Source organism: Botryllus schlosseri, chromosome 7, assembly GCF_051294905.1.
Source record: "Botryllus schlosseri isolate E-star chromosome 7, Bs_hap1, whole genome shotgun sequence".
Lineage (NCBI taxonomy): Eukaryota > Metazoa > Chordata > Ascidiacea > Stolidobranchia > Styelidae > Botryllus > Botryllus schlosseri.
Window position 1 is genome coordinate 21,012,997 of NC_137242.1, and position 60,948 is coordinate 21,073,944.

The 60,948-nt window shown below is 39.9% G+C and overlaps 2 protein-coding genes and 1 long non-coding RNA gene across 5 annotated transcripts; 1 reads left to right on the forward strand and 2 right to left on the reverse strand.

The window, feature by feature from the left end:
• Positions 1–4,458: 4,458 nt before the first annotated feature.
• Positions 4,459–25,107, forward strand: LOC145442790 (uncharacterized). 3 transcript variants are annotated; one of them, XM_080320785.1, is made up of 4 exons: positions 4,459–8,638; positions 13,447–13,506; positions 16,688–16,788; positions 20,199–25,107. In XM_080320785.1, the coding sequence occupies exon 4, from the start codon at positions 20,287–20,289 to the stop codon at positions 23,548–23,550; it is 3,264 nt and encodes a 1,087-aa protein (XP_080176911.1). In that variant the 5' UTR covers positions 4,459–8,638; positions 13,447–13,506; positions 16,688–16,788; positions 20,199–20,286; the 3' UTR covers positions 23,551–25,107. The 3 variants fall into 3 exon arrangements, with proteins under 3 accessions (XP_080176911.1, XP_080176913.1, XP_080176910.1); XM_080320787.1 differs by having other exon boundaries at positions 16,721–16,788; XM_080320784.1 differs by having other exon boundaries at positions 13,447–16,788.
• Positions 25,108–31,382: 6,275 nt separating this feature from the next.
• On the reverse strand, positions 31,383–57,393 carry LOC145442898 (perlucin-like). Its single transcript, XM_080320937.1, has 5 exons — positions 56,651–57,393; positions 56,424–56,477; positions 55,001–55,101; positions 35,625–35,806; positions 31,383–32,267 (listed from the first exon to the last, which is right to left on the reverse strand). The coding sequence occupies exons 1-5, from the start codon at positions 56,736–56,738 to the stop codon at positions 31,997–31,999; spliced, it is 696 nt and encodes a 231-aa protein (XP_080177063.1). The 5' UTR covers positions 56,739–57,393; the 3' UTR covers positions 31,383–31,996.
• Positions 40,107–40,928, reverse strand: LOC145442301 (uncharacterized). Its single transcript, XR_013916018.1, has 2 exons — positions 40,304–40,928; positions 40,107–40,217 (listed from the first exon to the last, which is right to left on the reverse strand). It is a non-coding gene; the product is annotated as an uncharacterized LOC145442301 (long non-coding RNA).
• Positions 57,394–60,948: the final 3,555 nt, after the last annotated feature.

Genomic DNA, 60,948 nt, shown 5'->3' on the forward strand with positions numbered 1-60,948 from the left:
AGCGCAAGGGCCGTGCATTTTAACGCGTGCATGGTTAACCCTACATGCAGCTTGTCAAACGTTGATTCCCGGTATCACATTTACCACAGGTATTTATCGGTCTCGGCAGGATGTCAGAGTCATTTGTTGCACATAATATGTAGGTCACTACGCATTAAAAACACCTGTTTTACGCTCACGGATTGCTTCTAGACCAACCTGTTCCACGGGAAGCAATTGGCGATATAACCACTATAGTGATTCAGTGGACAGGATACCATAGTCATTTGTCTCCGCAGAATATGTAGGTTACTTCGCATTAAAACACCTGTTTTCAAAATCGATCGCGGGAAGCGCACAATGACGCTTTTTCGAAGCTCCGTAGGCCGATTTTCGACTGCTAGCTAGCTCAAAATGCACCGTTTGTGGCTTCGAAATACAACATTCTTGACTTCCGGTATTTTACCTCTCACCAGCGACTAATTACACTACTTGCGCCCAATGATATATACCTAGTTTCTTTATATCATTTGTCGTCAGCAATGTATGAGCATATATCATTGAAGCCCCAACGTATAAAATATATTATACACATGGGATTATTTGGAAATCACAGCATAATCTCATGACATGTAAATCTAGATTGGTAGGGCACTGCTTGCAGTATCATCATCTACAAAATTACATAAACCAAAGGCACCGTGAAATCAGAAGATTGGTTCCCAGCCTTTTTTCTGTATTCCCCACAACTTCTAATCTATATTTCCACCCTTTAAATTGCTCCCTTCAATAAAATTTGGTAGGACTTTGTTTTGTAAAGACTTTAATTGCTATTGGTGAAAGTTAAGACCCCCAGAATTGAACAGCTCGCAATAAAATTAATGAGCAGTAAACTGGTAACCGTAAACGCAATGTTGTGCCTCCGTAAAATGTGTATGTGAGCCGACAGAAAAATAGGAAAGGTTTGAAATATTTTCAAATGCAGCGAGGTAGCATCAATTTACATGTGTAAATGCTAAATAGGCCTAATGCATGGGTCGGATAAACGTCTTGCTGTCGACGAACTTTTGCGTATGGTAGATATAAGCCGCCATAAGCTACACTTTCACATAAACTCGAAAATAAATATGTCATTTCGTCTGTAACGAGTCCGGCTATGCTATCAATTTTAGCGAGTCCCCGACTCCCGAGAATACATATTCATATTCTTATGAACTCTTGTTATAACGAATCAGGTGATTTCAATCACGCGATTTCGGATACGAATGAATAACGACCTATATATATATGCGGGAGATCGCGTGTCGCTGTCCAGTCGATTCTCACTAATTGCTAATGAGCTAATAGGCCTAAATATTGAACATACGATCGGCAATTCATACAGACGTTTATTAAACGAGTCTATTCCCAACCAGAAACCCCGAAATACCCCACCCGTTATAAACCACTGCATTAGAATATATCTTAGAATATAAATTTACACCACTACAATCCTTTTGGTACAGCGGATCAAATGTTCATTTTCCCCGCCAATATGTGGGTCACACATTGGATTCATTAGCTAACATCAGGGTATCCATTCTTTTATCTGAGATAACCCGATTTCATGAATTTTAATGCGTGTTGGACGCCGGCATATCGTAACGTCGCTGCAAGACCAGCTACATATTTTTTGAATTCAAATGAGGGTTAAGTCAAATAGATACTGCATGATGATCAACCTACGAAGGCACAGAAAATTATTTCCAAGTTCAACAAATTGATACAAATATTCATATAACTTCTACATTCTAGAAGTCTACGATTTTAAAACTCTCTTGGTAGCTTACGGAGTGGAAGTTACGATAAGCGAAATGCAAGATGTAACGCTACAGCGGTCGAATAGCATTCGTTTTTATAATATTCACTATTTAGATTGGAATAATCATTATTATTTTCTTTCATGTGGGCGTTGCGCAACGTTTTTTGTATTTAAATAGATGTCGGCCGGGCTGGGTGAGTCAAGAATAACAATTGAGATATGAACAAAGACAGTGAACGATTTTCTGTGGTATGCAATCAATTTGACAATTTAAAAGTAGGATCATTGTCATGATTCTGGCGAAAAACTCAAAGTATGGAAAAAGTATGGAAGTGTGGAAAGAACATCCCATACCATACTGGGGAAATTTCCATACCATAGCATACTTGCACTCTTCCATATTCCATACGGGAATTCCGTTCCATACTATTCCATACGTCCATACCATGCCCTGCGGCTACGATCGGACACAGAACAAACAAGGAGTTTTGGAGCACGTTTATTCTCGTTTGTTTATGGCATAATCTTTACGTCGGACTTGGCGCCTTCTCGTTCGGAGAGAACTGCGAGGTCGTATTACTGACTTTCCCCAAGGGTAGCCGTAAGGTTTTGTTGTTAGGGATTCCAAAACCGAGCCGTGCCGTTTGTCAGCATTTGGTAGTTTAAAACCGCCTTAGTCAGGGACTGTGGCCTTGTCGAGTACTTTCTAGCAAACGGCTTGTTCTTCATTAATTCAGTAAAATTCTGATTCGTTCGATCTATTACCAATTGCATTTGTTGCACGTAAAGAGAGGTTGCAAAGAAAACCAATCGGGCATGGTATGGCGAGATAGTGAAATTTTCAACAGAACGCGCAGCAAGACGAAAGCAGTTTTACCCGTAACTATGTGGTAGCCAATATACTGCACGTGAAAACGTTCTACAGATACATAACAGCAGGCCTAGGCCTATATACAAAATATTATAACGTTTTATAGGTATAGAGATACATATATCAAACATGATTCTGTGTTTGTGTGCGTATTACTTTCTTAGCGCCGAGGGGTATGATCATAGGCAGGGCCGTAACAGCACTTCGTCAGACCCCCAAATAACTTTGGTCTTGGGCCCCCATAGGGCAATAGACCGAACTTCTGGGGGCTTCGCCCCCCAGACCCTGTTTACCGCTATTTATCATATTCGTTGGGAGTTTATTTAGCGAATCAGCTTTTGTCGCCTAACCGCACGAAGCGCGGGAAATTTCAAGAATTCATGACTGAATCGGTCAGTATGATGGGGAATTGCATATATATTGTTATCAATTTTTGTCTTCTCTCTGCTCACGTAATCAGATTTGCCGGTAGAGCTGAGTGAGGTGTGTTTAAAAAGGTAGGACCACTCAATAATAATTAAACATCATCGGGCGTATACCTGTTGGCAGGAACGAAACAGCACCTCGTCAGGTCCCAAAAAACTTGGGTCTTAGGCTCCCATAGGGTGATAAAACGACCCCTCCATCACGTTCTTCGCGTTTGTCAAATACAGTCCATCCTCAAGATTACCGGATCACGACTGACCTATCGATCTCGCTTCCCATGACATGCCGCCCTATTTCTTGTCGCTTCCTTTTTCTATACTATCTTCTTACTTTCATTCAGTGTGCATGCCTCCTCTATACATCGCCTAGGCCAAGGTGGGTGTCCGATTCCATAGACAACTCCTAGTCGCTTCGACATCTTCCTTTCTTTTGATTGTATCGCATTTTTTGTGTTGCATTGAACTGATAAAATTGCTAATAAACCAATGATGATGATTGTCACGAAATCATTTGTACTGTATTGTGAGCTAGCGCGAAGCGCGAATATTTTCGATAATTTATGATAAAATCGGTCATTCAGATCGGTGATTGCATATATATCATGTTATCGATTTATTGTCCTCTCTACTCACGTAATTAGATTTACTGGTAGAGCTGAGTGAAGTGTCTTGAAAACGCGAGGGCCCGTAAATAATAATTAAATATATTCGGGCTGGCGAACCCGTTGATATGACTTCGTTACATGATGTTATTTCGTGACTTCCAGTCTGCTATATCAAAAAATATAGAATCGCCCAAACGTAGGCTTCTAAACTAAGAGACGCACAGGATTTCAAATCGGTATTTCTTCACTGGCATAAAATTTTTCCAGGGGGGGTGGTATTTGTCCTGTAAGGTGCAGATTGCAAAGACAGGACCATTCGGCGCCAGTCATTTAGGCGCCTATGGACAATTAAACCTATATGTATTCTGTATATTTAACGAAGTCTTCGGTCAGCATAAGGGCATAGACCTTTTCGGCCAAGGTTTTCTCGCTGCCGATCGTTCTGGCACACTTCTTGCAGTCGCATGTTATATGGCCTAAAACTTGATCGTATGTCTTGGTGGGTCGTGGCGCGGTAAGGGCCCAATACCCAATAATAAAGATAAATGGCAACTTGAATTCGCGCTCTGCGCGAAAGAATCTTGAAAAATTGCATAAATTTTCAAAAAATACTCTTATGATTTATGCTAATTCACGAAATAATTTTGGGCTCCCTTCGAGCTCGTTCCCCCCCCCCCAATTGGGGGGTTTGGGGTGCGGCAGTTACGGTGCTTATCATAAGGGTGGACAAAAAGTTCATCCATTCACTTGTTAAATCGTCAGGTTGCCTAAAATACGTTGCACATCATTTTTGACTAGATTCCAACCACTAGAAGCTGCCGCAGATCAATTTAAAATTTCGGCCATTTTTGGAAATAATAGTGTTTACGGTGGCAAATTTCGTCACTATGACAGGACAAAAAAATCGTGTTCCATGTATTACTATTGGATAGTGATGCTTTTCCATGTGTTTCTATCTTGACAAGGGATTGTAATAGTTTGGCTAACGACATCGCCATTCAATGAAAAATAAATATCACACTGATTAGCTGAAAATTAGTCAACTTGATCGAACTATCCACATTAAAAAGATGATGCTATAATTCAAAAATACAATGCTTTCCTCATTGAAATTATCGACCAAGAAAATTAAATGAATTGACAAGCTGGTAAAATACAGGATAATTAATTTCTCAAGTGATAATCAATGTATGGAATCATCTTTTGCTGCATCAATGGAGATTTCACAAAATCTAAAGGAATCCTCCGGCTGTATTCTTGACAATGCGTTTTAATAATATGATACCATATTAATCGGTTTTCAGAACTTCTACATCCCTCTCACAAGCGAATTAGGAGTGACGAACATTGCTTTAAAATTGAGGCAAATTATCCACCAGTCATTGTTATTCAGTGAATCTGGGTCACGTAACAATAGGGCGCTGTACGGAGATTACATTTGCCTCTTTTCAGTTTCCTCTACAAGTTTATTATGCATTCAATGTTCCACAGCAATCCCTAAAGCGACGAGCTAACGCCATGCACAAAGGTCGGCGATTTCCTGGATTAATATCAGATTACAACCGACGACAAATTACAACAAGACTAACAGTATCCCGCCCAGATAATTTCCTCTGCTTCCACTACAAAAGTGTGAAGGCTCCGGTTGAGTATGATGACGAGAAAAAATAAACAACGCAATTACTAGGCCATAGTACTAATCCTATTATAGAGCGTGGCGAAATATATCACGAGTAAGAGTGGCTGAATATGGCCTTCTTGTGTCATAATTGGTCAACAACCAATCAATCCTGTAAATGAAAAGTCACTCGAAATTCCGATTACAGAAAGGATTTGGCTTCACAAAAATCGCAAATTCAATTCTACAATTCGACTCAGTATTCACAAATCCCATCAGCGATGTGACACTGTTGGTTAAAGTCTGACACTGAGATTCGAGGTAGCGCGTCTCGAAGTGTCAGATCTTCATTTGTTATATTCTCACACGTGTCGTTGTTCTTACGGCGCCATTTCAAAAAGAGCACAGGGAAAGACGCAATGACATATGATTACAAATAAGAGAACGGAAAGGAGGTAGGAACAGTCGCAACATCAGGTTCGAACTCTGTTACAGTATACCGGTCATTAATTCTTGTAATAGCAGTACACCGAGGTGGTTCCTAATTTGATAGACCGTTTCGGGTCGTCTCGGCATCCTTCTATCTGCTGGTCACATCATTGTATCTGGTGTTTGGAAATATTCATCGATTGTGCTGATCGCATGAAAAAGATAACAGATTAATATGATGGGTAAATGAGGAACGGAAAGGACGTTTGTTGATTTCTGTCCTTGATCTTTTTTTGTGGCATACACCGACTCATGATAGACATGCACACGATATGTGCGTAAATAATTCATCGCATTTTGTCACTCTCTACCTTATGGATAGTAACAGCGCGATAGCTCTCTAATTCGTGACCGGACATTGGATAAGCTGTCTGGCCTACAGCGCCCCGATATATTGATTCCGGAGGCATTCTTAGTCAGTTTTAAAGGACATATCAGTGTTGTTGTATCAGGCTTAACCTTTATAGCTGAATTAAACATAGTAAAACAGCACTTGCTGATGGTTAGTTTCGCCCACGCTTCGCTTCTATAAATTTGCGATTTCGTTGAAACACAGTATTAGATAAATTGGAGCAGCCGTTTATTTGTTATTTTACAGGTGTGGTAGTGCTGACTATTATTGGTTTTATATTTGCAGGTCGTTTTATGCGCAAGCTTGGGGTCGATGGTTTTGTTCAAAATGAAGCCAATGTGCTTAGGTATAGCGTAGTTAGTGGCGGACTGTACTTCATTGATATCTAAATAGACAGGCTCAGCCGTGCATTAGTTTACTGCATCAGTCAGTATCGTATATATGACAACGGTCGTCGGGTTACATTTCGCGCGCATCGCTTTGCTTTATGCGCGTGTGTGCCTCATGTGCTGATTAATTTGACTCTGCGATAAATGCCGCCAGCGATAAATAGCAACAGTGCTGTGGTTCATGCATGGGTAATCATGATTTTAATCGTTGTTCCTCTTGACGATTACAGTATTTACAAGCAATCTGAGCGAGGAACAGTGTGTTGTGTTTAATGTGTTGTGTTTTCGTTTTGCGTGTAATTTTATTTTAATGGTTTTGTTCTTCTATTTATCATTCTGCTGATGAACAGTTCATTTTGTGCAACAGTAAACTATAGTAATGTACGGTAATGTATGTGTAGTAACGAGTTAGATGTTTATCCTGGTAGATTATTGTTTTAAGACTCAGTGAATATTTGGGTTCCATGACGGCTAGCAGATTAGAGTAAGTGTTACCCAGGTTAATAAGGTTACGAACTACCAGTATACACGAGTATGCGGAAGGACGTTTACTTAGCCGGCCAACTGATTGATAATTTTGAACTTTTCAGACTACAAGACGGCGGTAGATGATATAAATTGCAAAAACAACATTTGCGTTGTTTGTAATGATGGCGAAAAATAAAGTTGGGCTATAGATATTTTTAGCGTAACATGCAAATGGGCCTCAATTAAAAATAATTTGCAGTCTGAACCCAATCGTCCATGATCTTTCAATGTGTTAGTTACAAATTGGAGGAAGAAAAAATCTGTCATCGTGAATAAACGTCATTACTTTTGCCATGTGATTTGATATGTAATTTCCTATTTATCGAGATTTTGCTGCTGTACTACTTTCGCGTTTTACAAGTAGTCGTAATCGTAGTCGGTTGAATTGCTGCAGTGCATGTCTCATGTTTGCTATGCGGGCGGTGCATATCTCAATATTTATTATCAATGATGTGTGCAATCCTAAAACATTTGCTAATGTTCGTGTGTAACTGCGAATACGTGTGCGTTTACACCAGGGTTCGCCTACTCAAAACGGGTCGCGGGATACTTAACCAATTTCGCAGAGGCCTCGGGCCGCATGAATTCAATATGGAGATAATAAATGGCACACAGTTTTTAGGAATTTACGTCAGTACAATGCTGTGCTCTCTGGCGTGTGTGAAAGCCATACCACAAAAGAAATAATGTTTAAGCATGCACCGCAACCCACCTGTATATTTGGTTAGCTGATTCTTCGAAAGATCAGCACCTTTGCACAGACATATTCCCGGCCAATTTTGGAAGCATATTACTAATTAGAACAATAATAATCCCCTTCGGCACGCCTAGAAAAAAGTCAAAACTACTCCCGCGGGTTGTGACTCCCATATGGAAGCTACTGTTCTAAAAGCTATCACTTTTAAGTCATCCTGACTAAAGATTAGAGTTATATGGGTCCTAATATACCTATCAGGGCGTTAATAAACCAATTACCGAGTAGTTTCAAACTATATTCAAGCATTCCGTTTCTAAGTAGGGTGTTCCAGCATTGGAATTGAATCAGCAACTAGCAGAGTCTGAAAATTGAAAATCATCCGGTTTCACCGAAACTACTATTTTCAAACCCCCTGTCAGAAAGGTATCAGGGTCTTTGATCTTATATGTTATACATTGTGCAAACAGTATTAGATTGAGATGGTGGCTATTCAATTTATCGCGGGGCATAAACTGAAATCGGTCTCTGAAATATTTCACCTGTTGTCGCAATCATACGTTCATGCATGAGCCACAGTGCACAGTTGATTGGAACCCATTCGTGATGACTTCGATCATTCAAATTCGCAGTATAGGAAACGTCGTTGTCCGTAGGGCTTTGAGCCAACCTCTCTGTGCATTACCATCATTTGTTTGACAGCAAAACATTTCAGTCACAACACTTAAAAGACTGCAGATAGGTTGAATAAATATATCACACAATTATATCTGTCTTGTGGAAGATACACTACGGCCGCGCAACCAGTCCAAAGACGACAGTTTGACGATTCTTCGCAGAAGTGGTGGCCGATTCTTTGACATCTTGGAATATACCAGTATGCCCAGGTTTGAACGTTTGCTATATATATACCTATTTGCGACTTCAAGATTTGGGGAAATTCGATTGCGGCAGAGTCACATAAACACAACAACATGTTGACATAGGTATTGTATAATTCTCAATCAATACTACAGAATTCAACCTGACGAACTCGGCACTCTCCCTTCAGAGTATTCAACCTCTCGGGAGGATTCACTCCATATCAATCGTTATTCACTAATGCATAAATATTCCAGAGGTGAAATCATAACGTGTGCATTTGGCCCGAATCTGTCTTCAACCATATGGTGGATTTTTGATCGATAGCCTAATTTAATCCCGATTTACGATCGCAAACTAATTAATTTATATCGAATATTAGTCGAGAGATCATGTCAAGCCCAACATTGGAAGTGCTTCGGGTCCGGTTACCGGTCCTGAACTGCCAATATAAGGGGTCTGGCACACTCGGCCGACATTTTGTATTTTGAAGTATTCGACCAATTAAGTGCGACATATCTACTTTTGGATTTGAAAACATAAAATTCACTCTAGAATTACTCCAAAAACGTGAAACTACGCATCAAACTTCACTATCACATCACTTTCAAAAGTTACCATGCGGTGGAAGATAAGAAATAACGTCACATTACCTATTTATGATGGTGAAATATGACCAGTCAATGACTTCTGATCGAAACTTGTGATGTGAACTAGGGCGCAAACTTTTGTTGAAATACTCAAGCTCTGACTGAATGGGTGGTGAAATGATAATTACTCGAATGGAGTAGGGTCACACGATACTAACAGAGAAGCAATTGTGACTCGGAACGCCGTGCATGATCAATAGTCTAGTTATGACAGGGGCGGGCAACATACGGCCCGCGGGCCGGATCCGGCCCGCGGACAGCTTCCCGTCTTACATGATAATGTGGCCTGCGGCCCCAGTCCGCCGAGATCCCCACTACTTGCGGAAACATTAAAATTTACTGACTGTACGTTATTTTATCCATGTGTGCGCACTGCGCAGCGTGCAAGAGTGGAGCTTACAGGAAAGTTCGTCAAAGCGAGAAGACTTGCATTGTCAGCATTTACTATGTGCTCATCCCTAATGCTGTTCGTGGTAATCATGGTGTTTGTTGACTACAATGTTCATTTACACCAGGCCGATATTTTTCATTTCTGATTCCGTAAACGCCATCTGCTGGTAGCACGGCACACGTCCAGGCTTTTGTGAGACACCGCTTAATAATTATGCCGATGAGATGGCGGGAAGGAGCCTAGATAAAGCTCCGACACTAAAAAAAATTCGCGCCTCCAGCTCATGGTGATTACTCTGTCTATTGTCCATGTTTCATATTTGAGAATTCTTTCATCAATAACCATAACCTCAAATGCCATCAAACTATCCGGTAGGGTAACTAGCATTCTGATTTATCTCTTCAATATTTTGTGACATAACGATAAGGGGGCGCGGAATTTTTCACTATCAAAAAGGGAGGAGCGCTTAAAAAAGTTTGAGAACCACTGCTGTCTGACAATCAGACATGGGGTAATTGCGATTAGTAATCGTGATCGATTACGACGATTACAGCATTTTCAAGTAATCGTAATCGCAATCGATTACATTCGAAAAAATTCCGAAGTAATCGTAATCGTAATCGACTACTTCCCATATCTAATCGATTTCTCTGTGAAAGAACGATTACTTTTTATTTCTGCAAGGACTATGACATAAACTGAACATTCGTGAACAAGGAAGAGTTATTATACCAGGCTCGTGACAGCACAAACGTCTGATTTTCAAACGCCAGAGCTCATTATTAGGTCGGAAACAGCCTATTAGCCTTGTGCGTCATTACGTAAGAAGTATCCACACTAAATGGATATTCGATATACGTAGGCCTACGTCGTACATTAGTGTCATTGTAAGAACACCCGCCGTGCTGTATATCAGGTTATCAACACGTTCCACACGCCACTACCTCGCAGCAGTATAATTTATCTCCGCTCTGCCTAGTTTCAAATAATAACTAATGGTTGATGTTTGGTTATGCTTATGCTTAGTTAAACGCAATTTGACCGTAGCTGCTTGGCGAGCAGTAGGCCTATCTAGTAGGCTACGTACGTACACCGGACAAAGATTTGAAATTTTGTACTTGTCAAATAAATCATTGCGATTTCCACAACGAAGCAGTACAAATCAACAGCTGGTGATATACATATATGAAAACCGAGCCGTTTTGGCTGTTTCTCGTAACGGTGGCTTGCAGTACAATATCTGTATTAAGTTGAAGGCAGTATTTTATGTTCGCTTCGTCTAATTCTCATATGACTTTACTTGAAAGGGCGCCAATCGTTATTTCACAATTCTTTACTCAACATTGGGACCTGCCGCCATCGCCACGGGCTTAAATGTTAGCATTGGTTGTAGCTGGAATCAGGACCAAAACAGCAAGTCGTCACCTATAGGGTGGTAATCGCAAGTTGAAGACTGAATTTCGTCGCAAATTGCATTATATTACTATTGATTTTTAATCCTCTCTCAGCCCCCGATGGTCAGATTACCCTGCAGAGTTTGTTCGTTTGTTTGAGGTAATCTTGGTGTTTGCCGACTACAACGGTCAGTTACACCAGGCCGATTTTCTGCATGATTGATTCCGAATCTGCCGACTTGTAGCACGGCCCATTTCTAGGCTTATTGTAAGACACCGCTTACGCGGATGAGGCGGCGAGGAGGAGCCTAGATAAACCCCCATCACTTAGAAAGGAATTCTGTAATTGACCTCGGTCGGACTCGAACCCGCAACCCAATGGCGTTGCAGCCGTGGATTATACCACTGCGCTATCTCGCCACACAATCACCTACATGTAGAGCTGGGGCCACGTAATTCATAATAACCTCTGGTATCTTGTTATAATTACTTTAGTGTATGTTGTTAATTCGTGACCTCCGGTTTGTTATATAATCAAACGATATTGTAGTGGCTCAAGCGTAGCAGACTAGAAGAAAAATTTTCGTGAGACGCACAAACAAATCGTCATGTCTTTATATCTGACTGCATGTCTAGCAACTCAAGTTGTAAATTACCATGGTCAGTGGCCACATTAACTACAATAGGACAGGAAAATATTTTCATCATGGGGAAAAAGCATTCAGTCCGTCAATGCGGCCGTTGAACTTAACAATCAATTCAAATGATTCATTGGTTTGATAGTCAGATAGCGTTGTAAAACGTTTTGCAACACCACCTGCACTTAATTTAGTCTGATGATGAGCGGACTAAAATTTGAGTGACGATCCAAACGCATTTGAGTGTGAGCATACTTTTTGACGTGAATTGAGTAACGAAATCGTTGCTGACTAAAGAATCGCTACTCGACAGCAAAGGAATTGGTCTCCACCCTTAATTAGAGACTCCAGATTCCAAGCCAAGCAAGTGTAATTTTTGACTATTAATTTTTGTGTTTGTTCCTAATTGATTTTATAATATTTCTGTTTGATTTCCAACGTGGATGGGAGCCGCAAGTAGGCTAGCTCGGAGCCGCGGCTGGGAATCACTGATCTAGAGAGGATTTTCAAGTTAATTAGATCACTCGAAAATACTCTATAACTTTACGGTTTACGAAATACTTTTTGAGTCCCCTTCGAGCTCGCTCCCCACCCTATTGGGAAATTTGGGGTGCGGCAATTATGGCCCTGGCAAGAATGCAAATCATTGGGCGCGATAAATTGAACTCTATAAAAATGGGCAATGGGTACATTATGACGTAACAAGCAAATGAGGCATCTCTCTTAAAGGGAGTTTGTTATCTCATTAGGCCTCTTCAGCTCAATCCATATATTGTCTTCTAACATAGCTTCCAAGATGCAAAATAAATGTAATCGTGAGTAATCGTGATTACTTTTCCAATGTAATCGTAATCGACTACTTCCTGATTTTGCTGTAATCGTAATCGCAATCGTAATCGCGTCATTCAGAAGTAATCGTAATCACAATCGATTACAATCATGAAGTAATCACCCCATGTCTGATGACAATGCGGTTCTAAAACCCACATTGTCTTCGCCATTATCGGCGAGAAATTGCTTTGAAATTACATTGCTGTCGTTAAAAGACATTTTTTAAATACGATTTATTCCTAGCATATATGGATAAATGGGCGAATAATCTATCAATTCAGCAATCCGGCCGGCAAAGTACTTAATTTTCCTATATCTGACCCGCCGACTGAAGAAGTGGCCCGCCCCCGAGTTATGAGAAGGCCTTTGCCCGAAACCAGGATTAGGCTCATGTACTGCTCCAATGCGGTGATATCAGATCCGTCTTTGTTAAGTTCTGAAATAAGCTACCTATAATTGTGAAACTTCAACTGCCCGCTATAGCTGCAAATTATAACGTGACAGCTTTTACGACGTCATGAAGCATTTATACTCTCGCATGGGGTCTATAACCAGTTAATTTTACAAACTATGCCAAGCACAACACCAATTTTATTTTAAATGTTTAAATATTTGATTTTTTTCGTGTCAGGCGTGAATTCACATTAGTGAAACACATTTCAACGACCTGTCTGGCATGTCAGTAGGTCCCATCGAATGAGGCCTATTTAGAAATACATTGAATACCCTCATTATTGGTGCTGCGGCCTGCGAGCACATTTAAAACTAGTAAATTGGCCTGCAAGCACATTTGAGTTATATGGCATATTATCCTCAACCTGTAGCTGTTTTCTAGTGCAACAACGTCCTATAAGTTTCCCGATGGAAATGGCATATTCATTAAGTAGTATCACTTCATAATACTAAATTTATTGTTTCACTGTTGTCCAGAAGATCGCACATTGTCGTAGAAGACCCAGCAAGATCGGTAAATACAGTGGAAAACGTCAGGTCAGTGGGTCGATTTTTATTGATAAACAGTTTTATGGTGCATTTCAGAGTTGGATCAATCGTAATTTGTAATTGAGCTGAATGTATTAATTACATTTTTTCATGTAATTGTAATTGTAATTGTAATTGAAGGATTTCTATTTTGTGTAATTGTAATTTGATGAAAATTTGGCCAAATTTCAATCTCATGGAAACCTGACAATCACAACATAAAATATTCATTTAATCAATCATTTATTCGTCGCACCAGTGAAAATCCGGTACGAACCAGGATGACGACGAGGGACCTTAAGGCCTTCGTAAACAGTCACCACATGTAATAATTAACCTATTTACATCGGTGTTCTATGCGTGCTACGTTATACCTAGATAAGTCAGTCACGCTAAACTGTTTCTCATACTTCAGTAGTAACAGAAAACTTTGTGAATTACAATATAGGCTAAACCAGTGGTTCTCAAACTGGGGGCGTCGCCCTTGGGCGGCGTGAGAGCATCTGAACCGGACGCGACGCTCCAGTGAACTGAAATCTTTTCCGCGCTTGGCCCGATTCACCTCCGTTTTATGGTTATTGCTCGGTGTATAGTCTGAATTTTGTATTGGAGAATTCTCTCATCAATAGTCATAACCTTCCATACCATCAAAGTATATGTAAAGATTGCGAACTTTCTAGTTTCATCGTGTGCTATGACGATAAGGGGGCACGGAATATTCACTGTCATAAAGGGGGGCTTGTCTAAAAAAAGTTAGAGAACCAGTGGGCTAAACTAAATCTTAATATTTCAAAAATGGATGAACGGCAAATAAACTCTTTTGAAACCTGTGCTGAACCATTTCCTACACCACGGTCAAAGTTATTTTAATCTCTGGTCAGTACCGACGCTTGTTGCAACAATAGCAAAAAATTCAAGTTTCCAACCAAGGCTTCGTCAAAATTGATCACGTATTTCTAGAAGTGTGATCCCAATCTTACCTCCAATCTTGGCCAAATTTACTGGGGCCAGAAACTCTTCCCACCCTAATGTTCATCAAATGCAATCTAACAGTTTCCGAGCAAGTGAAAATGTAAATGCGAACCAAAATATTGTAATTCTAATTCTTAGTTATCAGGAGGTTCTTTCCTTTTGCATTTATTTTAATTTTACGCACCTTATCGGTATCATCCTTATCGCTGACGCCTTACCAATTACATTTCATCATCTTGACTCAGCTCTGAGTAGCCTAATCGTTTGATTACATTTCATTGACTGTCCTGTACTCTGTAGCCTATTCGCTGTTAGTCGATCAAATCGTTGGCTCTTAACAGTAGCTTGAAACATTTTTCTGTGCTTGTAGTTTTCAGTACTCATGATTAGGAATAGTTCGAATACGTTCGAGTTTTTTTTTTAATTAAAGGGTATTCTACAAATCAGAAATGAAACATGAATAGCTTGAGATTGTTGCTAATTACGTCGCTACGGTTGTCAAATAACACCTCTTTACTGAATTAATTACACGTTTAATAGTGATTGACATTGTAATTTGATATTTTTGGCATTGAGTAATTGTAATTGTAATGTAATTGAAACATGCAAGGAAATAATTGTAATTGTAATTGAATTAAAACATTATAATTGATCCAACCTTGCATTTATCCACTAAAGTCGCATAAGACGTGATCGAGAAACGTAGCTATACTGGCGCCATCTAGCGTATTCAAATATGGCAGCCAAATAAGTGAAACACCGTGATATCTATGAGATGCTTACAGAAACATGAACTGAAATCCCGTAATAAACATGGAATCCTCACACAGTAACACCGGTAAACAACCTGAAGTCGGACCCGACGCTGGATTCTGATTTATTTCATCCAGATGCGACACAAGATCTGCGGGACGTTGTGAAACTGCTCCCCATATCCATTATCTATATGTAAAGTGAATACCACCAGTAATTCTAACATAGGGTTGTAATAAACTTGTGTATTCCTTTAATCCGAAGTACGAAAGACAATTTACCAACTGTGGAGAGCAGATTTAGAGCTCATGTGTAGGAATAAGTAATTGCCTATGCTAGTAGCTTATTCCTTCTCTGCAGTTAAAATAAAATCCTACGAAACTACACTATTTTCTTTACGGGTAGCCCACGTAAAATGACTAGTCAGTTTTACTTGTCAAGTTGCCATCTCCTCTCATTGTACGAAACAATCACGTGCTACTCCATCCATTTTGATGTGCACAATAAGTGACAGTAATATATAAATTCATACAAATTGAAAAGTGAGCACTGGCTATCCTCTGAAATTGATCTCGCAGCAAACAGCAATAAACTCATATCAAAGGATGCATATCGTCGATTACACTGGTCAACACAGTGTTTGTTGACTTTGATCAGGCAATTGATGTAGTCTAACTTTTGGGCGCTGAATTCAAAAATGACTTCCGTTTTCCTCTATCACGTTAAGTTTTTTGATTAGGCACCTCCCACATTGCCTCAAAAACCCCATAATAGCACTACTTTTAATATTTTGTGTTTATTGTATAAAACGTCTCAAAAACTACAAACTGTCCAAAGAAAATCATTAGACTTCAAATCAACATTTGCACTGCTTTATTTGGTTGATTTAAACTGATATCGCTTGTACAGGACAAATAAAGTGCGAGTTTCAGGGTCCAAATTCACGCTAATAACCCATAATTCTGTAGGTTGTCTAGTTTGATGCTCGAGCAATAGTCAGCTAACATATATAAGCTCCAATCTACTCTGGTATCTTATCCCCATCATCTTCAGATGTTGGGGGACATTTTCCCCTTTGCCATCTCTGACTATGTCAAGGTTTTCAGGGAAATTATTATGATATTTTAGTTTTTAAATGTCTGCTGTCCGACATAAACATATGGCAGTGGCGCATGTGAATCAGGGTTTCATCTGCTGTGCATCCTTATTGTCTGAAAAACAAAGAAAACACAATATTTCAAAGCTGACACATGCGATCCAATCGTGCTCGTGATATTGCAACAATTCTATGTTTCTGTATTATTACCGTGTATTATTATTCACGAAGACTAACTGAGTGTGCAATTGTTACTGCACCTAAGACGTTGCCATTTTGGAGAATGCTACACTTTATGATCCTTTATGAGCTACCTATAGGCATATGTTATTCACTTGAGTTTTAAATGAGGATTCCTAACTCCTCCAGTAACCGATGGTGACAGTATCATGCCAATACCAGGATCACGGCAATACAAAAAGCTACCGAAAGTAGACCGACCAATAAAAGGCTGATTCCCCAGATCGAAAGTGGGATACCTTTTCTACCTTGCCAAGTAATTTTTTCTCACTTCTTAAGAACGTTAAAAGTTCCGAAAATTTATATTCCAAGTCGCAAAGCCTATGTCAGATCAATAACATGTGTTGATGAACTACTCTACATTCTGAATCATCTTCAATTTCAAAATCGACATCATTAGGCCTGCTATCCCTAAGATCTTCATCTTGATCGAAATTATCGAGCATATAGCAGTTTAAAGTTACACTGGATAAGCTGAATGGGGCATTGGACCTATATCTGATAGCAGTGTTGGGATGACTCGAGTCATGACTTGACTCGAGTCAGACTCGAGACTACTTTTTCGAATGACTTAACTTGACTCGAGTCACTTTGCAAAAATGACTTGACTTGACTCGGCGCTTCAAAAATGGGGAATGACTCGTGACTCGGAGCAAAATTTACGAGTCAATTTCAAGTCATCAATTAAACGGTGTCGACTAAATCATTGCGCATGTTCGGATTATTCACGATACGCCGTTGTAACTTGTGAGAGCAACCAGTCATTCACTGATTGTACGTTTCACTGATCCTACATTATTACATCACAAATACACTGACCGCATACGAAATGATCACAGCTTGCGTTGTTGTCGTAGTAGCAGATTAATTTAATAGCAACGGCTCTGTCCTTACCAGAGGTGGTCAAAGTAGTCAAGAAATCTACTCAAGTAGAAGTAGAAGTAGTGACGAAACAATCTACTCAAGTACGAGTAGAAGTACTTCCTCCATAAGCAACCTAAAACTACTTGAAGTAGAAGTAGAATTGACTGACTTGAAAAGTACTCAAGTAAGTAAGTAGTTATGAAAACGATCCTAATTCGTTCACATGGATTGTAAAATGGTGCAAATTGAGCTATGCGATAGGTGACGAGCTTGATTCATATTGATGCATACCAGCAGGTATCCAATTTTCGATAGCATAAGTATTCGTCCACATCATGAGATGAAAATGATAGTAATGATATGGAAATGCGATGCTAATCCTCTGTTTTCTCGAACAGCACGTTTTAGAAAATAGCATGGTATGGCGCCATTCCCCATATTATAAGGCCCGTAGTTTAGTCGAAGAGCAATACGGAGAAGTTGTATAGGATACAGTGTAAACACTTTGCGCGATTAGTAAACGTTATCAAAAAATTTGGTGGACCGTAAAAATGCCATATTGTGTAGCTTTATATCCAGAAATTAAAGGCATTACTACACTTGCTTTTAAACTTCAACATGTATGCTATCCAGACAAAAGAACTGATAATAATTATAACTCAATGTATATGATACTGAGAATTCAAAGTGAAATATAAATACTACTTCTAAAAGCAGAACGTGTATTTCATGTTTTTAGTCCAGAAAGTTTCAAAGGTGGTATGCTAAAACAGCTCTAAAACTAAAAAAAGTCCGCAATTGACATGCTAGATAACGATATGACAAGTAAATGCTAGTTTGCGAAATATCAGTTTCAAACGTTATATACTGTGATGAATTATTCGATATGGACGAAGGGCGACAATGTAGTGTGAACGGAACCACACCCACCCTCTACTGAAATTATATTTACCGATACTTTCGTGAAATCATACTGGTCACTCCGTATCCAGCACTGCGCGCGAAGCGCGACGGAAACTCTTGGCTTTACTCAACTTTTATGAAAATTAAATGTTGATACTCCGTGAAAACAGCCCCGAAATTCCTCAGGCTATCTTCCTGATTGGAAGATTGAACTACCTCTACTTGACAAACTGTAAATAGCGAAAAGTAAGTAAGTAGATCACAAAATATTGCGAAGTAGAAGTAGCGAAAATCAGATCTACTTGAGTAAGTACTAGAAGTAGAGGAAAACTACTAGAGTACTTCGAAAAAGTAGAAGTACTTCGTTACTGACCACCTCTGGTCCTTACATTGCACGGCGCTCACCTTTACCAACCCTCTTGTATGATTTAAATCTAACAAATATATTTTATGCATTTATATCCTCACGGATGTGTATAGATGACTAGTATGATATCAATTTCTTTCATCTTCTCAGGGCTTCGTATTCGATCCTCTATTTTGGCTAGTAATAAGAGAATGTATAGCATGTAGCTCAGAGCTGTCAAACTCAACTGACGTCGCAGATCGAATTCAAATATACAGATCACCAGTCAAATGATTCCAAAATATTACTAACTTTTAACAGACTTAACTCAATATATGCACTTTTTCTCATTCTCGGAATTGGGTGTTAATGTCAGCGATTATCTCCTGACGATAACTACAATCACAACTCCTCTGTCGGGTTGTTATAATGTGGCCCATGAACATACTCGAAATTTGCTATCTTGAAGGAATATTTATTAGTAGTATTTCTTACTGCGAATTCGAGAAATGTGTTGGATAAAATCACGCAAGATATACTCAGAATTTCTTCGCGGGCCGAATGAAATCATTTGGCGGGTCGTATGTTTGATACTCCTGATGTAGCTATACAATTACTTACGTGTTTTATTAGCAGTTCTACGTGTGCGTGAGAGATACAACGCCTTTTTGAATGTATATTTAACTTCATTAATTCGTTATTTGATTCAGGATAAATGACCAATTGATCTCTTTAACACAGCTAGTAAAATATAATGAATTTAAATGATCACTCATACTTCAAAAATTCAATTTGACTTGAATCGTGACTTGACTCGTGACTTGACTTGACTTGACTTGACTCGAGTCACCTCCAAAAATCTAGTGACTTGACTTGACTCGAGTCACCTTTGAAAATCGATTGACTTGACTTGACTCGAGTCAAAATGTGCAATGACTCGAGATGACTCGTGACTCGAAGGTAGTGACTTGATCTCAACACTGTCTGATAGTAAATGCAATGTTTATTTTCTTGCCGTATCCTGCAGTTTGCATCAAATATGTGTGTGAAATATCCTCGGATGGTTGCATTCTCTAACCGAAAATGGGAGAAAGCATCGGCCTAGATCGATAGCACTACCTTTATTCTTAATAATTCAATTGAACCATTGGCTAGATAACTTATTATATGGTAAAACTGTGGATTTGTATATGGTATGGAAAAGTAATTCGGCTAAATTCGTGAAAATTAGCATATTTTGGGCGTATTTCGTAGAGCAAAAACTTGACGTGATAGAAGAAAACCAGTGGCATTTCTGGAATCTACCCGCCAAAATTAGCCCAAATCAAGTGCAAAATCGAAATCAACAAATTTTTGTTCAAAATTGTTGCCCAGTGTTTTTGCCGATTTAAAGTTTGAAGCAGGGACGTATTCATCCTCATGAAATAACAGAAGTGCTCGAGTTACAAATATCGGTGTGATATCATACCACCTTCGATAATGTGTCTTGTACTCTTCAAGCACTTTACAGAAAGTTGTCATTTTCAGGGGATGACGTCATTTCCATCAATGGAAAGACCGCAAGACACGACTGTTTGCAAACGCCAATATTAACAGATTTGCTGGCTATGATGCAATGAGATTTACCCATGCATATCGTGGATGTCAATTAAATGGACAAGCACCTCGCATAGCAACGTATACATGTCGGCCCTTGAACTACGTATTTAAGGGCTTGAATCGAACCCAAACTTTTCACAAAAATTCCACCCGTTCTCAAAACTTGTTTCCTTCATCAAGTCCCGAGTACAACCCACGCCAGAACATCGATGGTATCAGATTGGTGCAAAATCGTGGCATATTTCGATATGTCCCCGCCTCTGTGGTGCATCCGACCATTTGCGAACATAACCAACCAACCGCTAAAAACCCATATGTGCCGTCGCAACATGCATACTTCATTGGCTGCAAAAGGAACGTTGTTCCTACGACACAAGGAGGGAAAGTTCCATCCATTAACCTGAGGAAGTTTACGGGGTCTTCCTTTCCGCATGGCGGCTCTTCTCTGTCAGGGGTTAAAACGCCCCATACACCCAAAGCGCATTATTGTGGAAATCCAAGGAATCCAATGAATGCAAAGAAGGATTGGCAGTCGAAACATAGATCGGTGCTGTTGAAAGGAGGGCAAGTTCCATACATCAACCTACGGGTAGTTTCAGGGTCTTCTTCTCCTCATAGCGAGTCGCCTTTGTCAAGGATAAGAACGTCCCATACACCCAAAGCGCATTATAGTGGAACTGCAAGGAATCCCACCAATGCAAAGAAGGATTGGCAGTCGAAACATCGATCGGTGCTGTTGAAAGGTCCCTGTTCCTTGCCGAGTGCTCTAGTAGATCCTCGAACAACGCAAGGAGCTGCCAGTGTCATAGATAATTCGAATGTTTGTGAAGGTGTTGAATGCCGTCCATCCATCGATCCTGCTCGTTATCAAACGGATTTTTCTAATTCAACTCAAAGACGTCGATCAGGACTTCATCCAAACAACTCTCTCAAAACTGTTGCACGTGTGTCTATTGACTCTAAACCGTTGCTTGGCATTGTTCCAGCACACTCTGACAATCACTATGCCATCGGAACACAAAAGAATGCTCCACTGACAACCGAAACAACCATCGTCACCCTTGGTAGCTACGTGTCAGACGAAAGTGACCAATCAAACACTTGTAAAAATACTGATGATAATAATTTTGCACCTGTCGTGCGAACAAGTCTTTTGACATCAGTCTCAAACACTCATAACATGACGCCACATGTGGATATAGGCAAATGTGGACATTCGAAGCCTTTCGACCAAAACACTGAAGCAGATTTCCAATCCTGTATTCTGCCACCGGCAAAAATCCAATCCTCTGATATTATCTCATCGGAGGATGAAAATAATGATCAGTTTGTACCTGATGACTCGCTGTCACAATTTCACCACGCAAACGATATGTATTCCGGGTTAAATGGTACCGCGAATGACGACAAACATAAGCATGAAAACTGTTCCGCTAAAGACGCAATGAAGAGTGACCGTCTTCCAGCCGGTAAACAGAAAACTTTGTCCGATTCAACGAACGAAAAACGTAGTTTGTTCAGACCGGCCGTTACAGTTAACCATGACGAATCGATCGGGGATAAGTTGGACGATACATCTACACCTAGCGAGAACGATGAAGGTTTCCGTGGAGGGCAACAGTCTGATGATGATGGCTTTTCTATTTCGTCTACGCTCTCGTCAGAGATGGCAAACACCGGAACGCAGCATAGCAGTGATTCGTTTATTCACGACTCAACAGATGGAACTGACGACGGCCGAAATGACGAAAGTCAAATGAAGCTGAACGAAGGGTTAAGCTCTATGATGCGTCGAAACAGCAACGATGCCAGCTGCGGAATCACACCGGTAGATACATACCCGGATGTAAACGCTGAATTTGGTGATTATCAAACTAATTATCCGGTTTTGAGTCATACGAAAGAAAGAGAACTCGTGAACGAATTGAGTTCGGAAAACGACTTGCCATGTTGCTATGACTACAAGTCTGTTTTAGAAGCGGCGCAACGAGCCAAACGTAAAAATTTGGCAAAGTCATCTGGTGTTAAACGAAAACTGGTAATGGACGAATGCAATAACTACACATCGACCAATCTTTCGCGTGAAAAGACCCTCCGTCGTAAGAGCGATGGCGACACATCTTCCACGAAGCGCCGCCGATATAAACGGATCATTGAACCGCCAACGTCTGATTCTGAAGATGGGAGAGAATGCAAAAAAGATACAAGACAAAGAAAACCGAAAACGAAGCGAACACGAAATAAATCGCATCTTATCATAGAGCTGTTTAGTTCGTTAATTTGCGATAGTGAAGAAAGTGACCTAGATTTGGGACTACACGTACACAAACCGGTATCGTTTGTAAAATGCTCAAGTCCCATTATTGCATCAACCCCATTAACCGCTGGCATTGAGGATGAAAACGGTATTCCCATATTCCCAAATGTTAGTCATTCTGACAGTGATGTAGATGTGGACCTAGTAAATAAAGTATCACCGTACAATTCATGCGTTGATAACAGTGATCTTGAAGATACGCTCGATTACATTCACCCCCGCACTATAGGTGTGCGCAAACCGGTATCGTCTGTAAAATGCTCATCTCCCATTGATGCATCAACCCTTTTAACCGATAGCATCAATGTTGAAGACGCTATTCCGATAACTACAAAACGTGCGCGAATAGGGACGGAGACCTACGGCAAAAAATGTGAACAATTGCCTTATATGGATGGTCCTGATACGGTGGATCGTTGGACGAAATGTAAGGTGGTGTTAGAGAAAATTCAGGACGATTCGGATTTCATAAAATCCCGAGTGTGTTTCTCTGCGAGTAATAAAGTTGGAAGCTCAAAATTCGATTACGTTTGTCAAAATACTGAAGAAACGGGAACTCGTAAATATGGTTCAAAAATTAGTTTCGCTAAAGTGTTAACCGAATCAGATCAAGACGCTGACAGTGATGTTGATATGGATGAAATAAATAACGTATCACCTCACAGTTTATGCGTTGATGATAGTGATTTTGAAGATACGCTCGATTACATTCACCCCCGCACTATAGGTGTGCACAAACCGGTATCGTTTGTAAAATGCTCAGTTCCCATTAATGCATCAACCCTTTTAACTGATAGCAATACGGGTGAAGACGTTATTACCATAGCTACAAAACGTCTGCGAATTGAAACGGAGAGCTGCGGCGCGAAAAGTGAAAAATTGTCAAATATCATTAGTCCTGATGCGGTGGATCGTTGGACCAAATGTAAGGTGGTGTTACAAAAGATTCAGGACGATTCGTAATTCATAAAATCCCGAGTGCGTTTCTCCGGGGGTTATGAAGTTGGACGCATAGATTTCGAGTACGTTTTTGCAAATACTGAAGAAACGGAAACTCGTAAAGATGGTTCAAAATAAATTGGTAAACGAAGCAGATGGTGACGCTGACGCAGGCAACATAAAAAAGTTCGAAGACGATAAAGTGCCATCGGATGTTAATATTTCTGACAGTGATGTAGATCTGGAGGGAGTAAATAACGAGTCACCTCACAATTCATACATCGATAACAGTGATCTTGAAGATACGGTCGATTATATTTTCGCCCGCACTATGCGTAATTCCAAAAAAATACCAAGAAAGTAATCATCTAATGAATCGTAAGTTCGGCTCTTTTGATGAATACAAAGACGGTGGGAAATGCTCCAACGAGCTTCAATTCGAGGCAGCCTGCCGACAAGAAAGTTGCTCATCAGAAAGGTCCTTCTGTAGTGAGGACAACACTTTATCATTTAGTTTTACCTCAACTGATTCGACGTGTTGGTTGCAGAAATGCAAAGACCTCGATCATATAATGGATGGCCCTTTACTGATGGAAGCGTGTCACAGGAAAGTGCCAGTGATACTGATAACGAATTGTACTAGGCAACAAATAGAGTGAAAGATATATCTGGAGTATTCCCCAATCATGTAGACTGTGGTAATGATGGTGCAGACACAGAGAATTTTGTTAATGCCGTGCTGCATGACCGTGACCGATCCACCCAACGATTGACGGTGCTGAAGTTCTATTGATCAAATCTCTGAAAATGAGAAATCTCTGGTCTCAGAAAACTCTGCTACGACGAAAACAGAAGAGAGCAAAAAGTCAAATAGGCCATAGTTCTCCACATTTCATACCTATAAAGCCTGACATCACACTGCAATCAAATACCGATATGCGCGATACTCTACCTCAGGACGAAAATCATCGAACCGACCTCACTTCACTCACCACGGCAATTGAAGCGCGGTTCTAAGAAGAGAGTTCTAATTTAAGTAATGAAAAGGAACCTCAGTAAGGTAACCGATAATTTAAAATGATTTCACGTCGCACTTTCAGTAGGTTTATTTGTACTGCTGTACTATTTCACAACATTGATTAAAAATAACACTGCCGCGACGTAATCAACGACTTCTTTCATCGTTTCAGCACGTACATCCTCTCAACGATTCTACTAATACAGATCCACCAGAAATAGACTGATCACGCTTGCGGCATATCCAGACATTGCACCACCTTGCGCCTCTACACGCTACATCAAATTTTCATTTCCTCGGACAGTGGTTCGTATCGCGGCTCTAGCTTGTTTCGAAGTGTCTCAGGATTCTCTGGTCTCCTCCCAGTGTCGTTGGTCTTACGGCCTATTGATATCAGAGACCTAAACCCCACTGAAGATATATATGACTGTATGTATATATGCGCGTTACCGAGCCTTATTTTTTGTTTTCTATTGTTATTATGATTTGAATCGAAGTATCTTGCCTTATGTTTCTTTGTGTTCTGAACCAAATACAAGCAATACCATTGCACTTCTGTCGAATCGCGACTAGAACAATGTTTGTGCTGCTTATTCTTGTGGCGACAAGTGGTCTTGGCATCGAATATTGAGCCGTCCCGTTTAATGCATCTTCCCTGTGAAAAATGATATTCGCAACAATGTTATGACCTAATAGCGTGCATCAAACCTTACTGAATTGAATATTGACCGTTGTCCCTTGCCTAACGCACTTCGTTGCTGTCCACGACGTGAGTCCCGACGGGGAATCCATATTTTTTCAGGGATATAGTTTATTGCGGTGCTTTGCAACCTTTTTGAGCACCATTCGCAATTTTTTACCAAAATAAATTTCATTCGCACAAACCAACCGAAAATTGTTACACAAAAATAAAATGACGATACTAAGCAATATTTTGTACGTGAGTTCAATAAGTAGGCTACCGATTTAGGCCATTGAGTGTCTCTTTAAAAATACAATGATATTTCTTCCTTTTGATTGCAACTATAGTACACTAAAATCTTTTCTGTGGAATAAGTTGGTGGGTTTGGTACAAAAAATTCTAGTACTTGGATGGCCAGTTCTCCCATAAAAATACACCGTCTTTTCCACGAGTGGCAAATGCTTTCTTACAGATACAAAGGCTTTAGTGGTATCTTGCGACCCAAACCCCGCACATCCAAAAGAATACATTTTTAATATTAGTATGCTACGATTTTGCGGACATGTATGACACATAGAACAATTTTACGCAGCGAAGCTCTACGAAGCACGTTTTACGCGCGTGATTTCAAATTGGGAGAATTGTCTTCGTCCGAAGGACGTAATTGTACTACTGAAATTGTCTACTTAGATTGCGAGGATGGGACTATCCGGTGTCCACTGCCGACCCTTCCAACGACCGATAATACCAATACCGAAAGTTTTGGCCAATTCGCCACGGTAATGTTTAATCACGGTTTTGTCGCCGCCCATCTTTTTGACACCGCACTTTTCAAGCGGTGTTGGCCGAAGCTTTACGTCTTTATGTGTCCCGCCACAGAATGGGTTGGCCTCGACATCAATGTGTCTCGTAGGACCTCGCCCTTCAGCAGCAAACCTCTACACTAAAGCATTGCAACGGTCTTCGACTGTGATTTATAGAGAAACCAGTCGGACAAATCTTATCGTGAATTCAAACCAATTTGTGTAATACAAAGGTCAACAAATTTACATGATCAAGCCATATTTTTTGCGTGGTCTCGCTTATTTAATTGGTTATACCACCCAACACCGTGACTTTGGCTGTGTTAACCAAAATCCATGAAAATGGCGTGAAGCGCGAAGAAATTAATATAAAATTGAACAAATAAAACATTAACTGCCCGCTCTGGTGCCGTGGCGACTCAAAATTATACCGTTTGCGACCCATACTTTTACATGGGTATTGGTCGCGACAAGGGTATAAATTTGGGTCACGGCCGCATCAGAGCGATCTTTTATTATCCATGTGATATTTGCTGAATTTCCTGCAACAAAAATATTATTCGCGCATCCCGCGTTCCACTGTGGATACGTCGTGTTAATAAATGTCCAAGTTGAATGTGTTGGGTACTACAGCAAGAAACGAGGCGAAGAAAATTGGTTACGATGACGCGGCTTGATCATGAAATGTTCTGAAACTTGTATTAGTTGTATTATGAAAAATGTTTGATGCTATGACATGATTTGCCCGACACTAACTGCTCTAGAAAGCTTTAACTGGCGCGGGTATTATTCGGACAGGGTAGCTTGCATCGGTAATAAATAGGTAGGTACTTTTTTAAACTAGCACATCAACGGTAAATATGAAATTGGGTAGAAATACTTTTTATTTGACTGACGTCAAAGTGCAAAATTACTTGAACGCTGAATTATCAGCGTCAAAAACGGCACAAGCTCAATTCAAAAATTAATAGGCGAATTCTGCGCAGATTTGCCGACCAAATTTACTTTTATTTAATTTTCCGATTTTTTTAAATTTTCATTCATTTTCAAGTTTTATGATATATCGTCTTTTTACACGTGTCCGGTATTCTTCTTGAATGCATGAGCTGTCAACTACAGTTCGGTCCAAATTACTCGCTTTAAGCCGGGCTTGCAAAACATACTTTACACTGAACAATGCCATCAGGCCCCATATGCAATGCGGAGTAAATGAACAGATGTTTGCGGTATTAAGTACATTTCTATGGAAAATTCAAAAGGCCATCGTGTTTTGGGGTGTTCTGATGAAGTAGGCTACTGTTACGGTATTGATTACGCAACATAGCCGACGTGCGCCGTTATAGGAACGTATGACAACTAATAGTAGGCCTACTGTGTAAGCTTATCATACGACAATCCTCACGACCACAGCGATGAAGGGATCACATGATTTGACCCATTCATTTGCACAGAAGTGGGCGTGGGCGCACGCCGAAAGAGCAGTACCGATGGAAATTTTAACTGTTGCAGATATGAAGTGAATCACAGTCACGATTGTGTAATATTGACTGCACTGTTATAAGTGTCCTTCTAACAAACTTATAGATAACATGTTATGGTTCGAAATCCACGGTCCAAGATTTTCTCCGGTATTCATGGCGTTTCGACTGCATTAGTGATTTTACACCACAGGGCGACAGTGACGTGCGGAGAGGTTCATGGCTGGTGAGGCACACCCGCCCCCCATACAAGGACACACACAAACACGTATGCACGTAACAATAGCAGCGGTCATAGAGACCATCTTCTGTGCACAGCTGCACACTAATAGCCGTTGCAATTCCATATTTTACAATACATATAGGACTGGACGCTATTGTGCTAAATAGGCATGTTTTTGACGGATAGTAATTACTATCTCTTCAAATACCGGTATAAATTATTCGAAGCACATGAAAATAGCATCCTCAGTTACAAATATTATCAGTAAAAAAACACTAGATTTGCCGAATTTCGAAGGAAAATGTACTATAGGCCAATTCAAATTACACTAGATCTAGTGTAAAATAACTAGGACTGGGACCACTGACCAAACAGCGACAACACAGGCTATGTAGGCTAAGTATAGCTATCACCAATGTTCCCTCTAATTTTTCACGAGTCTGCGCTGACACGTTAACTCACTGCGCAGGACCTTGGACAATAGTGCGCAACCAGCCCCCCACATAAGATGATAAACCGAACCCCCTATCGGGCTCTGCGCATTTTGCCGATACTTACCATCTACATCGGGGGCCGGTTTGGTGGTTGCGTCGTCTGAACGCGCGAAGCGCGAAAATTTTATTTGATTCATGATTGAATCGGTCAATATGATCGGGAATTGCATATATCTATTGCTGTCCATTTTTATCCTCTCTCTGCTCACATAATCAGATTTACCGGTAACGCTGATCGAGAGTGAGGTGTGTTAGAAAAGGTAGGTCCTCTAAATATTAATTAAACATCTTCGGGCGCACCCGTTGGTATAATAACTTCGTTACATGATGCTATTTCGTGACCTCCTATCGGCTATGTCAAAAGACATTGAAATCGCTCAAACGTACTAAACTAAAACACGAACACGATTTAAAATTGGTATTTCTCTACTGGCAAATAATGTTCCCTCGACATGGCATTTGTCTTGTTGTGGGAATCGGATCGCCAGCACATGAACATTCAGAGCCAGCTATTTACGCGCCTATGGACAATTAAACTTATATGTATGAATCGAAGTTTTCGGTCAGCATATAGGGCAGTCCTTTTCGGCCAAGGTTTTCTCGCTGCTGATCGTTTTGGCGCACTTCTTGGAGTCGCATGTCACATAGTCTATAACTTCATATGTCTTGGTGCGTCGTGGCAAGGTAATGGCCGACGCCCAAGTGCCCATTTCTCTTCATCACGCGTATTTTTTGTTGTGGGAAGGGTACCCAATAATCAACATATTTGACAAAATATTTTGAAAAATTCCAAAAAAATACATCATGATTTATGTTAATTCACGAAATAATTTTGGGCTCCCTTCGATCTCGGCCCCCTAATTGAGGGGTTGGGGTGCGGCAGTTACGGTCCTGAGGAAATCTTACACAATGTTCATGACACGCGGAGAAGACTATGCGCTAGTTTCTCGCAGATTAACTTCGAGTTAGCCCATTGTTATTTATAACTTTGCTAAAGCATGTTATTCCGCCATTGCCAGAAAATAATGCGCTATTGAAATGATATCAGTATCGCTCACGCGTACGAAACCATGCTAAAAGAAATGATTTTTCGTTAGGTGCTCGTGATTGCAAAGACTCATTTCTTCACGGAGCGCGATATTTACCTTTGCGGGCCTCACTGGTACCTCGGTGTAAGATTTCAGCGATAACACTATTTGCCCCTGGCAATGTTCCCTCAAATTTTTCACGAGTTTGCGCGTCTGCGTGATCCCTTGGACAACAGTGCGCAACGACTTAAAAAAACATCACATTCGGATTTTCTGTGCGCAGAGACCGCTTCAGCACTGCGCATTTGCGCACGTGCGCAGCTTAGAGGGAACATTGGCTATCACATACCCCAATTAGGGGTTATAGGTATTGCAGTCGAACACAGCATAAAGGATACAAACAACGACAATTTAGCTTATGCAAGGAGCTATCACATACCTCAATTTAACGTAGCTATGCATGGAAAATATATAACAGCTATATAAATAAAGGAATGTTTTGGCTCCGCATTGCGTATTGGCCGTCGCTACTATATAATTCCAAGCTACGACTCCTACGAGGCAGTTGGATTCCAGAATCGATAGCGCGTTTGATGATGTTGGGTGATAAAATGTTCAAATATGGTTATTTATAAACATTGATGTAAAACATCAATAAATCATCGACTCATCGAGGGTTTTCACGATTTTCACTTATTCCCCCATACGACAGGCGAGGCACTGCCTCACCTGCCTCATTGGACCGCACGTCACTGCAGGGCGATATTCTTTATATCATGATTATGTGTCTGCCCAATTGTAGCACGATCTACTTCTAGGCTTTTTCAGAAACCTCTCACGGCAAAGAAAATCGTAGATAAATCTCCAACAAGTAGCTAAGAATTCTGTAGTCGTGGAGTCGAACTCGCAACCCATTGGTGTTGCAGCTGTGTAAAGGACCCCTACACCAGGGGTGGCCAACTTGGAGTCGTAGAAGGAAAATCGTGCGGTCGTCTATACATAATTGTAAAAGCGTGTGTTGGCAGCCGTCAACTTGCAATTTCAATTGAAGAATTGAAATAAAATCTCTCAAAAATCTGTGACCCAGCTGCAAATTTTCTTGGTGCGATTCCGAGTAACTTGATTTTCCATTTTGAATATAGTAGTGTCCTTGCAATCCGAGCCGTCGAAACCGTCGGCAGATTGCAGTTAAAACATCCTTGGCCAGGGATTGTGGCTTTGTCTCCTACATTCTACCTAACTGCTCGTTCTCTAGTGATTCATTCGGATTCTGAATAGTTTAAAGTTTGATGTATTGCCAAGTATATTTGTCGCGCGTAAAGAGAGATTAAAAAATGACCTATGGAGTATTACGTGATAATGTATAGTTTAAAAAAAGAAACTAGGCATGACGAAGTCAGCTGTAGCGTACCAGTAAATATGCGTTTTTCACGTATAACAACACGGGAAAACGTTGGCCATATACATAACTAATTATCGTGATACAATTATTAGCTTCAGTTTTTTTGAAAGACATATGCTAAAAACAACAGAATGACTTGAGAATCGTAGTTTTCTGTCCGCTACCAACAACAGTGTATTTATAGCATGACATGACAGGAATAATATAGCGATGCATGTTTGTTTGAAGAATGGGAATATTGTATCTGGTCTTTGGTCATATTGATGAATACTTAGAGCATGGGCATGGTATGGTATGGAATGAAAAATTTCCATACTTCATACCCGCCTCACTTCTTTAATACCATACTTACAATTTTCCATACCATAACATCAATCTTCCATGCCTTTTTTGATACTTTTACGCTGTTTTCCAACTTCTCAGATGATATTCTATTTGATGTGTGGAAATTTTGCGGGGTTCATATTCTCAATATTTTGGATGAAATTATTCATAAACAGCTCTGATGCACCAATTCTATTCCCAATTTCACAGTGTCACATGTCAGTGATATAAGTTTCTTGATCATCGAAGACGCCACGTCAAATATACATGGGATTATTTGGGAATCACAGGAGAAGCTCGTGACATGTAGAACCGGTCTGATAACGCACTGCTACCAGTAACATGGAAATATCATGTACAAAATTACATTATACGAAGATATTTTCACAATAGAACAAAATCTCTCAAACTCAAACCGCGTACCACCTATTTGTTTTCACTACACTGCATACCACCTGGATCCTGAATAATTTATTTTACTCAAATGTACTGGGATCTATAGCGGTATTACTATTTAATACCCGCAGCGCATGGTCACAAAACACATTATAATGTGACTTAGGTAACTGTTACTTTGGCACAATCTTGTATAATTGTACATCCGAGATCATGTCCAGACTCAATTCGACAGTTCAGGCACTTGAACTTACTGGACATTGAGGCTGAGCGCGAACCCTTGCTCATATTCCATGTCGATGCTGGGATCTCGATTCTACTTTTTGCATACTCCGAATCAATGCGCCATTCTAACGGGCTTGGTTTCAAGAGTCGCTCCGAGACAAGCTACATATTACATACAAATTATTTGCGTGAATAGACTTGTTGTCAGTCTTTATTCGAACATGTAGCACTGCATCGCCGGTAATTTTCTTCTGCAGTATTGTTTATCTTCTCCAACCACCACATCTTGCTTAAAAAAGCTTGTTACAGATATACCATCCAGTTTTTACCAGTTTACAGAAAATTACAAGCCCGGGGGCAATTGTCCTATTTCTTCCACATCGTCTATCTAGGTAGGTTATATATCGATTTCACATATATAGTAACGTCCAGCAGAACATGGGAAGTCGTTTAAATACAATTTTCCGGCGGAAGATATCCAAATCTGCCCGCAATCTTCATTTCCGGCGGCATTATCCGGTTGACCGCCATACCATTCGGTTGTTGCAGGATTTTCCGTCCCACCGTCGGCCCATTGGAAATTTCCTTCCACCGCAATATCATCATATCCTATCCATGGCTGAGTGACGGTGAACGTCGCCCCGATGTATCCCCTTGAATATATATTACTGTAAAAAATTATATAGGTTTAACACCATCTATCGTTTCTGTTATCATTTTTATTAATATTCATCATTTCAAAACACCACAAAACTGTGATATAATGAAAAGATAGGAATGTGTCGAAACGACTTGGAGTAGTCTTTGTGATTATATCTTGCAGGAGTATATCCAAACTTTTTTGATTCCGTACAGATACATAAAATTGAATAGTATATTCACATTGAAACGAACCCGAATATTTTCGGCTAACACTCGTCATGAGTAGCCTAATCGTCAGCCACTAGTAGAGAATTGAAATGAACATTGTATATCAACAATCGTAGCACAAAATAAGACGTCACCAGCATGTAATTTCGAATGAGCGAGCATTGAATGTACTATTTTTAGGTGATACACGAACTACTTTTGTTGATAGAGTTTAGGCTGGTGTATTTTGATTTGAGTCGACTCCAAGGCACACAAATGGAAGTGTGAACGGGCCCTCCCAACGACGCGAAATCCATTGTCTCGATAGTTATTCGCACAAATTGGATTATCTAACAGATTTTTGCCGATGGCAGAATTAATGGCCTGAGGGGCTCTCCGACATTTACGTTATTTATAGTTATCATTTTACGACTAACCGTGAAAATAGATGTACCCATGTAGAATATGGTACCGAAAACTGTTGACGATCATTAAATATCCACCCAGAATACTTGCAGATTTTGGTATCGCACTATTCACTCGCCTAGTATTCATATAATTTTGAAGACCTGACTGCTACTCTTTTTCATCTAATTTAATATTTAGGAGAGATTGCTGCGTGAGACGCGATCGCATCCGTAAACGTGAAATTTTGTCGTGAATGATTATTACTTTCATGATATTTTTAAGTAATAATATACACCTTTTTCTCAATGCTTTAAAGTTACAAGAACATTGACAATAAACTACTACAGTGTCTACAGGAAGTATACATTTTCAGTGACTGGTGCCTCTCATTCACTTTCAGTAATAGGCTAGCTCCATGTCAGTAGCGCTAAAACAAATTATTGGTTCATTTACGTTTTTATATTTGACAGAAATTTGGATCAAGTGATTTCGAAATATAGCCGAGTAGTCTATATCATAATTTCAAGTTATTAAGTTCAATTTAATAGTATATTCATATTGAAATGAAACCGGAATATTTTCGGCTGACACTCGTCAGGGGTAATCGTCAGCAACTAGTAGAGAATAAGAAAGAACATTGTATATCAACAATCGTATCACAAAATATGACGTCATCAGCATGAAACTTCGAATGAGAGCGCTCATAGTGCACTATTCTTAGGTGGTACACGAACTCCTTCTGTTGACAGAGTTTCGGTTGGTGTATTTGAAATCATTGACTTGACTTGATTTGATGGTTTTAGTGTAAAGTGTAAACTATAAAAATATCTTGCGGTTTTGAATTCGGAGTGGTGCGTCTCGACTAAGTAATTCTTTTTTACTATTGCAGTGGCCCTGTTTTATTGTACATCATATTGTTAACTTCCATTTTATCATAAACAATGGTTACATTGCCAGCTATAATTATTTCATGCTGCGCGTAAAATGCTTATTAGTATCTTACCAGAATTCTTGGTTTATTGTGCATTACTCGCATTTATTATTGATTTGCACACGTTTATTTTATTACTGATTTTAACATGATGGTTTCATATTGTCATTGATTTTGAATACGGTGTTTTCATTATCAACTAGAGTGATTTTTCAATGCTGCGTTGCAAGTGATGGGGTGTTTGTCGAGTCGACAATGCCAATTAAGTTGGTAATTAAGTTCGCAGACTGCAGGGAGTGGTCGTGTACATCACACTGTAAAAAATAGATCGATTTTAGGGGGAGGACTGGAAAGGTCATTTCATCAAATTTAGATGGTGGAAAAGTAGGTTTACGAACTCTCGGTGGTAAAACATGATTTTCCCGCTAGCAAGGGCTTGTGCTCTGAAAGTGGACGACTTCATCAAGTCCGTGGATTAGGTCTGCCGGAGTCGGACTTACCACTGAAAAACCCTTCCCGGCCATGGACATTTGGTGTTACCACGTTGGTCCAATTCTCTTCAGTCGCACTTCTGATTGGTCAAATATATGTTCTAGTTGCACAGTAACAACAACTCGCAGTACCTTGTTAATTTTCACTGATGCGAGTACGATGGTGTCACACTCACCACAAATGCTAGTATTTGACTCAGACAGCCATATATATTGATCGGAGGTTTGCTGGTTCTGTAGCTAGTCAATTTTATGCTTCAGTAACGTAATGACTTGTCACTGATAAGGAGATGATAATACCGCGCCATACCTTCGCCGAATGTGCAACTAACAAAAACTGTTCTCTTTTGACGCTACACCCGACGAGATCATGCGCAAAGTATATGACGTAACGCATGCTCCGACCATAGCAAACGCTTTTATGAACGTGAAAACCCTTATGTGGAAATGGAAAAATGCACTCGACATCATAAATGTAGACACCCAAAATATTGACCAACGCATCAACGATATCAGAAGTAAAATATGCAAAATATGCAAAATATGCAAAACAAGCAAAATATGAGTAAGAAACTTTGAGAACAAGTGTTCAATCAGAAATGACAGCAATCTAAAACATAACCACTCAGGTAAGGGGTGTTAGCAGGTCAAATATATTGGAGTGCAACCATAGTGTAGATGTACTTGGTTTTCACCACCTAGATAATCTAAATATTATATCAATATCATGATGTTACAGTATATAAAAACACCTGATACGGATTCAGCGCCCCAAATTAGCTGACAAACTACCGAAACACAATCAGTCGCAGAAATTTCGTCCTCCTATAAAACTTGCCACTATATAATAAGGAATACTTCACATACTGAATATCAGTTCGATTATTATTGGTTACACATGATCTCCTTGAAAAATCAAATTCAGTATCTTTGTCCTGGGTAGGAGAAAACGAATAAAATACGAAGGTCTGGGAAGATTTTCAATATATTTGATTTAAATCTTCCATTTTATATCATATCTGAGCATATACAGAACTTTCGTTCCATAAAATACCATATTATTCACAACATAACATCATACTATACCATAGCATACCATGCATTGCCCGTCCGATATTTGGTGAGCAAGTATTGTTTTTGATTACACCGCATTACCGGTTTTGTCATAATATTTATGAATTCGCAAACTATATTATTCCACTTGACTACTGAAAACATGCTAACACGGATATCATTGCGGTAGAGTCACCGCCATAGACTCACAATGACGCAAGGAATTATCAGTAAATAGCGATAAATGTAGATATTCGGCTATACTTATACCGGATGCTCCCGACTACAGTTACCTGACTACTTGAGGATCGCGTAGAACTTTTGCTGCAAGTCGTCCTCTAGGATACCCCTTACATCGGGCATGGGCGGTTCCGTAATCAACTGCGTCCGGAAAATACTTGTAGACTGCCCTTTCGCTCTTTTGCCATCCGAATAATTGAACAAGGATGGGGTCGATATACGTGCTTTCATTTTCCTAAATAACAATACCAATGGATAAGGAGTGGCCTGAATCGTGAAGGAAACCAGGACGAAAGTGCGGTAATAGGCAACCAAAATACTTCCATATTGAGTTTCCGTTTCTTTTTTCTGAAGAAAACTATTGTAGCTGACCAGATGTTTGCTTGGGTGGGATGGAAATGGTGCACCGACTACGAGGTTATTTAGCACCATGATGTTCCTAACGCCACAGTTAACAGTTATGCGTTTATTGAAATATTGTTCTATCCTATTAGCTGACTGAAAACTGAATTTTAAGAATCCGTGTTATTCAATCCTTACGTCAGCAATATTAATCTTGGTTGCTCCCTAATGGATAAATATACATTTATTAGAGACAAAGATAAAATAACCTGTCTGAGAATAATATCGGATATTTCGGCGTTCAATTCACGAAGATTTGTGCTTGCAGAGTCATTCAGAATCTTCAAAGCGATTGCTGTTTGATTTTGACCTGAAAAATAGTTAGACATCAGCCGGAAATTAGTATTGTGACTAAAATAAATACACACTATGTAAAAGAGCGCCGTTGCTAAATAAAAATGGTCTCATATTTTTTTATTCATGATATGTCAAATTGTAATACAGGTTCACTTGCATGCTTGTGCAATGCATTATGCAAGACAGAGAATTTATTTTGTACTTTTACTCAAGAAATATGTTCGCGTGATAAATCACTAGCACGCATTCAATAACGACAGACTGAGCAACGAGCAGCATTAAGCAATAATTGATTGTCCTTTGCGCGGTATCTTCAAACTAGTCCATTAGCATGTCATATTGCGCCATTCCCAGATTTGTAGAATCAAGACTAATGTATATTCAAAATTTGTAATAACCAACATTATTTGAAGATTACAATTGTATCAGGAATGCGTTAAATTTAATACCATATCATGCCATGTGGTATAATAAATCGCTAATTATCGAATCTTAATCATTGTCCTTTGATGACCACTTTATGTGTCGAAGAAGATATTGTATAACATTGATAGAGGGCGGTGTTTAACGAGCTATTCATATGTCATCAATTCCATATCCTCTGGCCTCAACCCCAAACCCGTCGTCGCTATGTTATCTGTAATTAACGAATGTTTTATCCATCTTATTACTCACGGGGTTACTTTTAATCTAATTCGATTGCGACAATTATATACCGGAAAAGGTTAGTGCGTTTTGTCTAATTATTGGCACGCAGAAACATCAGATGCCTAAGCTCTCAATATTTCATCAACGTTCACCAATGCTGGTCATTCCGTAGTAACTTTTAGGTAATAACCAATTATCCCGGTGCGGTCCGTAAGTATTAGATGTAGCAATATGATTAGAAAAACCAATGCCTCGCCGTACGTATGATCATTAGGGCAATTTTTTTGACATGTCAAAAAAAGTCAAAATTAGGTCAAAATTGTAGCGTTAGGTCAAAATTTGTCAAAATTGTTTACAAAGTCAAACATTTTTTGACCTTTGCATTTCGTTTGTATCGTAGATTTTGCGCTGTCGGTGAACTTATCATTTGATATTTTTTACAGCGTGTAGCCTACTTTATAGACCTACCGTTGTAACCGGACCATCGTCTGCTCATTGTGAATCATAAATGGTCAAATTAAACAAATAGTGACATGGTTTTATGGTCAACGTACCGCAATATCCTAGCTGAAGCAAGACTGCTTGGACATTGCATAGTTCTTATATCAAGAAGCGCAAGCTGAAAAATTGTGATATAGACAACATTGTCAGAATGAAGCAACACGGTTTGTCACCAGCAGTGTGCACACAACTTGATTGTTGTCAGCCAACAAATGCTGCTGTTGAACGTTCTTTCTCCGTTCTAGGCAAGCTACGTAGTAAGGACAGACACTTTCTCCCCGAGAATGTAGGAAAGGATCTTTCGTTGTACTACAACAAATTTTAATTATTTCCACCAGAATACGTAATGTAACTACTGGAATTCTTCATAGGGCCAGATTTCGTTAAAATACTAGTTTTTCATGTAAAAATCTGTCAGTGTTTGAGCCAGAAACGTTTTTTCAGGCCAATCTACTTTGTAAGGACAGACAGTTCCAACCAGTAATGAAGATAAGTATTACAATTTTAATATTATATGCGAAAACACCTAATTTGCATACGTGAGGTCAAAATTTGGTCAAATTTCAGTTTTTTTAGGTCAAAAAAGGTCAAAATTTAGATTTTTTAGGTCAAAATCTTCCGTTTTTTAGGTAAAAAAAAAAATTGCCCTAATGATCATGCATCGACATAATCTCGTACAATGGGGTTGATAATAACCTTTTTGATTCGGATATTATCGCAGATGTGGGATACTAATGACCACTTAGCGTCGATTCAAATGCCATTTATATTAGCCTAATTATACGACTGCTCCGGTAACCACTTGAACCAAGCATGGGCAATTTGCGGATGGTTAGATTAGTGAAGTTTTCACCATTCTCAATATTTTAAAAAGAAGTATAATTATCACTTCCTTCACATGACAACAAAATACGTACTTTTATTCCAGACTTTTCAAAATTTTGAAGGAAGTCGTGGATGTATTCCGTCCATGTCTAGTTGAATGCAATATGTTAACCAATACAATAGTGAATACTGCTACTGCTGACGGATCTGGGGTTAGAGCATTGACCACGAAATCTACAGGCTCTGGTTCCAATCGCATAGGCGCGCAATGAATTATTATTACACTCACCAATATTTGCACTTCTTTCAAATCGATCAATATCACTTCGTAGTCGCAGTGTTTCTTGGTGGAAAGTAATCGGTAATACACAGGCTAACGGCTAACACCGATACATTATTAGCGATATCCTAGTATATATTCAATATGTACTAGTTAAATGTCCCATATATATATTATGCAAAATCTTGTTTTATATCAAATACCATTTTAATTATGTATGTTGACAATAAAGAATATACAATAACTTTAGTAGTAGTAAATGATAACTTAATTGTCTCGACGGCTCGAGTTAAAACCAGCCTGATTATAATTTGGGTCAACTCAAAAATGGAATAACGCCTTCCTTCTACATACCTTTTTGAGCTTGCTCCAGTTCACTCCGCAATTGGAGTGTTTCTGAATGAAGGTATTTTATATCTTATCGATATAGTCTTCGAAACGGCCGTGTCAACTCATTTATAATTGCTAGCCCCTGACACTGGCGTATCAAAGGGGCTAACGTCTCTTTCAACCCCTTTAGGCAATGGAATTGTTGATTCGATTGTTGTGAAATATTCGCCACAGCGAAATGTTATTCTTTACGCTTACTCCTATAGCAAATACCATGAGCATTGTGAGTAAGAGCAAATGTCCCCTCAAAATTTCCGAGTTCGGAATTATGATGACATAATTTTTTACTAGACTATGTCTACAATACAAAATACATTGTCTCAATAATGAAGAGCCACAACTAATAGTTCGTGTACTGCTACTTCGATGTGTTGGCCAGTATGAGTTTTTGTTTTGTAACGAATAATCGCACTTCGAGTCAAATAATTACATAGACACAGATCATCTAATAGCACATAATATCACTGGAAGAAAATATTCGATCATCGGGGTTGTTCGACCATACCGTAGCTTCCGGTATACAGTGGTCAAATTCAAAGTCATTTACACTAACCACAGTAATACTAACCAGCTCGTTGATCTCATAAAATTTCGCGGTGGTGGTGCTAGAAAACCGGGGCGAAAGGACTTAACTGAAGGTCTTAGTGCGTATTGCGAATTTTGGATAACTCTTTTCTCTGCGATTTACGAAGGCTGCACACTAGGGCTGTTCAAAAATAACTTTTTTTCCTGAATCTTGCTTGTTACTTGATTAAATCGTTAGGTTGCCTTAAAAAACGACGCACACCAAATTTGAATTCATTCCGACAAATATTCGCGGTTTACGTAGAGTTTGAAAATTTTGGATTTGCCCAAAAACGCAAAAAAAAAATTTTTCTCAAATTTTTTTGCCAACCCCATGAAATTGTTGGGCTGTCTTCAAAAACTATGCAAAACAAATTTGACTCAATTCCAAGCCGTAGAAGCGAAGTTATTCCAGTTTTTCGGTGATAATTGTTGGATTATCCACCAATCAAGGATAATCCCAGAATTATCGAATTATTACATTACATTATTACAGTTTTTCTATTGGACCATAGTTCCTACGAGATCACTAAATCATTGCGTTGTCGACAATAGAATTATTATGTGTATTTGTTGTACTAACCTCGATACCATGTGCTCTGATGCGTGAATAGAAGCGCGAAAAGTGTTACGATTCCAATGGCCAACAAACTGGTGACAATCGCCGCTATCAGCCCTCTTTTCGTACATTTCTTTTTAAATGACTCATTCGGCATCGGGTTCGTCGGTTGTTCACGATCTTAAATTGTAGCATCTTTGTTATGCCATGGTTATTCGGAGACCACGAAAATAGGCCAATATGCAGGTTGCTAATAACACTTTTACCATGAACAGATACTTGTTGTCGACTTTCCTTTTCCTCCTCCTGCACAATATATGTGATTTTATGCATAAATGATCTACCAAAATATCGTAAATCTACGTAGGTCTATAGTTAAAATGACATAAAAGTATTTGAGAGAAAGATTCCCTCAAAGCTGCGCACGTGCGCGAGCTCGCACTGTTGGCACAGTATACATGCGCGCACAGTCTGCGCGTACAACTTTTGATTGAGACTCAACTCTCGATTCCGCAAAATTATCACTTGCAATCAGACTCTTTTAGTTTTTGAAGTAGCGACTTTGTATCCTACTTACTCCTCACATGGATGGAATTCCGACGATTTTTGACAAACCCGAAATCTGAATCATTACTATACCCATTCCTGACATTGTCTGGAAATAACTATCCAATGCGCAGCCGGCAGAATTTTGCATCGACTATCAATTCTAATTCTGCATCGGTTGTGTGAACGACTTCGACTCTTCCTCCCGACTCCTATCGAATTTTGTGTCTCTGGCTCCCACTCCTGACTCACGCAAACTTGAAAGTGCGACTCTCATTCCAACTAATAGGTGTTCCAAAATTGTCCCGAGTCCCGACTCCCAATTCACAACTCCGTATCGCAAATCTGACTAGTCTAGCCTACGGTGAGCTTTTGTATTGCAGAAAATCACGATAACTCAATCCATAAGCCTACACTCAAGTTAATTCAAGAAATGTCCACTGACGATTTGTTTAAAATATGTGACTAAGGCTTGTTGTCTCTACACCAGGAACGGCTGGACATCTTAGGATTGACGTCTACAGGAAATTGCACAGTACATGTAGGCGGCATGCCCCCGGTTTAATTCTGCATTCTGAACAACAATTACATATATTTTGAATCTGCTGATGTGGTATTACCTGCAGAGGCTTGACATGTGGAATGAGCAATAATTTTATAGGCCTACGCATACCGTTTCCGTTGAAACATATTTAGTGTATTATCATTTATTGCGTTGAGCGCGTTTTCGATGTTTGTATACATTGTATTTCTCCCCATAAACACTATACAGATGTTTGAACCATCATGTTAGCCAGATCAGAAACAGGCAGTGTTGGGATCAAGTCACTACCTTCGAGTCACGAGTCACTTCGAGTCATTGCACATTTTGACTCGAGTCAAGTCAAGTCAATCGATTTTCGAAGGTGACTCGAGTCAAGTCAAGTCACCCGATTTTTGGAGGTGACTCGAGTCAAGTCGAGTCAAGTCAAGTCGAGAGTCACTAGTCAAGTCACAATTCAAGTCGTGTTGCCTGTTCGACGTAAAAGGCATGATTACGTCATTGCATTTTGCTAGCTGTCTGAAATACAGATTGAGTGGTGATTGATGCTAAACCGATTAACGAATATAGAGTTAAATATACAAGCAAGAAACCGTTGTATCGCTCACATGTAGGCCTACGTAGAACTGGTAAACTACGTAAGTAATTGCATATGGCCTCAGTTTATACAGTTACCAGCCAAAATAGAGAATAGAAAAACGAATTGATAAGATGCAATAAATTACCCATTTACAAATTGATATGATACAATTCGAGCCTGTGCCGATGGTTGAGAACTATATAAACTCTATCCAAATTCAATTTCAATGAAACAAGAGGTTTGGTTAAGGCAAGAACAGATTACAGAAATATATATTTTGCTATTGAATTACTTTACTACTGGTTTACGACAACATAAGCTGTAAGCTTCTATCATTTCGTTTGATGTCAATTTATTTGGGAGATAACAATGGAGGCTCAGTAAAACGTACGATCATCGAATGATTGGTCGCTCTCACGGTTTAGACCAGGATTACGCGAACAATCCGAAAATATGCAAGCATACAGTGATTTTTATCGACACCGATTACATTGATGACTTGAAATTGACTCGTGAATTTTGCTCCGAGTCACGAGTCAATTCACATTTTTGATACGCCGAGTCAAGTCAAGTCAAGTCATTTTAGCAAAGTGACTCGAGTCAAGTCAAGTCATACGAAAAAGGTGACTCGAGTCTGACTCGAGTCAAGTCATGACTCGAGTCATCCCAACACTGGAAACAGGTACTCGATACTGTGGTGCACATCGAATCTGGGACTTGGAGTCGCAAATCATATCTATATCACTCCATTCCCAATTATCGCAAGATTTGAAACCTCAAATCCATCACTCATATAATTAGAAATTACGACTCTGATTCCTCTACCAGCTCTCCTTATTTATATTGCATGCTTCTTTTGTATGCCTGATGAACATTCGATCGGCATTGACACTTGACAAAGAAGGAGCTTCCTTCGCAGTCTCCCGAATGTGCGATTGGCACGGTGTATCTGTCCTCAGTTACCCGCACAATGCTTGGACCGACGTTTATAGGTCGGTTGCCCTTCTTGCCACATCCGAACCACTTGTTCGGGCGTGTGACAGGCTTTGGTATATCTCGCCAACCGAAAGGTTCTTGGTAGATATCCAGTGGCAATCGATCCCCATACCTCTGGTTTGCTACAACAGTGCTCTTCAACCGAGAGTACCGTACACCCCAGAGTATACCATATTTTCAAAGGTGTACCACTTAGCTGGGGTGTAATGAGGTGTAGCAGATCTCACATTACAACAGATCGATGATCAGCTATCACAATAAATGGACAGGAATATATGTCAAACCAAGTTGACCGGACGTAAGCTACTTGTACACTATATGGTGCAACGCCTATCCTACATAGCTTGTAAGCTATTACATTGTATTTCTGATGTCATTTTCCTGATTTAACCGTTGGCAACAGCCCGTTGCTTGCTTTTTCAATACAGAATAAAACATGAGTGTGTATTGTGATTTCTGTTTTGGATGAAGATCCAAGAACCGCCGTGAAAGCCCATAATTCTTGAATCGGTACTCTCCCTGACATTTATAAATAGCGCAATATACACCAATGCAATTTAAGTTCAGTTTTCAGTTTTAACTTCGTTATTTGCCGGCCTATAAAAAATAATGGAAAAGCATAAGATCTTTAAGAAGTTCAGATTCGGCTTACAAATAATTGGCATGCAAAATCAATGAAAAGTAACAGATGATAACATAAGTGGTCGAGCGATGAAAATGAACTCGAATTTGTCGTGAAGCGAGGTCGATGTGTTAAATCGGTGTTTATCAAACTTCACTTAATCCTCGCGCCTGTGGGAACCAAATACAACATCAGCGCCATCATATGTCACTCTCCCTACGCTGAATTAATTAAACGTAAGTTTTTCTGCATTTATTACCTATGTCAAAATTTACGTATCATTTGCGCTTTCTGAAACAAAATTATGGAATATCTCAAAAACTAGTGCGAATTCGGAAAATCGCAATGCATTTTTGGATTTAGCGCCATAAAAATACCCTAAATCAGTGGAAACTTTCTTGGCACCAAAATGTTTGTTGACTAGTATAACCACTACATATATTTTGGTCCAATATCTGAGAGTGAATTCTTGCAATGCCCGCGAATGGCATATGGGCGTAGTGGTAGCCGACTTGCCTGGTTTGCGCTGAAGGGTGTAGGTGAAAAAAAATTGTTGGGGGCTAAAAATGGGATGAGGTAAAAGACACTCTCGCCTTACAGATATGGAAAAAGATATTGAAAACTGATGATCTTGGACACGTAGGCTATTAGGTGACAACTTCTGGGGCGCGCATTACACATATATTTCTCCCATATGCATAATGCTATGTTATAATAATCATGCTGTGGAAAATCGGTATATGTCTTTACTTCCACGCCAAGCGCGAACATTTTGCAAAAATAATGAATGAAATTGGCCAATCATTATGTTACTTGCATATTGCATCTACGTTATCATTCGCACATGTAAAGGCAAGGCGGTGCCTTCAAGGATTATGAGGGCATGTTGTTATACATCTGGAGCTATTTGTTCAATTGTTCATGCCACAATGCCACACGGTAACACTATTCATGAGTATCTCGAGACATTAATTACCTTTTTAGAAAGATGCTGTTTGGTGACATCCGTACAAATTTGCCACAAAGTCGCCACTCAAAATATCGCTCACACGTATAGCCAGGGCTGTGGAGTCGGAGTCGGAGTTTGGCTAATTTCCACTTAATGGAGTCGGAGTTGGAGTCGCGAAAACTATAGTAGCTGGAGTCGAAGTCGTGGAAAAAATACTGACTGGAGTCGGAGTCAGAGTTTATGAAAATGACCCTGAACCAAAATTTGATTAGCCTGACCGCGAAATTTGATGACGACTAAAACACCAGCTTCGACGCATTGGCGTAACCAGGATCCAGCCACATTTATTGCAGATCTTCTTATATGACCATAAAGTAGAATAGTTCGTAGCAGATTTATTTGACTTGAAATTTTTCTTAGCACTTCGCATGATATATTGTCACTCGATTCCTTGCATATAGTATTGTAGACCCTCCTGAATATTATAAATACGCGTACTTTACAGAACTGATTCTAACTTTATTCACAATTAGGAGAGTACGTTTCGTCCAACATGCAACGTGGCTTGTGTGCTCGCAGCGATATCGTCGGCGATGAAACATTTACACAAAATGATGTGGGCATGTTCACCGAAACCTTCGATACTACTAAGCCTTACCGCCGAACATTTCGTTTCTGACCTATGGCCATTAGTAGTGAGAGTGTGCGTGCTTGTAATCGGTATAGTGTGCGACGGGAAAATTAGTGGTTACATCATAGTGTCCTATATGGTGTCGACACAAGCAAATCTCACGGCTCACTGAAATTGTATTACGTCACAATTTCCATATGGCTACAGCCAATTTGACGGTCATTTTTGACCGGCTTGCCGAGCATTAAATTTGGTAAAACGGGTATCAATCGAAAGCTGACTCTGCACTGATTACGGAAATATAAATTTTATTCTGCTCGTGGCCCTGGAACTCTCACAATCAGCCTCGAATTTTTCATTGTTATGGAGATTGGCATTGGGACGCAACTAGCGCTAACTATTGCGCTTTGTTACCTGATTTATCCTACAGCCCAGAAATCATCATGCTTTTGATCATGGATATGGTTTACTGACTTTTCTGGCGTTTTTGCGGGTGGGGGCATTTTGCGGCTTTATCTATCTTGGTGTGCCGTTTTGACTCCAGAGTGTTTGTGCCTAATAGTCCCGCAACCGAAGGCACACACGAATACAATTGGATTCAATTACAAACATCATGCGATTCGAGTTTCTGTGGAGGCCGAGAAACTTTTGAGCCAAAAGTAATACGGCGGTACGGCAACAGATAAAATGCAGTATAGCACAGCTGGAGTTAATATATTACGCAGCAGTACCGCGTTCTGTGCTTTTATGCAAGACAACGAATAAAAAAAAACTATTCCGCTTTATTCGGACAAAGTTTTTTCGCCGTCCAAGTTTTAAATATCATTCGTTCTGAACAATCGGATCTATTCGTAATAATAATAATAATCTATTCTCTGTTGCTCAGTACCATGACCGCATATCATTCGAATGGTAAACTGATTTTACAACCACGCATCACAGCACTGACATTAAAGTATAATACCATGTAAGCCTACTCGAATATTATACATCAATCTAATAAAATATACACAATATAGAAATGTGTTTTCATATGATCTTTAGTAGGCTACCCCTCCCGAAAAATAACAATGACAAAATAAGCCTAATTCCCAGAGATGAGTCTAACTGTACTTGCAATAATGAGACAAAATATTACTGGTATCATGTCAGGCGCCCAATAATTCAAACATATTTTAAAACGCTATTGCTTCCTCAGGAAGAATTCACACATTGTAGCAAACCCTAAATCAGGGGCGGGCAATTTCTTCAGTGGGCGGGCCGTACATAGGAAATTGAAATACTTGGCGGGCCAGATTGCTTAATCGATACATTATTCGCCTATTTATCCACATATATAAAGAATAAGTCGTATTTGATGACTGTTTTAATGAAATTGGTCAACGTCACACTTTCCGTTTGGTCAAAGGCAATTTAACGGTAGTTTTTGACCGACTTGCCGAGCATTAAATTCGATAAAACGGGTATCAATCGAAGGCTGCCGCGGTGCTGGTTGCGAAAATATAAATTATATTCTGCGCGTGGTCCTGGAACCCCCCCAAATCAGCCTCCAATGTTGCATTGTAACGGAGTTTGGTATTGCGACGCAGCCATGCCGTCTGAGCAGCCAGGAGCAACCGCGCACGAGAGTAAGAGTGTGAATGCTCAATCGCGCTTGCGGTTTACTCTGCTCCTCACTTGCTCCCAGACGGCATGGTTGCGTCACAATACCAAACTCCGTTACAATGCAACATTCAAAGCTGATTTTGAGGGGTTCCAGAACCACGAGCAGAATAGAATTTATATTTTCGCAATCAGTACCGCGGTAGCTTTCTATTGATACCCGTTTTATTAAATCCCAAAATAATATTTCAAGGCGTTCGATAAGCCCGGTACCCAAAATTTATCAAGATATCAATTCATTAGGGCTGAGAAGGTGATGAGACAGCATCGTCGTTCATCCGTGTGGCCTATTTTATCTCGATTGAATTCATTCGGACCGCGGCATCTACGAAATTTGAGAAGTGGCTCGCGACCCGTTTGAGTTGGCGACCCCTGTCATAGGCGGTGTCTTACAAAAGCCTATGTGCCGTGCTACAAGTCGGCGGTGACAATATCAAAAATTACAAATATCGGCCTTGTGTAAATGACCATTGTAGTCTACAAACAGCATGATATCAAAATGATATTAGGGTTGAGTACATGGTAAATGCCGATAATGCAAGTCTTCTTGCTTCGACGAACTTACGCACAAGCTCCACTCGCACGCTGCGCAATGCGCATACATGTATAAAATAACATACAGTCACTAAAATTTAACGTAGTAATCAAGTAGCGGGGTATCTCGGCAGACTGTAGCCGTGGGCCACATTATCATATAAGACGGAAAACTGTCCGCGGGCCGGACAAAATCCCTTCGCGGACCGGATCTGGCCCGCGGCCCGCACGTTGCCCACCCCTGCCCTAAATGAATATATGCATATGCAGTCGAAATTCGTTGTCTGGCTTCCTGATCAGATCGAGAAAGTGCAGCAATGAAGATATCGTACTGGAAATTTCGCAACGGGTTAAGCAGCCTCAGCAGCACATAGTTCACTACAGTGCAACGGTGATTATCGGAAAATCATCCAGCTGCAGTGTCATCACCATGTTCACCTGATGCAAATGTCTGCAGCTGTGAAGCTGGCCGCTTCTATTCGTACAGGAAAGGCTGTTCGGGCCCCTCAGGAATTCTACTAAGTAATGTCTAACTTGTTTCTTTTGTCGGAAAAAGGTGAGCAATAAGGTTCCAATCGGCGATTACGAGAAAGAAAAATAAATTGAGCCTCTTTGAATCTTTCGGTAAATATGTGCTTTGGAAAAAATGGGAATTACTGCATTATAGCAAACTTTGTATAACACAAATCGTGCACGAGACTGATGCAAATTCGTCACGAGGATAATATATGTTTTTATTGCACTCAAAGAATAAAAATTCAAAAACTAAAACCTACTGTTATTACTGTGTTAACGTTAGCAATTAGCATCGATATAATTGTAAATTGTTCAGTAAAATCCATAAATTTTAATTCAGTCTACATTTTGATAACCGGTAATTATTGGTTATATATATCAACTTCACATATATAATAAAGTTCACCAGAACAAGCGATAATCGTTTAATAACACTTTGTCAGTTGACGATTTCCAAAGATGTCCGCAATCTTCTCCAGGGTTGTGATTATTTGGCTGTCCGCTATCCCATGCAGTTGTGGCGTCATTCATCGTCTCATTGTCCGACCATACCCAAACACCTTCCTCAGCAGTATCATCATATCCTATCCAAGGTGTATCAGCAGTATCTATCGCCCCAATATATCCACGGGAAATTATGTTTCAAGAAAAGCAAATTATTTCTTTCGTTTCCGTCTTTTTTGCCAGGCAAACTGCAATTTTGAAATACATATGGTTTCAAGTGTCCAATACAAATCAATTGTAATAACCGACGCATCGCGAGTGGAATTAATAACTCTTGGCAGCTGCTCAGCAGTTTGAACGAGTCCACAACTTGAGAGAACTCTTTGTAAACCAGGCATCCTGATTATAATATATGCACACCGCACAATTATCGGATATTTAGCTTCCAAACCATATAAAGCAACACAATTAACAATTATCTTCAAGATGTTTAGCGAACAATGTCTGTCAACCGTTCGTATTGACAGAAGATAATGAAGACGCCATGAACACATTCTGCATTAGCCAATAAAATCCCGTAACATAGCAGCATATTTGCGGAATCGAACTGGAGGGAAGACGTTATGGTGAAAGCTGCGTTCTATATACGCAGGCCGTGTTATTTTTGGCCTTTCGGGAACCAAATGCCAAAAATGTCAGAAATAAGGCGCTTTATAATTAAATTTTAAATGTTTTAGATGGAAATGTCAACAAGTATTGAAATGAGTCGGCATGAAGTGACAAAACAAGTGTGTAACACCAAATTCCGAAGATCCGTGAAGGCCGCGGTCTACTGTTCAAAGGATCTATGTTGAGCGAATGAAAATCTTAAGATCGAAGCCAGAATGCTGAGTACTGAAAACTGGATTCACGTTATAGTATAATGTGAATTGATCAACCCGGGCAGTAAATGATATCCACAATTAAGGATGAAGCTCAATGACTAGGGTTTTTCCTGTTATCACCGATCGTGCATTTTCTTATCTCATGTTACCGACACCCGCGACCGATGCTGCATTTAGGCTAATGTGTATATGTAATTCCATTCAATTTCAACTTGTTATTGAGAATGTCAGAAAATGGTGCAATCACTGATGAACTGTGTCCCGTTGGACAAGGGATATAGTTTCATCAATGATCAATTGAACGTACGCACTTATACAGTGCAAAATGCATCAGTCGCCAAGAAGTAACTACCATCAATGCATAACATACACACAGATTTGCAAACATTCAGTCCTTCAGTTTTCATTTTGTTTTCCCATTGGATATTTTTTCATATTGTAATGAATATTGAAGCCGCTCGTGATTTCTAACAATTGGTTAGCGAGTTCCGGTCTGTGATTCAAATGTGCCAGCAACGATTAGAATAGTTATCATAAGGGGTATTGTTATGTGTGTAAACCAGTGATGAGCATCGGGAGGATTCGGATAGTATTCGGACCGGATTTTTAACAATTAGGAGACAGTCGGATCGGATTCGGATTCTATTGCAGATTTTGCTTCAGATATTTTCGGATAGTTGTAATTTCTGCTTCGGATTTTTCTTGATAGTTTTGACCAGACGTGACTTGATTTCAAATCAAAAGAAAAAAATCGTCAACTCGACGACCAATTACGGACAGTAAACACGTTCTGATAGGACTATCAACACTCTAAAGTTGTTCAGTCAAAGGTCCAAGCGAATACAGATATCAGCTAATTCTATAGTTAGCCTTCGTAAGAACTAATCGCAGCTCAGCTGTACAATTAGGATTCTCTGGAAAAGTTATTCGATTCGGATTTTCGGATTTTTGACGGCATTAGTAGGATTCGCATGGATCTTTGGTTGAGATTGTTCGGATTCGGACGGATAGTTCCCCAAAGATTCAAGCTGTCGGACGGATTCGGATTCTCAGAAATCAATATCCGCTCATCATTGGTGTAAACGCAGGTAACGCACGCATATCGAATCGACTATTCGGTTTAGATATTGCAAAAGCAGTCGGTCGGTTTTGTATTTAGTGAATTGACTCTCGAATACTGTTGTCAATTCAGTTTTTACTCTCGCTGTTTGATGACACAAAGTTAATACAGCACATTTTGTGACTTCGTTTGATGTGGAAGATTAAACTATAGTGTTAAACATCGTTAATTCGAGTATACAAATACCAATTCCAGGTGATGCCAAAGCTGCCCCCCCCCCGCCCCCCAAAAAAAATCGGAAAAATGCCAAAAATAAGCTATTTTTGGTAATTTGGCTCATGCCAAAAATAACACGGTCTGTATATACGGATGATACATCAATAGCAGAATCAGCCTATTGCATCTATGCACGTGGTTTGCAACCTTCTTGTCTTCGCAGACCGAAGTTCAAGACAAATGTGAACCTGTTTAATCAAAATTACCATTAAATTTAATGAACGACAAAGGTATGCAATTTAAATGTAATATCGGAAACTTCATTTAATACTTCCTTTTTATTGATAGAGATTTTTACTTGGTTCCATTGTATTTTCTGCAAGGCGAAGCGCCATAATTCTCATTGAAAAACACTAATCTTATTGTGATTGTTCGGTATCCTTAGAATGATAGGCAACTTTGCTGTTTTCTATAGCCTCTGTCTTGCTGTTATGCATGCAACCTGCCAATTTCGAAGATTTTATTTTATTTGTAATAAATCTTTTCTCGAAATAATAGACATTCCGTTTGTGAAAATTTAGTTACTCACTGGTATGCACAGAACACGAAAAACGACATACCGTACATGTAGCTTATAGCTAACCAGCGAATTTTACTTACTCAAACAATCAATTTTTGACCTAAACAAAATTGATACAAGGCAGACGTCTCTAACTCAAATGTGCTTGCGGGCCAGTTTTCCAGTTTTGACGACGCCGCGGGCCGCAGCTTTTATAGGGGTATTGTATGTCTTTCCAAGTATGCCTTATTTGGCGGGAATGAATTTTCCTATTGAAAGTGAGCCGATCCAGCAGACTGACAGTAAACACACATCGTCAAAATGTGATTTACGTTTGTATCAATTAAGGCCGAGCACGAAAAGAATCATCACATTTATACCTATTTGAATAGAATTGTTGTTGTACTTGATATATATTAACTATAAGATATAGACACCATATGGGCGGACAAATGTATGATGCCATGATTTCCATCATAACAGCTATCGGTTTATAATTTTCAGCTAGCCTACTATGAATATTTTGAATCCAACAGACTGATCTGATATCAAAACATTTTTAAGTTGAGCATTGTAATTCCAATGCAGGATTCCGGTATACTTCTGATATGTAGGCTATATTAATCTCATGGCCAAATATGTTCAAATATAGGAGCAGAAAAAAAAAATATATATAATATGAATATATTGATGAATGTGTCCTAGTGATTGAAATGTCGGAACGCCGAACACGGCCCATTGCTGTTACATCGTCGGAGCCAGGACCGTAACTGCCGCACCCGAACCCCCCAATTGGGGGGGGGGGGGTGAGCTCGAAGGGGGCCCAAAATTATCTCGCGAATTAGCATAAATTATAGAGTATTTTTTTAAAATTATGCAACCTTTTCACTCTTCCCCCAAGAAAAAATACGAAAGATTTATAGAAATGGGCAAAGCGGCGTTGGCCATTACGGCGCCACGATGCACCAAGACGTATAAAGTTTTAGGCCATGTAACATGCGATTTCAAGAAGTGTGCCTGAACGATCGGCAGCTAGAAAACCATGGCTGAAAAGGACTGCCCTTATGCTGACCAAAAACTTCGTTATATATAAAAAATACTTATAGCATCTAATTGTCCATAGGCGCCTAAATGACTGGCACCGAATGTTCCTGTGTTGGGAATCTGAACCTCACAAGACAAATACCAACCCGCAGGGAAAAATTTTATACCAGTGAAGAAATACCAATTTGAAATCGTGTGCGTCTTTTAGTTTGGTAGCCTACGTTTGGGCGATTCTATTTTGATACAGCAGACAGGAGGTAAATTTGATTACGTGAGCAGAGAGGACAAGAAATTGACAGCAATATATATGCAATTCTTGATCTTATTGACCGATTTTATCATGAATGATCGAAAATTTTCGCGCTTCGCGCTGGGTTGCTAGATAGTACGTCTAATTTTGTGGCAAAAGCGAACAACGGGATTGAGGGTAGGTTTATCACCCTATGGAAGCCAAAGACCCAAGTTTATTTTGGGGGGCCTGACGAAGGGCTGTTTCGTTCCTGCCAACGGGTATGCGCACGAAGATGTCTAATTATTATTGAGGGGTCCTACCTTTTCAAACACACCTCACTCAGCTCTACCTGTAAATCTGTTTACGTGAGCAGAGAGAGGATAAAAATTGCTGGCAATATATATGTAATTCCCGATCATATTGACCGATCCAGTCATGAATTATAGAAATTCTTCGCGCTTCGCGCGCTTAGGCGGGAAAAGCTGACCCAGCAAATGTTCCCAGTACAAACGATAAGTAGCGAAATACCAAGCTGCGACCGTATGATTTATTACTATTCCCCTGATACGCAATTTGTTTGTTGCGTCCATTGTTCTATAACAAATTTACGGAGTCATTCCATGTCCATTGTCCACTCGAGTCATTTTCGTTTTGCCATCGAGTTAGCCCGAGTCTGAGTAATTCTAAGAAAGGTCGCGTCCAAGTCCAAGTCACAAATTTCAGTCTAGAATCGTTTATGGGTCCGGTTTTGTCATCATGAATTGGAAATGTGGCGAAATAGTGAATGTTCCACTGCATGGCAGCGTTTGCAATTGATGTGATAGTGAAATTTGATGAATAGTTTCAGGCTTTCGGAGAAATTTATGGGGGAGTTTTTACTTTATAACCTGATAAGATATATGTGACAGTTATATTTTGTCAAATTAATAAAAATCTAAAATGTCGTCGCGGGCCGCACAAAATGCTCTGGCGGGCCGCATGCGGCCCGCGGGCCGCATGTTTGAGGCCTCTGATATAAGGAATGCATCGTTGTCAAATGTCAAAAGTCTAGCATTCGTACGAAAACTATCTTAATTTGCTATGTTTATTGTATCGTAAATACCGAATCCGACCGATTGGGGTGTTGGCTGCTGCGTATAATTAGTATATGAGGTAATGTCTGCAAACATATAGAAACCAGATTTTCACCTAGATCAATGTCAATTGAGCAATAACCTAATCCTGCTATTCAAGGCGCAAGCTTAAATTCCCCTGCGAGTCTACGTCGAAATATAGTTGGCAAAGAGACGGATGACATGATAATAATTTGTTGAGATTGATATGGCATTTTTTAGTTGCACTTGATACATGCGAAGTCAGTCTGTATTCATGATTGTGGCATAATGTGGCCCGAGTCGTCGCTAGATATGGTGGAAAATAATTTATTACGTTACATTTGCGTTCACATAGCATAGATGATACTAAATTATATCGTGTTGACCCGCGTACCGCGGTGCATCGCTGTAACAGTGTTGCTAGCTTAATTCGGTCGGCCAATCATTGCATATTTACAAATTCCGTTGTTGGAGAATTACGGTGTTGCTACAATAGAGCCCCAATGATCCCTAATATTATGAAGTATGGTTCAGCCTTGATATTAAAGCCTACCGCAAATAAACGTATTAATTTGGAGTTAATATGTTCGTGCCATTTCGCAGGTCCGGCCGTAAGGAATTAAAAGGTCGGAATCCGCCTTACGAATTGAGTTAGACTTGCTCACCGTAGGCTTATCAAAGATGCCGAATTTGCGCGTGACGACGTAATTCCTAAAAGCCATCTCAATAGGTATACAATTACTCATGTACTCAAATCGTAATGAGTGCATCATAAATGAATCAGCTACTATGTGTTCTAGAACTGGGGTAACTATACTTTTTGTCATTCACGGCCGCATTCAAGGGGATAGTCGTAATCAACTAACTGGACGCCAAATATCCATGTTCATTTCCGGTGGACTCCGGATTATTCTATTTATTCATATCGGCTTACTATACGCACGGAAATCACGAGCGGTCATGTTTTAAAATTTAAATAATAACTAGGATTGAATACCGTCGCGCAATGCGCGAAAATATTTTCAGATTCCGTCAATAATATTAGTAGTTTAACATATTACTGTCAAACTTTTATCCTTCCTTAGCACATGTGATCAGATTCAGCGGTACATTCGATGGAGGGGGTGCTCTCGGAAATTCATGGCAAGTTACAAATGATGATGATCTTCGGGTGGAAAAATTGTTTCTAGTCTTTATTGCATGCTGTTATTTGTAGACATCCTTACAGACTTGTCGGAATGTCGGTGTGGTGGAAAGATATTGAAACCACCCAAACGTACCAAAAAGAGATTTCTCTCGTGAGGAGCACACGATTCCAAGTTGATATTTCTATATTAGGCGCATCATTTTCATCTGCTGTTCACACATGTAATGTTGGCTCAGATTGAAAAGGGCGTTATTATATTAAAATCGAATAAGTAAGTCGTATTTGAATGGCGCCCAACGCGAAGAAAATTTCAAGATTAATTAATAAAATCTCTCAAAAATTTGGTAGTCCATTCTTGAATTCAATTTGCATAGCGACGGTCGCCAACACATACTAAGTGAAGTACTTGTCGATGGCCGCACAAATTCCCTTCTATGGCTGCAGGTTGGCCACCCCTTTTATAGAAGGAAAATGTTTTTATATGGGTATTTCGTTGCGATTGAATTCGATAGCACTAGCTACTGAAATCACAGATTAAGCATTTACATCACGCGTGAAAGGGTGTTTGATCCTTTGATAAACAGCAAAATATTTTTTTTCGAATTCGTTGTTATCAGCCTGTTGTTGCTTACGTCAATAATATTCATACCATTTGCCAGTGAATGGTAAGAGAGACAGAGAGAGAGAGAGATGATTGGACAAGTACCTGCCTGAGTTTAATATCGGATATATCAACAATCAGTTCATAAATATTTGCTTTTGTTGAATCATTCAGAACCTTCGAAGCAGTTGCTATTAGATTTTGCCCTGCAAAATAGTTAAACATCGACCTGAAAGTAATATTGTGTATATATATGTAATAAAATCGAATTCGAAACGCAAATGTATCAAAAACATGCATCCATGTGTTGAGCCATTGTCAGTTGGTCACCTATATTTGAAATTGCGAAGATCAACAGCTAATCAGAGTAAAGAGGTAAATCAGATTACCTCCTTCTGTATGCAGATATTGTTCAATCATTAACCAACAATTTCCTCTGGTTTAATATTGTGGCTGTAAGTAACGTATCAAATTAATCAATGACGTTTTAGTACGAAATGGGGTTCCATATTTCGTTTACTTCTGTGCATCGTACGTCAATCTGTGAAGTATTGATAGCTGTGCGATTTTACTTCAAGCACCAAGTTCCAAAACTACAATAACCATGAAACATAAGGTGTAGAATTTGGATCAAAAGGTCCAACCAATGTTATCCATCATCATTATAAGACCATACGTTTTCGGGGCGTTCGTACTGGAATTCTTCACTGATACACACCGGTGCAATGAATGTCGGTATACCTGGACAAGTCATTTCATTAATTACCTTGACCGTTCCATACATTGCTATGTTATGCTACATATCCTACATAACAGCTTTCCTAGTGTTTTAGCTCTCTGAACTCTCGGAATTGCATAAGACATAACCCTCCCTGCCAAAATCCCTCAGCGGACTGCAAAGATTAGATTGACTTCTACATGCTGCATATTGAGTCCAGCCCTTATTTAGTACTCTATAAGCATGCCAATATGCGGTCTATAATATGTACACCACTTGGCTTTTTTCATGATCTTATTTGAAATGTTTTCAATACCAATGAAATGTACACAGACACAACAAAATAAATTTGGAGAATTTTGCAATGACTACTACAAATTGCAACTTTTGTATCGTTAACATTTTTAAAATCAATTTTGAAATGACAAGCAATCACACTAAAAAGAAGCGACTCAGCTGTGATAGCATACACTAATGTATTAAACACGCTAACGGCAAAAGAAATAGCTTTCAGGCGGATATTTGCGATACATAACTAAAATCGCGTAATATGATGAAAATTATTGCGGCATTACAGCATATTTGAGTTAACTGAGCTTTGGACTTCCGAACCCTGTGGATAGAAGACCTGAACTCACAGCCCGACAATGATGAAATACCACTGGATATGATTTGTGCTATTCATTATGTAGTGCAGTTTAGCCCGATTCTCCCCACAGAGGGTTAATGATCGGTGATAGGAGCAGTAATTAGCGATAAGGCATCGACTTGACATTTTGTGGCGTCGAAACCTGAATTATCCGCACTTACCAGTATGGGACTCCTTTTCCATTTGCTCGATGTCATAACGCAATTGCAACATTTCTGAATGAATGTATTCGAATAAACAAGAAGCCAAAATATAATGGTGTAATCGTTTTTATAGAGCAAGCCTGAACCGCATCGCAATACGTTATATATCGGATTGAGCTACAAAATATATATTTAATGAGAAGTGGTTATTTAGGCTGATAATGTGGACAGTTTTTCGCACTCACCTTGATTCCATGTCCCTTGAGATTCGGAATGAAGGACAAACATAGTTGCAAGTCCCCCTGCTGTTGCAAAACACAATGCACATAACATGGCAATCGCTATTTTCCCATATTTCGTAGAATCTTCAGTTTTCCGATCCAGGATTCGATTAGGTGGTTGGACGTAGACGTATTCTGACAAAACGATTATTTGACATCCCGGTAAATAGCCAAAAAATCATACAAACGAGCAGACATATTATTAAAGCATATGTCCTAAATCGGGGTTCAAGTTCAAATGAACACTGGGGGCTCGCTATAGGATAGTATTGAGGGTGTCGCGGAGGTCAGGTCCATTCAGGGCGAGGGTCTTCGCTTTTAATTTGACTTCAAACTGGTCTTTGCGGACTTAACGATCATCTGTACAGGATTGGATGTCATGACGACGGAATATGCGAAATGTGCGCTTATCCTCACCTAGACACCTCATACCAATCAACCAACCAACCAACGATTCATATGATTCGTGATGACACGGCCGTCTTGGTTGTCATTGGCTGCACAGAATTATGGTCGTGATCCTGATCAGTTGTCAATTGTGGTTGTTTACGTGTTACATCGTGCGTAATAGAGTATGCAGGAAAGGTCTCGAAATCGAAACACTGTCCCTTTGAATTCCCAGTTCTATTTTAAATATTTATTAGCTCATTTGCAATTGAGAATTCCCTATTCCACTGTTGCTAGGTGGCAGATCTCTTTCAAAGCTTAACCCTGGCATTTCTGAAGTGGTCTATGGATGTTGAAAGCAGAAGTCATACGGATATACAGTAGATATTCATTATTATTTTTTGCGTCCATGCGATAATCATGATTTCATGGTTTTATTCTTTCAACACTGTTGCTGTTCTACGCTGCATTTGTGAACCAGTATTCTGGTAATGTGTAAGATGGTTAGTTACTAATTAGATGTGCCATGTGGTAGTTTTTTTGTTTTCGTGGTTCAGCAAAAATAATTGTTACAATAGGCTACTTTTATTTGCAGATTAGGGTAACGGTGCGCCGGATTAGTAAAGGTTAAAATCACTAGTATAGGTATACTATTCAAGCGTACTCACCATTGATATATATTTTATCGCATTGATCCTCAACGTCCTTATATTCAACGGATTGCATTTAGATAGTTTTCAGTAATATGTTCGATGATCACATATGCCGATGTTATTGGTAATACCTAAACACAGGACTTTTTCTGTTCAATTCGATGCTGACTGCAGATATCGACATAGCTTCGATACATAATAAGGCAATGTCCTGCTGTCCTTTGAACCCTAATCACCACAAAACGAAACAGTTCGTGCAATAGCGGAATTTTGGCCATGGACGCAAAAACTTTCAATCACCAAATCCTAAAATATCGAAGCTAACTCATGGGTGGGGTTAACTGTATTACGTTGCATAGTGTTGCTGCTGCAATAGATTCATCTCATTAGTACGAATATCACGATGAGAAGCAGAATACTGGACTGCAAACGAAGATAAAATTGTTAAAATCCGTCCAGATTTCTCGCTAACCCGAATCGACACCGGCGTAGAATAGCTTCTTAATTTTTGTTGATGTACAGACTGCTAGTAGGACTTGTGTGCTCTCCTCACCTCAGATCTACTATGATAGGATTATTATATAAGCATCGGAATAATTGATGAAAGTCGACCCAATTATCAATCGATTGAATATTGAAAACAAAACTAAATTGAAATACACTGATGCGAGACTCGGCATACTTTACTAATGTCGTCACGGATGACATATTAATCTATGGATGTCCTAATTCAGAAAAAGTGATTTTGGAGTTCGACTGATCTCAAAGCGCAACTCTAGAGTTAAATGGTCGCATGGAAACGGTGTCGTTCCAAAATCTCGTTATATTATCCACTTGACCCTCAATAAATTTATACAGTCGAGCAAGAAAATCGAGATGATCTAGTAAGCTAAACGGAGTGATACAGCTCTCCATGCAGTTACTTTAAAAAAGAATAAATTATACACATTGCTTCGTTCTGTAAACCCAACATATCACATAAAACGGCATCTTACTGTCATAGGCCAACATACAAACATGATGGTAGACCAGTAATTAAGATTTGGTGATACACCATGATGCAGACATGGGGTAATCGCGATTAGTAATCGTAATCGATTACGACGATTACAGCATTTTCAAGTAATCGTAATCGCAATCGATTACATTCGAAAAAATTCCGAAGTAATCGTAATCGTAATCGACTACTTCCCATATCTAATCGATTTCTTTGTGAAAGAACGATTACTTTTCATTTGTACAAGAACTATGAAATGAACTGAATATTCGAGAACAAGGAAGATATGTTATACCAGTTACGTGATAGCACAAACGTCTGATTTTCAAATGCCATTGCCCATTATTACGTCAGATGTAGCCTATTAGCTTTGCTAGTCATTGCGTACCACAGTAAATAGATATTCGATGTACGTACATTAGTGTGATTGTAAGAACAGCCGCTGTGCTGTTTATCAGCTTATCAACACGTCTCACACGCTATAGTACCCCGCAGCAGGATAATCTATCACCACTTTGCCTAGTTTAAAATAGTAACCTGTGCATTAATGTTTGGTTATGCTTAGTTAATCGCAGTTTGACCGTTGCTGATTGGCGAGCAGTAGGCCTATGTAGTACGTACGTTCACCGGAGAAAGATTTAAAATTTTGTACTCGTCAAATAAAACGAAGCATCAAACATCAACAGCTGCTGATACATATCATAACCGAGCCGTTTTTACCGTTTCTCGTAACGGCAGCTTGCAGTACATTATCTGTATTAAGTTCAAGGCAGAGTTTTATGTTCTCTGCATCTTGTTCTCGTATGACTCTACTGCCGTCATAGCCATGGACTTATATATCATGTTAGCGTGGGATATACCTAGAATCAGAATATATATATATCGGCTTTCAATTAAATAAAAGGGCAAAAGAAAACAGGAAACAAAGGAACATCCAGATATCAGTTTTGGGCCCTTATCAAGCGCCTCCAGCGTGGGCGGTCGTGGGCGTCTTCGAGCGATAGCCCGCGTTGCGCTAGCTCGGTCTCTATTGTTGAGCGCCATGTGGTTCTATTCCAGCCACCTCTGCGCCATGGCTCTGTCGGAATGTGGTTGATGATGGCGGCGGCTGGTTGATCGTCTTGATGCCGCACTAGATGACCGATTAAGCGTAAGCGTCGTTCAGCAGCCGGCAAACGGCATGGGACTGTTTTTGTGAGTTTGCGCAGAGCATTGTTGGATATGTGCTCCGGGTGGTGGATGCCGAGTGCGTAGCGGAGGAGTGCATCGTAGTTGGCGTTGAGTGTCTTAGCCAGCTTTTCTGTCAGCGTGAGTGCTTCTATTCCGTAAAGAAGAACCTGCTCGACAGTGGCACGGAAAATGCGGGTCTTGAGTTGGGGTGAGGCACTTGAGTGGAAGAGGCAATGTAGCCGTCTTGCCGCGCCCCAGGCCTTTGCTCGCCTCGCCTTCAGTGCTTTTCCAGAGTCCGCGACGTCAATACCGAGGTAAATAAAACTCTTGACATTCTTGAGCCTGACTTCTCCCAGTTGAATTGGTGTCGCGTTCTCCGGCAGAGCGGGTATGGCCAGAACCTCAGTCTTCTTGGCATTGATCTGGAGGCCAATAAGAGCGGCGGTGGCCTCTAGTTGGTTGATGAGGCGCTGTGCCGACGCGGTATTCGGGGCAAGCAAGGCGAGGTCGTCCGCGTAGGCAAGAATACCTACGTGGATAGCCTCGCGAGTCGTACGCGTACGCGTTCCTTGCCGTGGCCGCCATTCAAAGAAGTCCGAGTTGTCCGGGAAGGCCGTTCGTAGCACGAAGTCAAGGATTATCACGAACAAGAATGGTGCCAAGGTGTCACCTTGAAGCACGCCAGCCGAAGTGATAAAATCTCCGCTTGGACCGTCGTCTGTTCGGACTCGCGCTCGTGTGAGGGCCACAATGGCGTACCTTATCACCTCAGGAATTCCATAGAATCTGAGGATCTTCGCCATGGCTGGGCGCGAGACCGAGTCGAAGGCTTTCGCAAAGTCAACAAAGACGGCCACAACATTCTTTTTGTGTGAGCGGCAGGTGTCAATGATTGTGGGCAGTGCCAGGATATGCTCTGTTGTACCGCAGGATGGTCGAAATCCATTCTGGACATTCAGGAGCTTGGTAGATACTTGCTCACGTATGCGAAGGAGCAGTACTCGGTCGAACAGCTTGGCCGCGGTCTGCATGAGGGAGATGCCTCTGTAATTCGC

What these genes read in the sequence shown, in the direction of transcription:
- LOC145442898 (XM_080320937.1), bottom strand. Translation starts at nt 56,738, where the DNA reads ATGTTATGTGCATTGTGTTTTGCAACAGCAGGGGGACTTGCAACTATG. An exon ending in TCAAGGGACATGGAATCAAG is followed by an intron (nt 56,478 to 56,650) that starts GTGAGTGCGAAA and finishes ACATTCATTCAG; the next exon opens with AAATGTTGCAATTGCGTTAT. An exon ending in CGCGATCCTCAAGTAGTCAG is followed by an intron (nt 32,268 to 35,624) that starts GTAACTGTAGTC and finishes AATTTTTTACAG; the next exon opens with TAATATATATTCAAGGGGAT.
- LOC145442790 (XM_080320784.1), top strand. Translation starts at nt 20,287, where the DNA reads ATGAGATTTACCCATGCATATCGTGGATGTCAATTAAATGGACAAGCA.